General features: G+C 39.4%; 1 protein-coding gene and 1 non-coding gene across 2 annotated transcripts; both read left to right on the top strand.

Annotated features, from left to right (window-relative positions):
- Window positions 1-22,080: 22,080 nt before the first annotated feature.
- Window positions 22,081-22,186, top strand: LOC122033172. Its single transcript, XR_006126420.1, has one exon. It is a non-coding gene; the product is annotated as a small nucleolar RNA R71 (small nucleolar RNA).
- Window positions 22,187-33,717: 11,531 nt separating this feature from the next.
- On the top strand, window positions 33,718-61,428 carry LOC122032825 (phospholipid:diacylglycerol acyltransferase 1-like). Its single transcript, XM_042592138.1, has 6 exons — window positions 33,718-34,250; window positions 34,728-34,950; window positions 35,092-35,375; window positions 52,270-52,594; window positions 59,801-60,066; window positions 60,678-61,428. The coding sequence occupies exons 1-6, from the start codon at window positions 33,817-33,819 to the stop codon at window positions 61,159-61,161; spliced, it is 2,016 nt and encodes a 671-aa protein (XP_042448072.1). The 5' UTR covers window positions 33,718-33,816; the 3' UTR covers window positions 61,162-61,428.
- The last annotated feature ends 10,661 nt before the right edge of the window (window positions 61,429-72,089 follow it).

Below are 72,089 nucleotides of genomic sequence, written 5' to 3'. Positions count from 1 at the left end.
TGACCAGTGCTCCCATTCTGACAGTTCCAGAGAGTGACAAGAGTTTTGACATCTACAGTGATGCTTCCAAGATGGGCCTAGGAGTTGTACTCATGCAAGAAGGAAAAGTTATAGCTTATGCTTCCAGACAACTCAAAGATTATGAAAAGAATTACCACACTCATGATCTTGAGCTGGCAGCTGTGGTCTTTGCACTAAAACTCTGGTGACATTATTTGTATGGCGTTCAGTGCAGAATTTTCACAGACCATCAGAGTCTTAAGTACTTTTTCACTCAGAAGGACTTAAACATGAGACAGCGTAAGTGGCTAGAGTTGGTCAAAGATTATGACTGTGAAATCCTCTACCACCCAGGCAAAGCTAATAAAGTGGCAGATGCACTAAGAAGAAAATCTAGTGCATCCCTGATGTCTTTGTCATCATTAGCCCTACCACTGCAGAAGGAGTTATCGGATTTTGGAATGAAAATTATTTATGGGCAACTCTCTGCATTGACCTTAGAGTCAACCCTGCTTGAGGATATACAGAGAAAGCAAAGTGAAGATCCAGATATCCAAAAGATCAAGCAAGGGATACAAGAAGAAGAAAATTCGGAGTTTCGAATATCAAACAGTGGAATTCTTTATCAGGGGAGCCGTCTTTGTGTCCCTAATGATGAAGAACTGAGAAAGAAAATTTTAGAAGAAGCTCATAGTACACCTTATTCCATGCATCCTGGTTCTACCAAGATGTATCAAGACGTGAAACAGAGATTCTGGTGGTCTGGACTCAAAAGAGATGTAGCTAAATATGTCAGTACCTGCCTGACATGTCAGAGGGTCAAAGCAGAACACCAGAGACCAGGAGGAGTTTTTCAGCCTCTTCCAATACCAGAATGGAAATGGGAAGATATATCCATGAACTCCATAACAGGTCTTCCAAGAACCACAAATGGATGTGATGCGATATGGGTGATAGTGGACAGATTGACCAAGTCTGCTCATTTTCTAGCCATCAAGGTGTCTCACTCTATAGAGTAGTTGGCACGGCTATATGTTAAAGAGGTGATCAAACTTCACGGAGTTCCTAAATCTATTGTGTCTGATAAAGATGGACACTTCACCTCACACTTTTGGGAGTGTGTTCAGAATGCACTAGGCACCAAACTCAAGTTCAGCACAGCCTTCCATCCTCAGACTGATGGACAGACAGAGCGAGTAAATCAGATTCTAGAAGATATGCTCAGAGCTTGTGCACTAGATTTCAAGGGAAGTTGGTGCAAGTACCTATGCTTAGCTAAATTTACCTACAACAATAGCTATCAAGCCACCATCAAGATGGCTCCTTATGAGGCACTGTATGGCAGGAAGTGCAGATCACCCATTTGCTGGCAAGAAGCAGGTGAGAGAAAAGAAATGGAAGTAGAACTGGGCATTCAGACAGAGCTGATAGATGAGACTACTCAGGCTATTCAGAATATCAGACAGAGAATTGAGACTGCCCAGAGTAGACAGAAGAGTTATGCTGACACACGTCGTAGGCCACTTGAATTCCAAGTAGGGGATTCAGTCTTTCTCAAGGTCGCTCCTATGAAGGGAGTGATGAGATTTGGCAAGAAGGGCAAATTAAGTCCTCGTTATGTAGGACCTTACCTGATCACAGAATGGATTGGGAAAGTAGCTTACAGGTTGGACTTACCACAAGACATGTCAGCAATACACAATGTATTTCATGTCTCCATGCTATAGAAGTGTCTCCATGACCCGAGCCAAGTGATTCAGCCTCAGTCAGTGCAGATCCAAGAGGATCTTAGTTATGAGAGCAGACCTACACAGATAGTGGACAGAGCAGTCAAGAGACTAAGAAATAAAGAAGTGCCACTAGTGAAGGTTATCTGGCAGAACCAGAAGCATGAGGAAGTCACTTGGGAGCGGGAGGACAGTATGAGAGAGAAATATCCAGAGCTATTCTATGTTCGAGGACGAACTTTTTATAAGGTATGGGTAATTGTAACGACCTAATTTTCCCTATTTCAAGTTCTAAAAGTCCATAAAAATATTTGAAAATACTTTTAAAATATTCTAGAGATTTTTAGGAATTTTTAGAGTATTTTTATGTAATTTTTGGAGGTCGTTTGGTAGGGTTACAAAAAGAAAGAAGTTTTAAAAAAAAACGTTGAAGGTGAGATTCGAACCCATGACCTCGGGTTGGACTGACCCAAGCAAAATCGGCCCAACCAGCTGAGCTACACGGTTTTGTTAACCTTATATGGTGATAACTAAGTTTATAGCATAGTTAATGATTAGGAAATAAAATGGGAAAAAGTGCGCAGCTGAGGGATTGAAGCCGAGACCTTTGACTTGGTTAAAACTCGATTGGCCAGCTGTGCCAGTGAGTTTTGTTAATTAAGGAAAGAATGGGTTATATTTGAGGTATAGTAATTAATAAAAATCTTAGTTATAAGAAAAGGTTTAAGTTTTTCCGGAACCCTAAATTTTTCTCACCCGAAACCTCTCCTTGCTCGCTCGCGACGGCGCCAGTTCTTCTCGGACGAATCTGCAGCAGGGGATATAGGGCTTCTCCGGCGGTGGGCGAGGAGGTTCGCCGAGGGGTTTTCTCCACCTCCTTGAGATCGTCTCGTCGAGGAGCTTCCGTGGACACGAAGAGGAGCCGAGACTTTCAAGCTCTACCCGAAACCCTAGGGGTTTCCTCTCCGTCGGTTATAAGTGCAAGAACAAGGGGTGAGTTGCTTCTCACCTACAGTAGGAGTAGTTCCCTTCGATTGGTTTTTGAAAGATTTTGGTTTTGTGCTTCCGTGAGTTTCCCGAATTGGGATTCGGTGTTTCCTTGTTTCTCTTGATTTTTTTTTAAAGCATGCTGTGAAGTTGTTGCTTGTTTGTGAATAAGATTATACTCGGTTGGGATTTACTGATGCGAGATGAAGATTCATTGAGGATGTTTGGTATAGGTAAAGTATGCGGTTTGTTTCCTGCAGGCTTGTATTGGAAATTCGGATTTGATGCTGAGGATGTCATTACTGCCGTGAGGAAATTTTGGAATTGTCCAAGGATTTAGATTCTTTTTTTCCTGATTTCCAAAACATGTTGTTAGAAGTTGGCTGTTAGGAATATGGTTCCTTTTAGTTCATTGTTACTGTAAAGAATGATTAGAGAAGGTTTAATTCCGAAGCTTTATTCTTTGAAGTTTGCTGAATATTTGGTTTTTTTCCATGGTAGATAGAAAGCATGAAGAACATATTCAAATCTAGGTTATCAATGATAATTCTCTTTTGTTGGTTAATTTCCTTTTTACTGCCCTAGCTTGGTTAATCTACCTTTGCTGTCATGAGTTTGTTAAAGAAGAGGAGAAGGAATTTGAATGGGTTTAGCATATTGTTTAGATTTTTCCTATGTTGTTTAGATTATTCTCTTGCTGTTTAGTTTTCGTTTGCTGATAGTAAAGCATGAGCAATTATCCATTTGCTAATAATTAAGCATGATCAATTTAACATGAGCAGTTTTATTTTAGAGTAGGCTTAAAGAAATCAAATTCAGTTTTTCTTGATTCATATCTGTTGTAGCATGCTTAGAGAGCTCAGTTTGCTTTCTTTTGATTTATGTTAATTGTAGCATGTTTAAAGAAGTTTGATTTGTTTTCTTTTACTTGATTCTGTTGATACATGCTTAAAGAAACCTGTTGCTCTATAAAAACTCTAGGATCTACCTGTAGGTGGGAAGAATAAGAGTTTTAATAAATCCTTTAGGGATTTATAAGAAGTTATAAGAAAGAGAGACCAAGGTCTTAATAGGATCCCTAATTTTAAGAATTGGGATCAGTAGCATATCAAGTGCTCAAAGAAATGCCAAGGCATTTTATTATAAGAAAATTGAAGAATAACAAGTATAAGGAAGTAATAGTTAAAAAGAAAATAAGTATTTTACTTTTAATGGCATGTACCGGACACAAGGTCCATTGGGTGGGCTCCTAGATCGCCCCTAGGCACAAGATCGCCTAGAATTACCTTAGTAGTTTCGGGATTAGCTACCTCGACTCTTATTAAGGATGCGCGCAAATTGGTATAATGTCGGGCCCAAAAGAAGTTTACTATTATTCTGAAGTATTAAAGTATAAGTTTTGAAACAAATGAAACAAGCTTCAAATATGTTTAGAATTAGAAAGTTTAGTTTCTTGTTATTTGAAGCATGCAGTAGTAGTTTTATTTGTTTCTTGCTATTAGATTATTTAGCATGTTTAGCTTTATTTGCTTTCAGCATGCAGTTATAGTTTTATTGGTTTATGAGCATGATTAGCTAAACATGTTTAGTATTTCAGTTGGTATGATTCCTTTGCTATATATGAGCATGAGTAGTTTTATATGTTAGCATTCAGTTTTAGCATGTTTTTATTTATATACATGTATATCGAGTTTTTGTGAGTAGATAGCGCTCACTAAGCTTTATGCTTATAGACTGCATTTCTTCCTACTACAGATAAAGGAAAGGAAAAGATTTAGCAAGGAAGGCGACAAGGTGGTGGTGATGAAGGTTTGTGATGACTGGACTATGGGGAGATCAAGAGTTTGCTAAGGAATTGTTAAGACTTTTCTGTTTAGAGTTCTGTTAGTTTTCTTTAAATGTTATTATGAGTTAAGTTTGTAATTAAGTTTATTCCGCATTTGTAGTTGGGTTTTATTGATGGAGTGATATAGTTGTATGTCATTTCTAGAGTAGTTTCCTTCTTTTATTTGTGATATTATACTGCGTGGTTGTAAAAATATATGTTCCAGCCGCCTGTGGCTGAGTATAGTTTGTTTGTATTGTTGATTTGGTCACCGGTACAGGGGAGACTCTGCCGAAATTTTTCGGTAGAGATTCCTCGTGGTTTTTAATTATACCGGTTAAGTAGAGTTAGTAGTTAAGTAACGGTCACTCTTAGAGAGTAGTAGTAGTAGTAAGAAGGGTGGTCGTTACAACACATAAGTCTGAATCCTTTGAAAAGTTCAAAGAATTCAAGAATGAAGTACAGAACCAGCTTGGCAAGAGTATTAAGATACTTTGATCAGATCGAGGTGGAGAATACCTTAGCCATGAGTTTCGTGACTATCTAGCTGAGTGTGGGATTCTATCCCAACTCACTCCTCCTGGAACACCACAGTGGAATGGTGTATCCGAAAGGAGGAATCGTACCTTATTAGATATGGTATGATCTATGATGAGTCACACAGATCTTCCGACATACCTTTGGGGTTATGCTTTAGACACAGCAGCTTTTATACTCAACCGAGTTCCATCCAAGGCCGTGATAAAGACACCATATAGGATATGAACTGGGAGAGATGCCCAGGTGTCTTTCATGAGGATTTGGGTTTGTGAGGCTTACGTTCGACGTCAAGTCTCAGACAAATTAGGACCCAAATCCGACAAGTGATATTTCATTGGATATCCCAAGGAAACTATGAGATATTACTTCTACATTCCCAGTCAGCACATGGTAGTTGTGGCAAAGACTGTGGTCTTTCTAGAAAGGGACTTTGTTTCTAGAAAGACTAGTGGGAGCACGTTCGATCTTGAAAAAGTTCAAGAAGCGAACAATAGTACTGATGCCTCGATGGAAGTTGAACTGGAACCACAAAGTGTTGTGGATGATGTTGTTCCACAAAGAGTTGAGGAGCAACAACCAGTTCAAGAAGACATACCTCTTCGCAGATCTGATAGGGTAAGTCATCAGCCTGAGAGATACTCATTTCTCTTGTCTGACCATGATGACATTGTGCTCATAGATGATGAGCCTACCACCTATCAGGAAGCTGTGATGAGACCAGATTCCGAGAAATGGCTAGAGGCCATGAGATCCGAGATGGAATCCATGTACACCAACCAAGTATGTGTTGGTGCAATATCCCTCAGGTCAAGGTTGACCTGGGTAACCAAGCTGAGTCTTGGTTTGGGTTTAGATGTTTGACAATAAGATATTGATTGAAGAAGAGTCAAGTAGGTCAAGGTTGACTGGATACTTGACTGGGAAGTCCTAACTGGGATGTTAGGCAAAATGAAAGACCTAGTGAGTGAAGCTAGGCTGTATGAAAGTCCTGGTGAGTGAAGCCAGGCAGAAGGAAAGTCCTGGTAAGTGAAGCCAGGCAGAAGAAAAGTCCTGGTGAGTGAAGCCAGGCAGATGGAAATCCTGGTGAGTGAAGCCAGGTGAAAGTCCTAGTGAGTGAAGCTAGGCAGATGGAAATCGTGAGTGAAGCCGGTGAAAGTCCTAGTGAGTGAAGCTAGGCGGATGGAAAACCCTAGTGAGTGAAGCTAGGTGAAAGTCCCGGTGAGTGAAGCCAGGCAGATGGAAAATCAAGGATGATCGGACATCTGGTGCTGGGAAGTCCAAGTAGGTCAAAGGATTGACTGGATACTTGTCATGAAAGAAAAGTCCAAGTAGGTCAAAGGGATTGATCGGATACTTGGCACAAAGAAAAGTCCAAGTAGGTCAAAGGGATTGACCGGATACTTGGCACAGAGAAAAGTCCAAGTGGGTCAAAGGGATTGACCGGACACTTGGTAAGGGAGTCCTAGCAGGTCAAGGGAGTGACTAGATGCTAGGCATGACATACCAACAGGTCAAGGTTGACCGGATGTTGGTTTGGGAGGTTTGGGACTTGGTTTTGGACAAAAATCAAGTGCTGGATCGATGGATCGATCCGAGCCCGGATCGATCGATCGATCAGCTCGGATCGATCGGATCGATCCGCACTGTCCCGAACAAAGAGCCTCGGATCGATCCGTGGGTCGATCCAGAGTCCCAATCGATCGATGGATCGATTGGGACGCGTCGCGCGATAAGCGCCGGATCGATCCGTGGATCGATCCAGCGCTTTCGCGCGGCGCCGGATCGATCCGTGGATCGATCCAAAGCCTCCCGATCGATTGGGAATATTCGAATCGATCGGGATCCGACCGTTGGCGTCGTTTATAGCTGCAGGCGTGTGATGGCTGCGGCATCTCTTCTCCGATTCACTCCAGATTTCTCGCCAGCTCCTCCATAGCACTCACAAAGCTCAGATCGCCAGTTCTTGAAGGATCTTGGAAGTTTTCCAAGTCAAGAGGCGGATCAAAGCCAAGAAGAGAAGCTAGGGTTAGGGTTTATACTCATTGTAAGCTTGTATTTCTTGTATCCTTTCCCTCTCTTCTTGTATTGAGTCTTGTAGGGCTTCTCCGCCCTTGGTAGTTACCATAAAGGAGAGTTTTATTTAGTGGAGGGTGTGTGTGTTGGTGTGGATCCTTGGATTAGTCACCTCTTGTGAGGTGGATACCAAGTAAACCAACCGTGTTAGCGTTGTTGTATTTGTTTCTGTATTTTCCGCTGCATATTCTTGAAGAAACAAGCAACGTCGAGCAACGTCAAGCAACGAGCGAACGCGACGAGCTATTCACCCCCCCCCCCCCTCTAGCTACTTTTGGTCCTAACAAGTGGTATCAGAGCAAGGCCGCTCTTCACCGGAATCATCGCCGGAAGGGTCAAGTATAACAAGAAAAGCTAGAGGGTGAAGAAGTTGGAGCAAATTCTTCAAGTTCAAGATTTTATCAAGCTCAACTTCAAGATGCAATTCCAAGATGGGCTTGGATTTGACACAAGGGTGGCTCCACCATACACTTCTACGAGTTTCGATTCTTGGAAATCAAGAATCGAAAATTTTCTTATGATGGAGATAGAGCAATGGTTTGCTCTCATGGAAGGTTTTGAAGCTCCCACAAATTCCAAGGGCAAAGTACTCAAAAGGAGCAAGTGGAGCAAAGACCAAATCCAAAGATGTGAGACCAATGACAAAGTGACCAAGCTTTTGGTCAATTTATTGCCAAGAAACATCTTGGAACAAATTGGAGAGTTTGAAGATGCCAAGGAGCTTTGGAGCAAATTGGCAAGAATTCATGAGATCCCCTCCACTGTACCAGATCAAGGAGAATCCAAAGAGGGCGACTCATTGGATCAAGACCAAGAGGAGGACTCCGAGGTTGAGAGATGCTCAACCTCCGAAGAAGATCAAGAAGAAGCTTCATCTTCAAGGGAATGCAACGAAGGGAACAAGGAGGGAGCATACTCCTTGTTTCATATTCAAGATGATGAAGCCTCCACCTCTAGGATTGAGGGGGAGCAATCCTTGGTGACACCGGATCAAGAAGAAGGAGAAGCTTCTACATCCGGGTCAAGAGATGAAGAGATGGAAGAAGCTTCTACCTCCACGAGTCAAGAAAAATCAAATGGAGGAGAATCAAGATCGGATCAAGAGGAAGCTTCTACCTCCGGATCCAAAGAAAAAGATGCCACCCCTACAAGCAAAGGTATAAATATTTCAATTAATAATAAAAATCATATTATATGCTTTGAATGTAGGGAACATGGGCACTACAAGAGCAAGTGCCCTAAATTGGCCAAGAAGAAGGGCCAAATGGCAAAAAAGGGCAAGGAGAAGCTCAAGGAGACCACCCCCGGGACAAAGAAGAGCAAGAAGCATATTATATGCTTCTCTTGCAATCAAAAGGGGCATTACCGAAGTCAATGCCCCAAGGGGAAGAAGGTGGTCAAGGCTCAAGGAGGCACTAGTCAAGGGGGAGCCTCCAAGGTAAAGAAGAAGGTAACATTTATTGAGCCTACCCCTTTACATTATGGTAAAAAGCATGATAGCTCTAACTTATATCATTTTAATGTTATTTACCATGAAAATAGAAAGCATGATAGCGTTAAAGAAAAACATATAGCTTTTCATGCTAAAACCACTACACCTAAGGTTAGGAAGGTAGATAGACACTTGGGCAATAACTCTAAAGATTTTAGATACAAGCCCAAGAACAAATATGCTCATGAATCAAATGAAAGATCTAAAACTAAGGACTTAGTGATAGAAAATCAAGTCTTGAGGTCAAGGCTTGATAAAATGGAAAGGACCCTAAAAAGGATGGAAAATATCCTAAAAGGGCAAAATGAGCATAGCCTAGGTCTAGGAGCATAAAGGTCATCTAATGGCCATAGAGGTTTGGGATACAAACCAAAGGCTAAGAAGGATGTGCCCTCTTACCATAGAGTTCCATATAGTTATGGAACAAACCCTAGGTCTAGTGGTCAAGCCAAGAATACTAGGGAAGTCATCCCTAAGAGTATTTTTGCAATAAATGTGACTAAGACTTCTAAGAAGTCTAAGAAAGTCACAAACAAGGTCACAAGGGAGGTTATCCCTAGAGTTGACCTAGAAAATGTGACCAAGGCTTCTAAGAAGCCCAACAAGGTCACTAGGAAGGTATCTAGGGAAGTTATCCCTAGTGAGTACCTAGAGCATCCAAGGAGCACCAATAGGTGTTGGGTTCCTAGGAGCATCTTCTCTACCCCATAGATGGGTTAGAGAGTGTCAACTCCGATTAGAAGGGTAGTTAACCCAACTTTGAGGAAATTGACACTCAAGGAGCATTTTCAAGGTTGTAGTTAACCTTTGAAAATGAAATGGACCTATTGATTACTCCTTGAAAGAGTAAAATGTGCCTAATGGTGGAAGAATTGATTTTAATCTTAAATGACACATATTGGGAAATTCATAAGAACTATCAAGTTGAGATTTTGGTATGTTCTTAGGCAATTTAAGGCAATCCGAGCCTTAATTTAAAAGTGCTACTCTTGTGGAAAAATGGAATATGCCAACATTTGAGGACATGTTTATTTTCAATTGGCATACATTAAATCAAGGAAATTAGAAATGCCAAATTTAAGCTTTGGCATTCTCTTGTAGCACTTTAGGGCAATCTAGGTTTAAGGTGTAAGTTTAGCTAAGACTTTAAGGATACTTAGATAGTTAATCTAGGTATATTTTATTTATGCTAAATCTTGCCATGATTGTTTGTCCATAATATGCCATGACATCATGTCTAGTTTTGCATTCATGTTTCATTATGAAAAATCCAAAAATACCATGTCATGACATTCATACATCATGTAGTAATAGGATATTTTCTTTTGAAAATTATTTTCTTTTGATGTATGCCATAACATAATCATGCATTAAGTTTAATTCCTTGTAATTAAGGACGAATGGCATTTAACGACACTTATTGACAAGTGACATCCTGGGTGGATGTCTAATATCTCTAAAATGCCTAGATAGATATGCATGATCCCTAGAATAGGGCAAAACCAAATTTTACATCTCACAAAGACCTCTAAGATGACTTGTATGTGTTTTGTCCACAATAGATACAAGTGAGATGTTAGGAAGATGAACAAAACTCAAGATGTTGATTTAGTGCATTCTTTTGAGTTTTAGGTTCATCAAAACACATAGTTATGTGTTTTCCCATCATTGGGAAAGCTAATGTACAAGTCATGTGCATTAAGCCCAAGGAATGTGATGGGATATTGGTTTTGAAAATGTTTTTAAAATGTTTTTGGAAAACCTTGGTAAAGGCTATCTTTTGATAGTAATCACCATTGAATAGTTAGACACAAACTTGAAGAAAAACACTAAAGTTTTTGCAAGTTTTCAAGTTTGTGTCAATCTTTGAAAATATGATGTATTTTCATAGAAAGCTATTTTTCCATGATTAAGTATGCCCTAAATAATGTCTACACGAAATTTCATAATTTTTGGATTTTTGTAGAATTTTCTAGGGGTTTCTGAAGTTGACTGAAATGGAATTTCAGCAACTATCAGAGCTCCGATCGATCCATGGATCGATTGGAGTTCCTGAATCAATCCATGGATCGATTCAAACGGCAATTCCCGCGAGCAGAAGCTCGCTGGATCGATCAGGAGTCTGAATCGATCAGTGGATCGATTCAGAAAGGTTCAATCGATTGGAACCCAACTTCAATCGATCCAAGTTGCTGGTTTTGGCTGGGAAGGCCTGATTTCAGCATCTTTGAACCTATTTTAGTCTAGGTAACCATTCCAAACCCCTTAAATACATTTGTATACATACAAATGGTGTTTTCATGTTGAAAACAAGGATGGATTGGTTAACGAAGACTAAGTAGAAGTTTAGGTTGAGGTTGTTTCAAATTTTGAATATTTGAACCTCAAAACTTCTAAATTTGGGTTTCCTAATGTGTTAGGGATTCCAAGTCATTGTTGGTGCAATGACAGAAGTTACCACCATGTCTTTAGGGGGAGGGACTCTTTAAAGACATGAAAATTATTTTTTCATGAACCTTGGAAGGTGGTTAACCTTCTGTTGTGAACTTGCTCAAGGTTGAGCATTTAAACTTGAAATGGGGAGAAATGGGGAGTGGATATCCTCATTATTTCAAGTGGACACTCAAGTGGTAGATAATGCTCAAGGTTGGGTAGTTGTCTACATTGAGGGAGAAGTTAAGGATAAATGAAGGGTATGGGACCTTCATTATCGTGTTGATCACAACGAGTGATGTTGTGAACAACGATGAGCAACTGTTCGGGGAGAGTCTTCAACAAATGGATTTGTTGAAGTGTGCCCAGAATTGGAGCATAGGTTGATGTGTGTCCAACGATGGGTTGATGTGTGCCAATAGGGGGAGAATGTATGGTTAAGCTTAGGCCTTCATTACCTATGGGAAGGTCATAGGGGGAGAATGAAAGGACTCATGAAAGGGAGTAAGTTAGGCTTTCATTACCTAGAGGGAGTTTGCCCTCTTAGGGGGAGAATGAAGAGCTTAATTTATGCTTTCATTACCTAGTGGCATGAAGAAGGAGGCTATGGGATTAGCCTAACTTACATATGGGATTGTAAGTGTTATTGTGGTATTGTCAAACATTAAAAGGGGGAGATTGTTGGTGCATCCCTCAGGTCAAGGTTGACCTGGGTAACCAAGCTGAGTCTTGGTTTGGGTTTAGATGTTTGACAATAAGATATTGATTGAAGAAGAGTCAAGTAGGTCAAGGTTGACTGGATACTTGACTGGGAAGTCCTAACTGGGATGTTAGGCAAAATGAAAGACCTAGTGAGTGAAGCTAGGGAGAAGAGTCCGGTGAGTGAAGCCAGGTAGGAAAGTCCTGTAAGTGAAGCCGTGTAAGAAAAGTCCCGTGAGTGAAGCCAGGATGGAAATCTGGTGAGTGAAGCCGGTGAAAGTCCTAGTGAGTGAAGCTAGGCGATGGAAGAGTGAAGCGGCGGTGAAAGTCCTAGTGAGTGAAGCTAGGCGTATGGAAAACCCTAGTGAGTGAAGCTAGGTGAAAGTCCCGGTGAGTGAGCCAGGCAAGGAAAATCCAGATGGATCAAGGATGATCGGACATCCGTGTGAAGTCCAAGTAGGTCAAAGGATTGACTGGATACTTGTCATGAAAGAAAAGTCCAAGTAGGTCAAAGGGATTGACCGGATACTTGGCACAGAGAAAAGTCCAAGTAGGTCAAAGGGATTGACCGGATACTTGGCACAGAGAAAAGTCCAAGTGGGTCAAAGGGATTGACCGGACACTTGGTAAGGGAGTCCTAGCAGGTCAAGGGAGTGACTAGATGCTAGGCATGACATACCAACAGGTCAAGGTTGACCGGATGTTGGTTTGGGAGGTTTGGGACTTGGTTTTGGACAAAAATCAAGTGCTGGATCGATCAGTGGATCGATCCAGACCTGTCCCAGCGAACAGAGAGCTAGGACGCAGATGCTTCGCGCGATAAGCGCTGGATCGATCCGTGGATCGATCCAGGCGCTTTTCCAGAGCACAGAGGCGCTCTGGATCGATCCGTGGATCGATCCAAAGCCTCCCCGATCGATTGGGAATATTCGAATCGATCGGGATCCGACCGTTGGCGTCGTTTATAGCTGCAGGCGTGTGATGGCTGCGACATCTCTTCTCCGATTCACTCTAGATTTCTCGCCAGCTCCTCCACAGCACTCACAAAGCTCAGATCGCCAGTTCTTGAAGGATCTTGGAAGTTTTCCAAGTCAAGAGGCGGATCAAAGCCAAGAAGAGAAGCTAGGATTAGGGTTTATACTCATTGTAAGCTTGTAAGCTTGTATTTCTTGTATCCTTTCCCTCTCTTCTTGTATTGAGTCTTGTAGGGCTTCTCCGCCCTTGGTAGTTACCATAAAGGAGAGTTTTATTTAGTGGAGGGTGTGTGTGTTGGTGTGGATCATTGGATTAGTCACCTCTTGTGAGGTGGATACCAAGTAAACCAACCGTGTTAGCGTTGTTGTATTTGTTTCTGTATTTTCCGCTGCATATTCTTGAAGAAACAAGCAACGCCGAGCAATGCTGAGCAACGAGCGAACGCGACGAGCTATTCACCCCCCCCCCCCTCTAGCTACTTTTGGTCCTAACAGTATGGGCTTTGGTTGATCCACCTGAAGGGGTAAAACCCATTGGGTGTAAGTGGGTCTTTAAGAAAAAGACTGACATGGATGGACTTATCTATAAGGGTCGCTTGGTAGCTAAAGGTTTCAAGCAGATTCATGTTATTTACTATGATGAAACCTTTTCTCCAGTAGCGATGTTTAAGTCCATTCGGATCATGTTTGCTATTGCAGCTTACCACGATTACGAGATCTGGCAGATGGATGTCAAAACCGCGTTTCTGAATGGAAACTTACTCAAGGATGTGTACATGACACAACCTAAGGGTTTTGTAGATCCACAGCATACTAGCAGAGTATGCAAGCTGCATAGGTCCATTTGTGGACTAAAGCAAGCTTCTCGGAGCTGGAATCTTCGATTCGATAATGCAATCAAACAGTTTGGTTTCATCAAGAACGAAAATGAGCCTTGTGTCTATAAGAAGGTTGTAGGGGATATAGTTATCTTCCTCATATTGTATGTGGATGACATACTACTCATTGGGAAGGACATCCCTATGCTTCAGTCTGTCAAGACTTGGCTAGGGAGTTGCTTCTCAATGAAGGACTTAGGTGAGGCATCCCGCATTCTAGGGATACAGATCTATAGAGATAGATCTAAGAGATTGCTTGGCCTAAGTCAGAGTACATACATTGACAAGATACTCCTTCGGTTTGCCATGCAGAACTCCAAGAAGGGATTTCTGCCGATGTCACATGGCGTGAGTCTTTCGAAGACTCAAGGTCCCTCTTCTAGAGAGGAGAGAGACCGCATGGATCAGATCCCTTATGCTTCAGCCATAGGATCTATCATGTACGTCATGCTATGTACTCGACCTGATGTCTCGTATGCTTTGAGCATGATGAGCAGATACCAGTCAGATCCAGGTGAAAGTCACTGGATAGCGGTCAAGAATATTCTTAAGTACTTAAGAAGGACTAAAGAATATTTCTTGATATATAGAGGCAATGATGAGCTAGCTGTAAAGGGTTACAGTGATGCTAGCTTCCAGACCGACCAGGATGACTATAGATCGCAGTCGGGATTCGTATTTTGCATTAATGGTGGTGCTGTGAGCTGGAAGAGTTCGAAGCAGGACACAGTAGCTGATTCTACGACAGAGGCCGAGTATATTGCTGTATCAGAGGCAACAAAGGAGGCAGTTTGGATTCGCAAGTTCATCACTGAACTTGGGGTGGTTCCTTGCATTGCTGGCCCTATTGAGCTCTATTGTGACAATAATGGAGCTATAGCACAGGCGAAGGAACCTCGCTCACACCAGCGGACCAAACACATACTACGGCGCTTCCATCTCATTCGAGAGATCATCGAGAGAGGAGATGTGAAGATTTGCAGAGTACCTACAGAGGCTAACATCGCAGATCCCTTGACCAAGGCTTTGGCACAGAGGAAGCATGATGGTCACACTAGGTCATTGGGGCTTAGAGCCTACACTGATTGGCACTAGTGCTAGTGGGAGATTGTTAGCTAGAGCCCTAGAGTCAATCATTTGATGATTGTATTTTTTGGACTTGTTGTATCATATTCTATATAAATAAAGGCATTTGATTTTTGGTTATTATACTTACTTGTATTAGTGCCAAATAAACTAAGTATAATAACGTCCTTGAGTAGAAGGTTCTTACCTATATCAATCGATTGGTTGAATCGATAGTAAGATGATATAGGGAACACTACTCTTAATCATTCCTAGTCGAGTATTAACATTCAGGGACAATGTTAATGCAATAAGACTAGAATGTAGGTCAACTCGATGACTTGATCTCACAAGTCATGGATATAGAGATATCAAGTTGACACATGGGTATGCATTGGAGAATGTATACTGAATGACCCGCCATAAGAAAGTATCATGGATCGTTATATGAGTGTCATATACTTTCTCATGTGGCTATTAGTATGACTACTAGTCCTTAGACCTGAAGTCACCATGGTTCCCTACATAAGGAGTTATGTACTTTGGTTTCGTCAAACGTCACCCGTAACTGGGTGGACTATAAAGGCAATTACTAGGTATATAACAAATTATGCAGAGGGATGTGAGTGATGTAGATGGGATCTATCCCTCCTATATGACGGGAGAGACATCGGTATTCTTGATAGAGTGAGATCACGAAGTACATGGTCATGCCCAAATGAGTCAATATAGGATATTGAGCTCATTTGATTTAGTGAGTGTTACGCTCCGCAAGTGTACGGAAATGTCGCAAGTAATATAAAAGATTATCGTATCCACAGGGATTGGAATAAGCACTAGAAATGTCTCAATGCGAATTAGCTAAACAACTATCCAATTGTTTCAAATGCAAAGTGAAGGTAAACAAATCTAATATTAAAGATCAACAAACAAGAGTTTAGTGTTTTGGGTTATGATAAAGGGAGATTCTAGGAGTTTCGGTTTCTTTGTAAGATTTCTTGAATGTAAATGGTTCACCAATTCTTATCCCTCAATTGCCAAACACTTGTAGAAAGTTGCCGGTTCTCTCTTGCAATAGATAACCGACTAAGGACTGAGAAATGTATCTAAATATGATCAATTAGACGTGAACCTACGTTGTCCTTACACAGAAGCGCACCTATTACTATGCCTTCCTCGGATATCAACATAGAAGCTCACAACTTATTAATCTATCAAGATACAAGAAACTAATCACAAGATCCATCCTACTCTCTTGAATATTCCTATTTCCTCTTCAAGATTATCTCTCAAACGTCCTTACACGGGCTTGCACCTATCACGTGGATCCCTCGGATGATCGAGTGAGAGTTTATCTTTACAAAGTCCACAAGAAATCCAAACAATCAATCAAGAATGAGAATTAAGCACAAATCACCATTAATTATTCAAGATCTAATTGATACAAGCAAGACAATGTCATTGAAACAAGAAATTGGCAAATCCATAAGAGATTACATCAATCCATCATACAAATACTCCCTTAATCCTAGAATACAAGATCTACTCCATGAATCGAGGAAGAATACCCGAAGAAATAAAGATTACAAGCATTTCTTAAATCCCCAATCCAAGAAACCAAGAAAAGGGGGAAAGAGAAAACTTATCTACAAAGAAGCCTCGTCTTCGGATCCAATCCTCGCTCCGGAGTCGAAATCGTCAAGAACTCCCCTCGAATCGCCCAGAAATCCTCCCAAGAATGAGAGGATACCACCAAATCTTGCCTTCTCCCAAAGGGGGAGAGATCCCCTTTCAATTCATGAAGGAGGGTTTAAATAGAGGAGGAAATCGGGCGCCACACATCCCCATGACACGGTCGTGTGAGATTCACACGGCCATGTCCAGTTCCTTCTCTGCCAAAGCTGCACGGCCGTGTGACTCGCACGGCCAGGACCCTTCTGCTCTCTGGAAATACTACACGGCCGTGTGGTGCACACGGCCACCACCTGCTTGGCCTCTGGAAACCTCACACGGCCGTGTAGATCTACACGGCCATGTAAGGCATCTGCTCTAATTTCTTCAAATCAAGACACGGCCGTGTGAGATTCACACGGCCATGTCCTCTTCCCTTCCTGTTAAAACTACACGGCCGTGTGTGGTACACGACCTGATGCTCTCTCCCTTCAATTCCTTCCAAGCTTGCCCGAGGACGCATAATCTTCACCAATTTCGACTCTTGTGTACAGAAAATGCACAAAAAGCAGATCTCCGAACCAAAAGAGTAAATATGCTAAAAGGAAAGCTGGAAGTATAAAAGTGCATAGATCAAGCATGCTCAAAGTATGTAAATGTGCGTAAAAACATGCATAAAAGAGTATATAATCTACGCACATCACACCCCCAGACTTAAACCTTTGCTTGTCCTCAAGCAAAATGCTGCAGTCTAAATTCATATGTTCTACAACACATTCATAAAACCTAGTGCACTTTCCTAACTCTATCAAAAAGTTTCATTAACAAGCGTGATCATGGAAACAAGTAAAGTATGGTTTAAGCATAAGAATCTTGTGCACAGTGTAAAAGTAACTCAACACCCTTCAAGTTTCAATCCATGTCCTAGTCAAGTCGTCATCAAATTTGAATTCCTAGTGTTTCCAGTGAAAGACAAGTAACCAGTGATAGGCACTTACTCACCATTCACTTGGTTCATATTTCTCAACTAACCCAAGGTCTCAAAGGTGTGCTCAATCTCAAGGGAAGCTAAGCAGTCATTTCCCCAGTAACCTAACTCGGTCTCAAAGGGGTGACTTGCTAGATTCCACTTATGACAACTGTTTTTTATATCCCTTATTATTATTTTTTTTTATAAGTGTTTGCATTGTGCAAAACTTATTCACAAATGTACTTTTAGCACACATGTTGGGATATTTTGATTTTTCCAAATGAGCTTTAATGATTTGAGCCTCATCCAGTAACCAAAATGAAAGTTGAGAAATCACCATGGAAACCAAGTACTAAGCAAACAAGATGAATCATGACTATTTCAATGACATCAACTATTCAAGCATCAAGCACAAGTGTAGTGAAGATAAAATCCTTAAGGTTGAACCAAAACTAAAACTCATCACCATAAGATTCTTAGCTTATTAATGCTTCCCAAGATAGAAAAAAGAACTACACAAAGTTTACTACTAGCATCATTCGAACATCATGAATCAAGACAATAATCGTGCTAACATTTCACTTGAATCCAAGAAAGCATATAAGTGAAGATTTGATGTTCTCAAAATTGCCATGATTATTTCAAAAACAAGCAAAATAAAGCAACAAGCAATGAAAATAAGAACCAACATGAAAAACTAACAAAAACTAAAAACTGAAAACCAAACTAAACAGTACATGACACCCCCCCAGACTTAAACTTTTCATCGTCCCGATGAAATCAATATGGTGGAGGAGGTGGAGGTGGACGAGGGAAAGGAGGTCTACGACGTGGTTGGCCAATAGGAAAACTAGGAAAACCTGGAATCTCACCCAAGGATCTATGATACTCATATAAAGCATCTACTTGTTGGCTAGTAAGCATCATGCTCTGCATAAAATCTCTCATCCTAGCCTGATCAGTATCATAATCCTGCACAAACTCAGCTACTTGACCTTGAAAATTTCTCGTAAACTGAAAATGATTTTGTACCTCCCTAAATTGATCATCAGATAAAGAGAAGCGCCCCTCAAACATTTTTCGTTGGGCATCTTGCTTCTCATGAATTGATTCTAGAGACGTACGAAAATTTGAAAAATCAAACCTAGAAGATCCCATGCCATATGCAAAAGAATGCCTGGCAGGCTCCATAAAACTAGAAGGCTGCGGGTGTCCAGATGACGAGGGCTCATGATGTGGCTCAGTGTCTCCAGGTATAGAAGGGTTATCCTCAAAATCTAACTCAGAAATTACCCAATTAGCCAGGTTACGAATAGTAGTTCGTTCAGGAAAAGGAAGGGGTAAAGGAGAACCACTCCTCCTAGGAAACGCGAAACCATTTTCATCCCGAATGATCATTTTCATAGCAAGACATGCATCAATGTCAATCATGTCATTACCATGAATTATTTCCAACCCATCAACATCAAGATTTAAATTATAAGCTATTCGGGTAATCAAACCACCAAAAACAATTGATCCCGATGATGCCCTAGCAGATCTTAATAAGGTTTGAACAAAATGAAAACCAGAATCAAATTCAACCTTATAAAGCATAGCCCATAAAGCATAAAGCTCTATCTTTTTAACCACCCCATCACTCTCTCCCCTACCAAAAATAGTTTTACTCATGACTCTATGTAGATACCTAAAGATGGGGTTTTGCATATGGGAGGCCTTAGCTCTTGAAGGCTCATAAGGTTGATCTAACCCAGTTATTGCATTCCAAAAATGATTCCAATTAAACCTTGGATCAAACCTACGAGGGCTACCGGTGGTTAATCCAAAACAAGAATTAAAGTTACTAAATGCCCATAGAAATTCTTGATTCATTAGTCTAAATGAGATTTTTCCAAAATAATCATCTTCATTAGTAAAATGGACATCCAATGAACTTAAAAATTCCAAAACAAGACGAGGATATGTAGGCAAATGTGTGTACATAATATCACTCCAATCCAAAAACCCAATCATCAAATCTACATCTTCCCTAATTCCAAGCATATCAAGAACAGTTGGGTCCATATATCTAGTACACACTATCTTTCTATTGACAAGAATTGCAAATCTAGTTACTTGATCATCATTTCTAAACACAATATTGAATTCATTGTCATTACCTTCGTTGCGTGAAGTCCTTTTGCCTTTGCCCTTCACTGGTTGTTTTCCTTTGTCCCTTGATGGCTCCTTCTCTTTGTCTCCACTGGATCCACCACCTCCTTTGCGAAGTTTCTTCAAAATGTTGGACATCTTGATGAGTTTAGATAGGGGAAGAATTGTCTAGGGTTGGAAAATGGAACTCAAAGAACAAAACTTCATAGAGCAAAGATCTTAGGTTAGGAGAACAAAAAGTCCAAGTCTTAGAGAGGAGGAGAATCCGGATCTAAGAGATCTTAAGAGATTAGAGAGGAGTTTTTAAGAGATTGGGAGAGAAAGAGATGTTTTGGAGAGTTGGGGGTGTGCGAAACACGGCCAAGATCTGGCCGTGTAAGGTAGAAAGAAGACTTTAATAACTCTCCTACACGGGCCGTGCAGATCCACACGGCCTCCCCCTCTTCCTTCTCTGGATTCTTCGCACGGCCGTGTCTGGGACATGGCCTCTCCATCTTTCTTCTCGGAATTCTTTGCACAGCCGTGTTTGGGACACGGCCTAGACCTTTTTCTCCTGGGGAGATCCTACACGACCGTGTCTGGATGACACGGCCCAAGCACTTCCCTTCTCTGCAACCTTTGCCTGGCCGTGTATAGCACACGGCCGGGCTCTGTTTTGCACCTAACCTGAAAACAAAATCAAAAGAATGCATCAAACTAAAAGAAATTAAAATACAAATCAAAACTAACTAAAAGAACCCTTGGGTTGCCTCCCAAGAAGCGCTTGTTTAAGGTCTTTAGCTCGACCAAACTTGATCATTCACTTCTTTTCCTCGCCCTTGGAGGACAGATATACTTTTCATTTTTGTTGGGAGATCTTCTCCCAACATCTTCCACCACATTGTCTCCTTCGTTTGGTGGCCTTCCATGAGGATGGAAATTCCATTCCTCAAGTTTATAAATGTTTGTCCTGCTACAAGCATTTAAAATAGACGAGACATGGTTAGAGATATTAGATAAATCATATTCCAACCTTTCCTTACCAATTACCAAAGAAAGCTTATGATTTTTGACATCAATTATAGCTCCAGCTGTAGCAAGGAAAGGTCTTCCTAATATGATAGGAATCCTGGGGTCCTCTTCCATGTCCAACACAACAAAATCTGTGGGAATAACATTCCCATCAACCTCTACTGGCACATCTTCTATAATACCCAAAGGGTACCTGCAGGAATGATCGGCAAGTTGAAGTGTCATAGTAGTAAGTTTAATGTTTTTGAGACCTAATTTATTACAAATTGAATAGGGAATGAGGCTAACACTTGCCCCCAAATCACAAAAAGCTTTTTCAAAAAATTCTTTTCCTATGTTGCAAGGAATATAAAAGCTCCCTGGGTCCTTTAGTTTTGGGGAAGTGTTCTTCTCCAAAATAGCACTACATTCCTCACTAAGCGCAATGGTCTCAACCTCTCCTCTTCTTCTCTTGTTTGACATGAGATCCTTCAGGAATTTGGCAAATCTAGGCATTTGAAGAATAGCATCAATAAGAGGTACCTCTACACAAATTTCCTTAACTTTTTCTAAAAACTTGCCAAATTCTTCATCTTTCTTGAGCATTGTAAGTCTCTGAGGAAAAGGGACAGCTTTGCTCTGATGGTTCAGTGGGAGAGTCTCTTCAACCTCAATGGTACTCTCCTCATTAGCTTGAATCTGATTTGGTATAAGAGGAGAGAGCTCTTCTTCTTTTTGTATCCCTTTTGGAGCAGTCACTTGGGAGTCTCCCAAGGTCCGTCCGCTCCTAAGTTCAATTCTATTGCAATGCTCCATAGGATTCACATCAGGTTTTCCTGGAAGTTGTCCTGGTGCTCTGGATGATGAGGAAGCTAGTTGGGCAATTTGACTATCCTGGATCTTTTGATGCTTTTCAGAATTATCCATTCTCTGAATGAGCTTTGCTAAATCTTGCTTCATTTCATTCTGACTTGAGATAATTTCTTCAAGCATCTTTTCAATATTTGACTTTGGTAAGCCTTGAGAAGATAGATGTTGAAAATTTTGTTGCCCAGCTTAAAAATTTGGTCTTGCCCCCATAAATGGTCCTTGATCTTGATTATTTCTGTAAGAAAAATTGGGATGGCTCTTCCATCCAGGGTTATAAGTATTTGAGTATGGGTTGTTCTGCCTTTGATTGTAACTCATGATTGCATCACATTGTTCCAGTTGATTGATTTGTGCAGTGATAGCTCCCAATGGACATGAGTCATTTGAGTGCTCTGAACTCCCACATACTTCACAAGATGTACTAATAGCATTGACCATATTAGCACTAGTCCCATATTCTCAAATTTCTTTGTAAGAGCGTCCAATTTTGCAGACAAAAGAGTGACTGCATCTACATCAAACTTCCCTGATGCTTTAATTGTTGGGTTTACAGAAGAATAGCCACCACTTCTTTCATTTGCCCATTGATGATGATTTTGTGCTACACTGTCAATAATTTCTTCAGCTTCATCTAAACTTTTATTCATAAGTGCCCCTCCAGCAGCTGAATCAAGGGACACTTTGGTATGATAGTTGATACCATTATAAAAAGTGTGCAACACTAACCATCTTTCCAACCCATGATGTGGGCATTGTCTGAGCATACTATTATATCTATCCCATGCTTCAAAAAGAGATTCTGAGTCAGTTTGCTTGAAGCTTGCAATTAAATTCCTCATATGAGCTGTTTTGCTTGGTGGATAGAATTTATCAAGAAACTGTTGCTCACACTGCTCCCAAGTGGTGATGCTATTAGGGGCTAAAGAATTCAGCCATTGCTTTGCCCTATCTCTTAAAGAAAACCCAAATAATAATAATCTAACTGCTTCTGAAGGAACTCCATTCATTTTCATGGTACCACATATTTCATAAAAGACCTCTAAGTGTTGATTGGGGTCTTCATGAGGTCCTCCACCAAATTGGTTCTGCTGCACCATAGATATAATTGCGGGTTTGATCTCAAAGTTATTAGCTTCCACTGAAGGTCTTGAAATACTAGATCGAAAACCTCTTGCATAAGGTGCAGCATAATCCTTGAGTGGTCTATTCGCCATGTTCAAATGTTCCTGTTCTTCAATTTGCCTTTGCAAAATTCTTCTTTTATGGAAAGTTCTGTCAATCTCAGGGTCAAAAGGAAAGAATTCCCCTGCAAAGTTAGATCTTCACATACACAAGAACAAGATATATAAAAAAAAAATAAAAGAAAATAAAAATGCAGAATTGAATTTGTACAAAAAGAATTAACAAGAAGTAAAAGTTATACAAGAAAGTAAAAACAGAAATCTAATGATTAGTTACAACTATGCAATATGAAAGGAAAATAAATGTTATGTTTAGTCTAACTCAATTGATAATTCCTAATGTTATAGCGCAGTCCCCGGCAACGGCGCCAAAAACTTGTTACGCTCCGCAAGTGTACGGAAATGTCGCAAGTAATATAAAAGATTATCGTATCCACAGGGACTGGAATAAGCACTAGAAATGTCTCAATGCGAATTAGCTAAACAACTATCCAATTATTTCAAATGCAAAGTGAAGGTAAACAAATCTAATATTAAAGATCAACAAACAAGAGTTTAGTGTTTTGGGTTATGATAAAGGGAGATTCTAGGAGTTTCGGTTTCTTTGTAAGATTTCTTGAATGTAAATGGTTCACCAATTCTTATCCCTCAATTGCCAAACACTTGTAGAAAGTTGTCGGTTCTCTCTTGCAATAGATAACCGACTAAGGACTGAGAAATGTATCTAAATATGATCAATTAGACGTGAACCTACGTTGTCCTTACACAGAAGCGCACTTATTAGTATGCCTTCCTCGGATATCAACATAGAAGCTCAAAACTTATTAATCTATCAAGATACAAGAAACTAATCACAAGATCCATCCTACTCTCTTGAATATTCCTATTTCCTCTTCAAGATTATCTCTCAAACGTCCTTACACGGGCTTGCACCTGTCACGTGGATCCCTCGGATGATCGAGTGAGAGTTTATCTTTACAAAGTCCACAAGAAATCCAAACAATCAATCAAGAATGAGAATTAAGCACAAATCACCATTAATCATTCAAGATCTAATTGATACAAGCAAGACAATGTCATTGAAACAAGAAATTGGCAAATCCATAAGAGATTACATCAATCCATCATACAAATACTCCCTTAATCCTAGAATACAAGATCTACTCCATGAATCGAGGAAGAATACCTGAAGAAATAAAGATTACAAGCATTTCTTAAATCCCCAATCCAAGAAACCAAGAAAAGGGGGAAAGAGAAAACTTATCTACGAAGAAGCCTCGTCTTCGGAGCCAATCCTCACTCCGGAGTCGAAATCGTCAAGAACTCCCCTCGAATCGCCCAGAAATCCTCCCAAGAATGGGAGGATACCATCAAATCTTGCCTTCTCCCAAAGGGGGAGAGATCCCCTTTCAATTCATGAAGGAGGGTTTAAATAGAGGAGGAAATCGGGCGCCACACAGCCCCATGACACGGCCGTGTGAGATTCACACGGCCATGTCCAGTTCCTTCTCTGCCAAAGCTGCACGGCCGTGTGACTCACACGGCCAGGACCCTTCTGTTCTCTGGAAATGCTACACGGCCATGTGGTGCACACGGCCACCACCTGCTTGGCCTCTGGAAACCTCACACGGCCGTGTAGATCTACACGGCCATGTAAGGCATCTGCTCTAATTTCTTCAAATCAAGACACGGCCGTGTGAGATTCACACGGCCATGTCCTCTTCCCTTCCTGTTAAAACTACACGGTCGTGTGTGGTACACGGCCTGATGCTCTCTCCCTTCAATTCCTTCCAAGCTTGCCCGAGGACGCATAATCTTCACCAATTTCGACTCCTGTGTACAGAAAATGCACAAAAAGCAGATCTCCGAACCAAAAGAGTAAATATGCTAAAAGGAAAGCTGGAAGTATAAAAGTGCATAGATCAAGCATGCTCAAAGTATGTAAATGTGCATAAAAATATGCATAAAAGAGTATATAATCTACGCACATCAGTGAGTCTACTTGGAGTTCAAGATTTAGATTGATCAGAGGATGACACGGTCTATGCCTTACATTGATCAATCTAGATGTCTTGGATAGAAGGACACTTGTCATATATTGTGAGGAGTCACAATTAGTAGTCATAAGGTGATGTTGGATCTCAACATTCTTATAACATTGGGTAGTAATGATGTGTTGCTAGATACCGCTCATTACTTATGCTCCTAAATGGGTTTAGGGGCATTGCCAACGTTACAAGAACCTATAGGGTCACACACTAAAGACAATTAGATGGAGATTAGGTTCATATGATGAACCAAGAGGATTAGATTCATTTGATGAATCAAATTGGATTAAGAGTAATCCAAATTGGGCTAATTGAGTTGGACTCAAGTTGATTCATGTATTCAATGAGTCTAATTTAGATTATATCTCATTAAATCAACTTAATTTAATAAATTAGATTCATTATATTAAGTTGGCTTGAATCAAATGGTTAGATTAGATCAACCATGGAAGAGATTTGGTCAAGTTTGACTTGACTTGAGAGGAAGAGGAAGAGTCAAGTTTGACTTGACTAATTGCCACATCATAAGTGAGATGGCAAGATGTGGACCAATGATGATGCTCCACATCATCATGGTGTGCCACCTCATGGAGGTTACAAGCCTCCTTTCCCATTAATGTGGTCGGCCACATTAAATGAGTGGGAGTTACTCAAGTGGCTGGCCACACAAGAGGATGAATGGGAATGAATTTTCATTCAAGACTCATTCACTCCATCTTCTTCCTCTAGCTCTCCCTCTCCCTCTCCTCCTCAACTTGGCCGAACCACACAAGGTGCTAGCACACCCTTTTGTGTGGTTTTTCTCTACCTACGTGTCCGTGTGGATACTTCTAGAGGGGTATCTATTTTGATACTCTCGAGATCCGGCATCGTTTGGACGAGCGAGAACGCGAAGGGCTTCGCTTCAAAGGTATAACCTTGTCTTTTGTAGATCTAAGTGTAGATCTAGGTATAAACTCGTATTCGTATGTTTTCAAATTTTTCTTTGCACGGATCCGTTGGCTAGGGGCTTTCGGGGTTTCCATGACGCAAAAAGCGATTTTCGCGGCCCGAAAAATCCAACAAGTAGCACGCTGAATCGATTAGTGGATCGATCAGACCTCTCCAATCAATCAGCCGATCGATTGGAATGTCTGATTTCAAAAAAAAATGTCTATGTTCAGCTTTTTGATCAAATAGAAAGTTAGTCTCCCTTCTTTATCATGTGTACAACTTCAGAAGTGTACTCTAAGAATAATTTCAGATTTCATTGTAAATAGTAGGGAGTTTTAAATTAGTTCAGTTCTATTCCGCATAAGAATAGGAAGCATAATGTAACCCCCGTCCTTACAGCATAGTTAGTGGGAGGCGGGTCGTTACAACTCAACAAAAGCTCGGGCGAGACTTGTGTTATTTCTCTGTTGAGGCTGGCGATGGCGTTATTCGTCCACTAGTCTGTCTTTTACTCTTCACCCATCCAACCAGTGTCAATGTCATCGCTCGAGAGTTGGTGAGCAACGACAGTATCCTGGAGGAGCTGGTTGGCGAGAAATCAACCTCAAGTTATAGCAATCCCGAGTATTGTGCGTTGTCGATTGATGGAACGGGCAAAACAATAGTGCCCAAGTCTTGCCTTTTGCCGCTTTGGGTTGTCCTGCTGCTACATGTTGCATGGCATATGTTCTTGACTCCTGGTGCAGATGTGCTACTCCCGTCGGGGACCTTTTGGTGGTTGATGATTGGAGATCGGTCGCCATTCCGAGGGAGCAATATGCTCGACCAGGTGCTTCCTTCCTCCACGCAGCTTGGGCTTTTTCCACGTTTATGTATTCGGTAGCATGCCTAAGCAAGTGGTCAAAGTCTTTTAGCGGGCTCCGGATGAGTGACCGGAAGGATTCCCCTTCGATAAGCCCCTGGGAGACATCACTTACCAATATCTCTGAAGAGACTGATGGAATATCTATGGCCACCTGGTTGAACTGCTTAATATACACTCTTAATGCCTCCTTAGGTCCCTGCTTCACAACGAACAGATTAACACTTATCTTCTAGTAGCGATGACTGCTAGTGAAGTGGTGCAAGAATGCCGCTCAAAAATTTTTGCAGCTGTGAATTAATCCAATCGGCAATTGTCTAAACCATCGTTGCACCAATCTGGAAAGGGTGGTGAGAAAGAATCGACATTTCACTCCGTCGGTGTACTAGTGGAGTGTGGCCGTATTATTGAACTTAGCTAGTTGGTCATCCAGATCGGTTATTCCATTGTATTCCCTGATCATCAATGGGGTGTAATGTCAGCGTAGTGGATCATCCAGAATCCCCTGAGAGAACTATCGGTTGATTTGTTCGGGTGAATCATCATTTCTTAGGGCCTTTCCTTTTCGCGTATCCCGAATGAGCGCGTCGTTCGAAGAGGATCCTGGCTCCCTGTCCACTCGGCCTTATTCCTCTGATGGAGTCTAGAACAACACCCGATGAAAGGGTATCAATGCATTAGGCGCATCCCCGTATGTGACGGTCAGCTTCTTAATTTGTCCCCTAACGAAGACATAATCTGCTCGGCCTCTATTTCCGGCATGTTGTCTCGTTGCTGATGTCGTGGGTTCATGTACTTAGCGTTCAACCATCGTCTACTGTTATTGATGCACTGCCATCTTGGCTGCCCGGGCTTGTATCAACATATCTAATTCCTCCTGCGTTAGTGTCACCGTTGTGAGTTGTCCAGCATCCTCCATCTCCGCATTTCAGATACAGGATACGCTCCCACAGACGATGCCAATATGATCCTATCTAAAAATTGTGAAAGTTGGTTGGGGATGTGACTTCTGGGTTGACCGCGTGTAGACCTCACTCCGCTCTACAATACTAGAAACGTCAGTGTTGGGCCAAGAAAGGGGTCCCTAATGTTGGTCCTCCGACGCTCAAGTCAGTCACCGAGAAAATAGAAGAAAGTGGAGCAATAGTAAGCACAAGGGTGAATAGTGAATAATGCGTACCTCCGCTGGTGCATGGACTCCCCTTTATATAGCACCCCACTGGGTGATGTACATACGCCTTAAGGCATGGGCACGCTTCCCTAACCATCTTATGAATAAACCTATTAGGAAAGTGTCTCTGACACTATACCTTAACAGACATACAAATCTTTGACGAGATAGTAGAAACTTCCATCGTATGATCCACTTATTGACCATGCCTCATTGTTAGTGATATTATCTCCCAAAAGGATATTAAGAGATATGAGAGGGTTCCCACTGCTTGGCCGAGTGGGGAAGCCGCTCGGCTAGGTATCCCCGCGCTGTCAATCTCTGCTGCTTTCCTTGCAGTGACTTGGTTCGGCAGATTGTTTCCACCCGACCAGATAAGCGCTATGGTTGTCTTAATTTTCCTCTACTCCGTGATGATCATCTGATATTCTTGCCTTAGTACTCTTGGTTGTACGGACATTTTGCTCGAACTGGCCATTTGCAGTTAGACACTTCATGCCCAATCGACAATTATAATAGACCTTTGTTTGGGCCACCTTTGGTGAGCCCGTTGGTTCTTTGGTGTTAACCGCCATGACATTGACCTCCATGTTAGCTACTATCTACGCCTTTGACCCGCGCTTGATGGACCCCCATTATCACCACATCATCTATAATTCAATTCATAGAATGAGAGAATTTATAATTGGATGACAACTTGTGATTATTTCTACATATGTAATTATGAACATATTAGAATTTTCCTAGTCGTCGAATTGATGCATTCGGATATCATCAATTCTATAAGACTAGCATGGGTTATATTTCTTAGTTCGCCAAGCAACTAATTTCTCACTACCTAGAGACATTGGGATGTTAAGAGTTAAACGTGGATGTTAGTTATGGTAACTAGTTTATTGGAGCGACTCACTGTAAGACTTCATAAGATTATCTACATATATGGATATGTTTGTGAAGCTCTTACTGCAGCTCGAGTGCAAATTATTGGAGTAATCTCAATGGTCCGTGGGACTATGTGTTTTGGTGTTTGGGCAAAGAGTTTAAGTTAGGTTCACCCTTGTTATTTGTTATGTATATGTGAGTGTGCAGGTATGCAAGATACACATGTGACTCAGGTTAATGGCTTCGGGTCTAGTGAAGGATAGAGCATCCGAGGGAATGTGGACGAGGCAGCGAGGACAAGGGCCGAGGGAAGCGACTTTGAGGCATACGCGAAGGATGACATTGGGGACGAGCCGCGGGCTTGAATACATCCGAGGGACGAGAGCCAAAGGAAGTAGGCTTGAAGGCAAGAGGTTAAGGCTACAAAGAAGCGTTAAGTGAGTCATAAGGGTGAGGGTACGAGTGCATGAGAGATTGTACTCGGAGTAAAATCCTAGTTTTAGGGGTTTACTGTAGCGTTACTGTAGTAGCAATGTAATGTTACTGTAGATGTACTGTAGCGTTACTGTAGTAGTCGACTGCATGTTTTAGCAGTCGACTGGTGCAGTCGACCGTGCAGTCAACTGGGAGTGAACAGAATTCTTCTGTTCGTTCGGTCAGTGTGGAGCAGTCAACTGCTAGTTTTAACAGTCGACTGGTATCGAGCCGTTGGGATGTAACGGTCGAATTTCCACAGAGGGCGGTCGACTGCATGTTTTGACAGTCGATTGGTAGGCAGAGTTTTCAACCCGTGGGCTATATAACCAAAGCTTGGGAGCTTGGTTAGAGCTGACGAAATTAGTGGTGGTAAACCCCTAATTAGTAGTCTACTTATTCTCAAGTGTTTGTGAGTGTTGTGGTGAGGTTTCTCCACCCACAAGGAGCTACTCGAGATAGTCGGAGTTTGTCGGGTGCTAATCCACCGACGGATCGGGATCGCCCACCTCAAGGACACGCCGTAGAGTAGGAGCCTTAATCTCCGAACCACGTTAAACGAACGTGCTAGCGGTTTGCTTTGTAGTTAGTTTGTATTTTCGCTGCGCATACTAACGAGTGTAGGAAGCAATCGATTTGGGGGTGCCGTCTCTCCAACCCCCCTTAAAGCTGACCACCGATCACCCCAACACAAGTTTCCTTTAACTTGAGGTATACAAGTCATCTTAGTCATGGAGACTTATACTTTGACATCTTAAGCAAGCTTCTCATCGAGGTGTAGACTCGGGATGATTGGATATAAGTTGAAGTACCCGAAGGTGTTTAGATAGCCCATAAAGGATTCACCGTTGCGAGGAGACGTTTACCCTATGACCACTCGTTAGGATTATTACTCAAAGTCTTTGGCCAAACCATCACATGTTAAGAGTACGAGACTCTTAGACACATGTACGAGTAATTTGAATCCGCGGAACGAGGAAATATTACTTAGGCTAGGTGTAACGTAGTTAGCCTAGTGGAGACTGACACATAAATCATATCTTGAACTATGTGGGTATTAGATGAGTGAAAGGAATGATGCACATTGTAGTTGCTGAAGGGTTCAGAATTAATTCTGAAATTAACTATGATTTTTCGAAACCTATTGGGGCATACGCACTACGAGTCTCTAAAAGATGTAAAATAAGTTAAAGAATATGATTCTTAAATCAAGAGATAAATGTTTGGTTAGACCATACATAAGATAAATATATAAATATTTGTCGAATTATAAGCACAAATAGACCACATCTCTTATGGAAGAGTTATACCCTATTTGGATTAGTTATGAACCAACTTGGTTTGGTTATGATCCAAACTAAGAGGTTAATGAGCTAATTTTTGGTTAAGGGATAATAAGTTAGATTTGAGATTTCTAATCTAACTCAATAAAGAGGATTATATATAGATGTAATTAGGAGAGAATTAGATACAATTTTTATTATTTGGTTGATTGGGTTTTTGAAAACAAAATCTTCCTCTCCTCCCTTCTCTCCTCACTTTCTCCCACTGCCAACAACAAAGAGGCCTCCCCTTGTTGACGTGACCACTAAGCAAGGAAGAGAACTTCTTCCTTGTTTGTTTCCTCTTCTTCCTTTTGATCCCTCTCTATCACTCGTAGCTAGTAGCTTCTAAAGGAGAGGTTTGAACTCATGGAGTTGTCTTGAGGAGCTCAGCGCGGATACGAATAGAGATGAGATTTGACAATGTCGCTACGATTGATGTCCTTCTCATTACAGGTCATCCGTAAGGTATACCTAGAATAATTATTATTTATTTGTCCCCAGGGCGTAGCACAGATGGGGAGTGCATGGTTCCGTGGCTGAAAGGTCCAGGGGTCGATCCCCGGGGTGTCATTGCCTGGGGTTAACGTCTCCGCCATGCATTTTCCACCTGTGTACCTGCATTTACCTCCCTCTATATCCGTGGGACCGGCTCTAGGGGGGCCGCTGATGTGGCGGTTCCATATTTTTAGAATAATTATTATTTATTTTGGTTTATTTTATGATCTTGTCTAGTGCGATTGTATCCTATATACGTGTAGTGTGTGTGTTGTAATAAAGTTTTAGTCTTTTGTTATATATGTTTACGAAACATGTTTTAGCACACACTTCATTAGACATATCCCAATAGTACAGGGTCCAGATTCTGAGAAATGGCTAGAGTCCATGAGATCTAAAATGGAATCCATGTACACTAACCAAGTTTATACTTTGGTTGATCCTCCTGAAGGGATCAAACCCATTGAGTGTAAGTGAGTCTTCAAAGTGAAAACTGATCTAGGTCTTATGCATACCTATAAAGGTAGATTGGTGACTCAAGGATTCAAGCAGATTCATGGTATAGACTATGACAAAACCTTTTCACTAGTTATGATGCTTAAGTCTATTCGAATCATGCTTGCTATTGCAGCTTAATATGATTATGAGATCTGGTAGATAGATGTCAAAACTGCATATCTGAATGAAAATCTACTCGAGGATGTGTACATGACATAACCTAACAGTTTTGTAGATCTAAAGTATGCTGGAAAGGTATGTAAGTTGCATAGATCTATTTATGGATTAAAGTAAGCTTTTAGATGTTGGAATCTTTAATTCGATGATGCAATCAAAGCATTTGGTTTCATCAAGAATAGAGATGAACCTTGTGTCTACAAGAGGGTTAGTAAGAGTACAGTCATCTTTCTCATATTCTATATAGATGACATACTTCTCATTGAAAATGATATCCCTACATTGCAATATGTGAATGAGAACTCATAATCATAGTAAGATGCAATTACCTTAAGTTTGCCATTTTAATTTATCTACATTTGGTTCCAAATAGATTAGAGGATGAACGACATTATTCGTATCTTACATATGATTCATCCTCCTCCACCATCATCCGTTGATGACCCTTAGACATTCTTAGTACTTTGGTTTATGTTCCTTTGTTTGATATGCTTGTACATTCTATATGTTTGACTTATTTACTAGTTTCCTTTTAGTTGGTATGCTTACTCTTTTGGATATCTATTGACTACTTTCCCTTATTATTTTTTTCTACTAAGATTATGTTTTGATAAATGTCAAAGGAGGAGGGTAAAAGTTTAAGATAAAAAAATCATAACTCAACTCAATAACAATGTTAAGAGAACCAACATAATTCCAATTATTTTCTTATACATGTTGTTATTGTTTTTATAATTTTGTTTACTTTAACACAAATTATTATTACATCAAAAGGGGAAAAATTATTAATGTACTCAGCACCACTAAGTTAAACTCAGGTCGATTGTCAACTATTTATAAGGAGTTTAACGTCAACACTCTAAGTATCAATCTTCTACATGATTCCTTAATTGTTCCTCTACTATGTTCTTATGTCACTGCTGGTCTACTACTCATCGACATCCGAATGATGCCAACATATGAATGCCAACACCTGAGCTTCCACACTTCAACATCATTATGTTGGGTAATGTTTATTTTAAAAAGTCATTTACTTTATAGCTAAGGAAAGTGTTTGTTACACTTTCCTATTTCTCTATTTTTGTACTTGACTACTCTACCAAAAGTTTACTGGTAGAGGATATTAGTGGATTAATCGTAGATATATCCAAAGGACCTGAGTCTTGGAGTAGGAGTCATCGAAGACTCCGAACTAAGTAAATCGATCACGTGTTATTTTCTATTTATTACTTCGTTTTATTTTCTGTTGTGCGCTTGATCTTTATAAAATAAAAAAAGACTCATTTTTTAAAATCCACATGATTCAACTCCCCTTCTCATATGTCTCGATCCTACACATAGATCTAGTTTCTTCAAATTTCACATATATATATAATTCATAGTTTAATCATCTTTGAAGAATTAAAGCCAATTGGCTATAAAAAAAACTCTATTAAAAGAGACGGAGAAATCTACTATAAAATAAATTTTTTACAAATATAAAATTTAAAGTACAATTGTGAGCAATAAAAAATATGTTTGTTCCTATTTATCTATTCATAATAGAAAAAGCCACATTGGAGCCTTGGATAATGATGGATTGATAAGATGTTCTTTTAATTTTGTAGACATCTAAATATTAAATTTTAACTTCAATAAATTAATAAATAATTTTTTTTAATAAACAGTTCATTAGAAATACTAGATTGATAAATCAGTTGTTATAAATACTTTAAAATTTACGTGAGATTAAAAATAAAATGATTATTTTTTCTTTTGTAGTTGTTTTGTGTAATCTAGTCCGATGAATATGGATCATTTTTTGTGATCTAAAAGATACTCCCTTTTGATATATTTGTAGGGATGTATGCTTTTCATCTATTTTATAAATGGGGATCATGCATCCCCATCAATACATATAAAGGGAACATTCTCTGAATCATAAAAGAAGTCCAAAAGATTCCACCTACTTGAGAGGACTCAATTAATGTCCGTCCGCCAATGACACGGCACAGTATAGCACCTGATGGACCCTCACCTGAGATGAGATTCTCTATTGCCAGATTTTTGTGTCTCCATTACTTTTATCGATCAGATGGTCATAATATTTTCATGATTTATATTACATCTTTAAAATATGATCTAATTCGTCATATCAATAAAGAGATATAGAGACATAAACATATGGAGTCAGAGGATCTCATCTCCCCTCCCACAAGAATCCACGGAAATCATCTCGGCACGTGTTGAACGCGTGTGCGGAGAGAGAAGCGTCACGATTCGTACTCCTGCTGGTCCGGTTACCATCTCAGCCATGGAATATGTAAACAAAAAATGATGTTTTTTACTCCGTCGTCAGATTTGCGGGCTTTCCTAGCAGTCGCTTCCCTTGCTACTCCATCTCCCTTCCTCACATCAATAAATCTAGCTGTAGATTTCAGCCAAGATGCTCCGGCGGAGGAAGGGCGCTCAGCCTCCGCCTCCGCCTCCACCGCCGTCGCAGTCCCCCGATGACCCCAGTCCTCCTAAGGAGGTCAAGGCTGAGGAGAAGGGCGGGAAGGAACGGAAGGGGCGATGGTCCTGTCTTGACAGCTGCTGCTGGCTTATCGGGGTGATCTGCTCCATATGGTGGCTGTTGCTCTTCTCTTACAACGCCCTCCCGGCCTCGCTACCGCAGTACGTCACGGAGGCTATCACAGGCCCGTTGTCTGATCCGCCAGGCGTTAAACTTCAAAAGGAAGGGCTGAAAGCCAAGCATCCCGTGGTCTTCGTTCCTGGGATCGTCACTGGGGGACTCGAGCTGTGGGAAGGCCATCAGTGCGCTGATGGCCTCTTTCGCAAGCGCCTTTGGGGAGGAACATTTGGAGAGGTCTACAAAAGGTAGAAAGGACCTTCATCCCTTTCCTATATATACTTGCATTTTCTTGGAGTTACTTTTGTCTTCCTAATTGGATTGGGATAAAACTTTATGAAGAGAAAAAGAGTATCGTTTCTGGGCCAAAAAAAAGCTGTTCCTGAATACATTCTTCTCTAGCTTTTGGCTGTATTGTCGTTGTTTTTATTTGTTTTTGTTTTTTTATAGAAAGTTGTTTTTAGAAATTGTAACTCGTCTGAACTGTAAAACTTTTTAGCTACAAATAATTCGTTGGTCCTTTCAACATTTCTGTTTAAGTTCTTCCTTTCTGTTTAAGTTTTATTTCTTCTCAGTTCCTATCAACATTTTGCTGCTTCCTCCTTTCCTCACATTTTCTGGTGTATACGATGCTTTGCGTGAGAGAAAACCAATAAATCCTTAGTTCTCATAATTCTTTTGGGAAACAGTATAATGTTTTTATTTCTATTTGTTATTTGTCTCAGACCCTTATGCTGGGTTGAGCATATGTCCCTGGATAACGAAACTGGGCTGGACCCTCCTGGTATAAGGGTTAGACCAGTCACCGGGCTGGTTGCGGCTGATTATTTTGCTCCTGGTTACTTTGTGTGGGCAGTTTTGATTGCTAACTTGGCTCAGATTGGGTATGAAGAGAAAACTATGTACATGGCAGCCTATGACTGGCGAATCTCATTCCAGAACACGGAGGTTTGAATTCCCTTGTCAACCAGTGTATTCATCATTTTGTTTGATTTCTCATTTTTTATCGCTATTTTTTTTTATCATATATCTTATGGAGTTGAAACATCCCCTATCAACTGCAAACCTTCAATATTCTCCCTTGTATAGGTGCGTGATCAAACATTGAGCAGAATAAAAAGTAACATAGAACTTATGGTCTCTACAAATGGTGGAAGGAAGGTGGTGGTTATTCCACATTCCATGGGTGTCTTATATTTTTTGCATTTCATGAAATGGGTTGAGGCACCTTCTCCTATGGGCGGTGGTGGTGGTCCAAACTGGTGCGCAGACCATATAAAATCAGTTATGAATATTGGTGGACCATTTTTAGGTGTTCCAAAAGCAGTTGCTGGTTTATTTTCAGCTGAAGCAAAAGATGTTGCTGTTGCAAGGTAGTGTTTCTGAGCTTCTTGGATATTATATTTTAGATAACTAATGCTGAGCAAGTTTTTTTTTTAAAATTAATGTCACCTTCACTTTAGGATGATCATTCGTGTTTTGTCACATTGAAATGTAAATGTGTAAGAAAATCGACAAAAGTACAGAATTGATCTGCTACATTGCTAAAAATGTTAGGAGATCCTATCCTTGATACTAGTTGAAAAAGAGTTTGTATCATATCCTGATTGTTTTACTCATGGTTAGAAGTTTTTTTGGTTGAACAATTTATCCTTTTTCCCACTAGCTTTGTTCATGTGTTCTTTTGTAGCTTAAGAATATTTTGTCAGCGGAATCTTTTTGTTGTTTTTCATTGGTGTACAAATGAAACCTCTTTAATTGGTTAAGTCAATTTCCCACTTGTATTTACTTTGTTATTCTATTCCATTGTTACTGTTTGATGGTATATTTAGGAAAGCATTGATGACTTTTGGATCTTTGTGATCATTGCATAGCAGTGAGCTCTTTTACTCTATACCTGTTACAATTAAGTGGAAACCTGATTCAATGCAGTCTGATATGGTATCTTGGTTTCCCCTCAGTCATTTTCACTGAAGAATGAATGCTCCTGGACATCATCTTGGGCCACATTGATCTTCAGTATCAAATTACTTTCCACATTATTATGCATTTATGCTGCATCTATGTTCTTATAAGTTACAAGAAGTAATCACTTCTTTGTGAGATTTTGTCCAAGTCTAGGAGTAGAGATTTTGTTTTAAGTCTAGGAGTAAGACAGAAGAATATTTCTTATGACCCTTCCACTTCAGCTATAATTAGTAAATAGCTATGGCTCATGATGGCTATTGAAACCCATTCTATGGAGTGTATAACAGGCAATTGGTAATTGGTGTTTGACTAAGGTTTCTGGCCATGGTTTCACATTAACATTGCTTTGATAATAACAAACTAAAGTGACATATTGATGGTCTTGTTTGAGGAAAATAGTTCATTGAAGCCAAAAATAAATAAAACATCAAAGCTTGTAGATATTGTTTCCCCATTGTGCGACAAGTATATATTTTATTCATGGTTTGAAATCTCATACCATGTCAGGCAACACGGTCAAAATGTATTGTTACAATAAATTACTGAAACTCTATACCACTTGGCATAAGGAATCTATCCTGGGGTGTTGTGTCAATCATATGGATGATATTGTGTTATGTCAACATTTGACACCTCTTGTGATAAAGAAACCTTGTAAATGGATCGCCTTGAAATTCAGCTTGGGGAAGGATATTGACGCCACAATCAAGCAAGATGAGAAGGTGAGTGATAAGTCATGGAGTTTTGATTGCCACAAGTTGCCTTGATAAGATCGAAATTAGTTCTTTGCCTAAGAACAAGAAGGAAGCTCTCACAAAAGAGGAACTCAAATTTTCATTCAAACTTACATGATTTGTCATACAAGAGTTCTCCTATTTAACATCCCTTAAGATCCCCTATGCACTAATTATGCAATAAATATCATGCTTGCATGCATGGGTTTTATTATCCACTAATGCAACCACTAATCCCTAATACTAGCTTAATGCAACCATGCATGCATGGTATTTGTTATACTAGCTTAGGAACTCTCAAAAATGCATTAAAAACCCACAAAGGACATCAAAAGTCACTTTAGAAAAATCCCCATGCATGCACACGAAAATGGTCCTCATGTTGGTCCAATTTCACTTTCAAATTGAAGGAATGTGATCCACTTAGTTGTTGCCTCCATTGTGCATTGATCCTCCTTTTCCTTGAGCCTCATTATTAAGCCTTCCAAAACTTGCTTCATTCTCTTAGTCTTGGACCTTGTCATGGGTTCCCCAATTCCCTTCAATGCCTCTTCTTGGCTCACATCATTCCCTCCTTCTTTAGGTGAATTCGTCCTCGAATTTAGGTCTTCATCTCCTACATCAAAAGGACTCAAATCAGCCACATTAAATGTTGCACTAACACCATACTCACCGGGCAAATCAATTTTGTAAGCATGGTCATTAATTCTTTCCAACACTTGGAATGGTCCATCTCCTCTTGGTTGAAGCTTTGATTTCCTTTGGGTAGGAAACCGTTCCTTCCTCATATGAACCCACACCCAATCACCGGGTTCAAGGACCACTCTTTTTCTCCCTTTATTGGCTCGATTTGCATATTGCTCCATTTTCTTCTCAATTTGAGCTTTAACTTGCTCATGAAGCTTCTTCACATATTCTGCCTTTGTTTTGCCATCCTTGTGAACTAAAGAAGAAGTGTTAGGTAAAGGAAGCAAATCAAGAGGTGTTAGTGGATTGAACCCATAAACAATCTCAAAAGGAGAAAATTGAGTAGTAGAATGGACCGCCCTATTATAAGCAAATTCAACATGAGGTAAACATTCTTCCCAAGACTTAATGTTCTTCTTAATAATTGCTCTAAGAAGAGTAGAAAGTGTCCTATTTACCACCTCAGTCTGGCCGTCAGTTTGTGGGTGGCATGTGGTGGAGAAAAGAAGCTTTGTTCCCAGCTTGTTCCATAAGGTCCTCCAAAAATGGCTTAAAAATTTGGTGTCACGATCTGAAATAATGCTCCTAGGCATGCCATGAAGTCTTACCACCTCTTTGAAAAACAAATCTGCCACATGAGTTGCATCATCCACCTTGTGGCAAGGTATGAAGTGTGCCATCTTGGAGAATCTATCAACTACCACAAAAATGGAGTCCTTACCTTTTTGAGTACGTGGTAGCCCTAAAACAAAATCCATAGACAAGTCAGTCCAAGGAAAATTAGGAATAGGCAAAGGCGTGTAAAGTCCATGAGGTAATGTCTTAGATTTTGCTTTTCTACACACAATGCACCGTGCACAAAATTTCTGCACATCGTGTTTCATGTGTGGCCAATGAAAATGTTCAAGCAGCATTTTTAAGGTCTTTTGAACCCCAAAGTGTCCCATTAAACCCCCCTCATGTGCTTCCCTAACTAGCAATTTACGCATCGATCCTCTAGGCATACAAAGTCTGTTATTCTTAAACAAGTAGTTGTCATGCCTAACAAACCCATTTTGTGATTTCTTTTCACATGCAGCGTATAATTGGGAAAACTCATTATCATGTACATACAATTCCTTAATATGTTCAAAGCCAAGCAATTTAGTTTCAAGTGTAGCTAACAAATTATACATTCTTGAAAGTGCATCTGCTACAACATTTACCTTTCCTTGTTTATGCTTAATCACATAAGGAAATTGTTCAACAAATTCGACCCATTTGGCATGCCTTTTGTTGAGCTTCCCTTGCCCTTTCAAATACTTCAAAGATTCATGATCACTATGAATGATAAATTCTTTAGGCAAAAGATAATGCTGCCATGTTTGCAATGCTCTAACAAGGGCATACAATTCTATGTCATAAGTGGAATAGTTGAGGGTGACACCACTTAATTTCTCACTAAAATATGCAATGGGATGACCATCTTGAAATAAAACAGCCCCAATATCCACATGAGATGCATCACATTCAATTTCAAATGATTTGGAAAAATCAGGTAAAGTAAGAATGGGTGCATGTGTGAGTTTATCCTTAAGTGTTTGAAATGCATTTTCTTGATTCTCTCCCCATCTAAAACCCATATTTTTCTTAACAATTTCATTTAGGGGTGCTGCCACTGTGCTGAAATCCTTCACAAACCTCCTATAGAAACTTGTCAACCCATGGAAGCTTCTAACCTTACTCACAGTTTTAGGAGTTGGCCAATCTCTAATGGCCTTGACTTTCCCTTCATCAACTTGCACTCCTTTAGAACTTATGACAAATCAAGAAAAACCACATGGTTAGTGCAAAAAGAACACTTTTCCAAGTTAGCATATAGTTTTTCCTTTCTAAGGACATGCAAGACAGATTGGAGATGTGCAATATGCTCAACAAAACTCTTGGAATATACCAAAATATCATCGAAGTATACTACCACAAATTTTTCAAGAAATTCTCGTAAGACATGGTTCATAAGCCTCATAAAAGTGCTTGGTGCATTAGTTAACCCAAAAGGCATTACCAACCATTCATACAATCCATATTTGGTTTTGAAAGCTGTTTTCCATTCATCCCATTCCCTTATCCTAATTTGATGGTACCCACTTTTTAAATCAATTTTAGAAAAGAAGCAAGCACCATGCAATTCATCAAGCAAATCATCAAGTCTAGGGATTGGATGTCTATACCGAATTGTGATGTTGTTGATGGCTCTACAGTCAGTGCACATCCTCCATGTTCCATCCTTTTTAGGGACCAAAATTACGGGTACAGCACAAGGACTTAAACTTTCTCTAACCCATCCTTTTTGCAATAACTCCTCCACTTGATTTTGTATCTCCTTTGTTTCTTGAGGGTTGCTCTTATAAGCTGGCCTATTGGGCAGAGAAGCGCCAGGAATAAGGTCTATTTAGTGTTCAATCCCCCTCATTGGTGGCAATCCGTGAGGTACTTCCTTGGGAAACACATCTTCAAAATCCTGTAAAATAACAACAACTTCACTAGGCAAAGAGTTAGTATTAGATTCCAAGCAAGTTTCCTTGCACAAAAGAAGAAATATTGGATGCCTTGTCAAATAAGCTTTCTTCACCTCACTTACTCTTGTAAACAAATTTTCTATTTTTCTCTCTTTTTTTTCCTCATTCTTTCTTTTCTTTTGAATTTTGTCCTCAAAATCAAGTATTTTCTTTTGCACACACTCTTTTTTTTTCTTATGCTCTCGCTCTTCTTTTTCTCTTTTCTCTCTCATTTTTATTTGATCCTCACAAACCTCCCTAGGTGATAATGGTACAAGTGTAACTTTGCGAGAATTGTGGACAAAAGAGAACTTGTTGGAGAATCCATCATGGTGAGCTCGCCTATCAAACTGCCAAGGTCTTCCAAGAAGAATGTGACTTGCCTCCATAGGCACTATATCACATAGAACTTGATCTTCATATTTGCCAATGGAGAAATTAATCAACACTTGCTGGTTCACTACCAATTCACCACTATTACTTAGCCATTGGAGTTTATATGGTCTTGCATGTGGTGTAGTCTTGAGGTTGAGTTTGGTGACCAACCTAGTGCTTGTCACATTGGTGCAACTTCCACCATCAATGATCATAGAGCATGTCTTTCCTTGAATAAGGTAGCGGGTATGAAAAATATTTTCTCTTTGGTCCTCCTCATGCTCCTTGGCTTGGCTTCCCAATAATCTCCTAACCACCAAGAGATCTCCATCTTGCGCATAGGCTGCTCCATCATTTTCTTCATCGCTTGAGGAAGAGGAATGAGAAGAAATTTCTTCACTAGAGATACTCCCATTATCCCTCACCACCATAGTCTTTTATTCGGGCATTCGGATGCAATATGACCTTTTTCCAAACACCTAAAACACTTGATATCCCTACTCTTAGAAGTGGAAGAAGAGGTAGTAGGAATAGGCTTCTTAATGCTTGGTTCCTCCTTAGAATTTGAAGAAGAACCCTCCTTCTTTGGCTTGTCCTTCCAACTTGAAGAGTAGTTTGGAGAAGATGATTTCTTCATAACGCCCTTTCTCTTTAATTGTTGCTCTATTTTCATTGCTTGATGCACTAAGTTGTCAAGCTCCACATAATGTTGTAATTCCACAATGTCTCTAATGTCTCGGTTAAGGCCATGGAGAAACCAAGCCATGGTAGCTTCCCTATCCTCCACAATATTGGCCCTAATCAAAGCCACCTCCATCTCCTTGTAGTAATCATCCACACTCCTACTCCCTTGGGTGAGTCTTTGCAATTTGTTGTGCAATTCCCTATGGTAGTGGGAAGGCACAAATCTCCTTCTCATCAAAGTCTTCATTTCGTCCCAAGTGTTGATAGGATGCTCTCCATACCTTCTTCTCTCCTTTTGTAATTGATCCCACCAAATTAAGGCATAATCGGTGAACTCAAGGGCAGCCACCTTTACTTTCTTTGCATCATTATAATTGTGGCATGAGAAAATTTGTTCTATTTTCATCTCCCATGCAAGAAATGTTTCAGGATCATTCCTCCCTTGGAAGGAAGGTATCTGGACTTTCACACCTCCTAGATCATCTTCTCGTCTATGGTCTCTACCTCCTTTTTCACGTCTTCTTCCCCCTTCATGCCTCCTTCTTTCTCTTGGTGAATCATAGAGTGGTTCACTTTGACGAAATTCTTCATGATTAGAATTGCCCCCACGGTTGGAAACTTTTTCTCCTTCAAGTCGGTCCATCCTTTCGTGTATTTCTTCAAGTTGTCTTTGAAGTATTCTCTCAAATTGTTGAGTAAGTGCCTCCATTTGAAGCCTATTAAGATCTCGCCTAGGGGAATTAGGTGATTTTTCCCCACTCATGCTTGCAACAAAAGAAGATGACAAGGAAAATTACAAAAGAAATGTTAAACGAACCTCACCACTCTACTCACGTGGTTGCACTCAGATTTATCCACTCAGCTTCCTTTATAAGCTCTTAAGGAAAGAACCTTATCAATGTCTTTCTCAAGACAGCAAGTAGACAATCAAGTGAACAAGAAACCAACAAAAGAAATATGAGTAGAACAAGAGAAATAAACGGATAAAATGAGAAATTCAGCAACGATCAAGAGCAATGAAAGGAATATCTTTTGAATTCAGATTTCACAAAGAAAGAATATTGAGTCCTTTCAATTCACAAATCCTCCTCTTTTTTTATATATTATTTTTATTTTTTTTTTTTCAATCAGAAACCAATGACTAATGATTCCTCTTTTTTTTTTTTTTAAAGTTGAGGACCCAAATAGTGAATAGAAATTTGCGACAGATAGGGATGGAGAGATTAACAAAGATGGACAAGAACGAAGATGAAAACAAAACACAAACATGAAAATCAAGGAGCCAAGGCTCTGATACCAAATGATAAAGAAACCTTGTAAATGGATCACCTTGAAATTCAGCTTGGGGAAGGATATTGACGCCACACTCAAGCAAGATGAGAAGGTGAGTGATAAGTCATGGAGTTTTGATCGCCACAAGTTGCCTTGATAAGATCGAAATTAGTTCTTTGCCTAAGAACAAGAAGGAAGCTCTCACAAAAGAGGAACTCAAATTTTCATTCAAACTTACATGATTTGTCATACAAGAGTTCTCCTATTTAACATCCCTTAAGATCCCCTATGCACTAATTATGCAATAAATATCATGCTTGCATGTATGGGTTTTATTATCCACTAATGCAACCACTAATCCCTAATACTAGCTTAATGCAATCATGCATGCATGGTATTTGTTATACTATCTTAGGAACTCTCAAAAATGCATTAAAAACCCACAAAAAACATCAAAAGTCATTTTAGAAAAACCCCCCATGCATGCACACGAAAATGGTCCTCATGTTGGTCCAATTTCACTTTCAAATTGAAGGAATGTGATCCACTTAGTTGTTGCCTCCATTGTGCATTGATCCTCCTTTTCCTTGAGCCTCATTATTAAGCCTTCCAAAGCTTGTTTCATTCTCTTAGTCTTGGACCTTGTCATGGGTCTCCCAATTCCCTTCAATGCCTCTTCTAGGCTCACATCATCTTGGCATGCTATAATACACATTCAACATTAAGATGAATTGAAATAATATTTGTGATTTTTTTAACTTGCGCCCACACAATGTCAAAATTGTAGCATTGTAAACTGTACACAAAATCTTAACTTAGGCATACAGTTGTTTTCTTTTCCTTCATCTCCTTCCTCTCCAATTCTCCACTGTCACCGTACATTGGAACATTGCTAGAATATCAAACAAATATTCTTCCAGTCAAATATTGAAATTTTGGTATGGCTTTTGAACCTTCATTTTATGCAGTGTTCTTGATGTCCAATTATTTATTTCATGATTTCATCTAACTCTTAACCCATCCTAAAGGCCCTTAGTGAGCTAGAATATTTGGTTGAGTTTGAACTCCATTGACTATGATCAGTTAACCTTATCCTGTAAAGGACTGAAAGTTCTGTCAAACTGTTATTCAGACTCAACTGAACCATTGACCATTGTTCAATATCACAACAGAAATATCAGTCAACAACCGTTTTTGAGGGTGCATGCAGTCATACTACGGTAACAACTAGTTTCTAGACTACTTTGCCCCCAATAGCTACTTTTCCTTCTTAATCATTACAAACTCGAAACTCTTAAAACCTGCTTTATTTTTTTTTAATTTTCTTACGCTTGATACAAGCCAAGTTCTCAATTCTTCTAAGTTTAAACCCTTAACAAGAGTCCTAAGAGCCATCATTCATACCTAGTTAGCTTTGAAGCACTTTGCAACTAAGAAGACATCATTTAAGGCTCTACCCTTTGCCACTAAGAAGAGGACATCATGCTAGGCTCAACCACACTAGGAAGCAACAAGAAAAATGATCAATCTATGAACATCCTCTGAATTCTTTATTGATTGTATTTTTTAATTTTCTTTTGTAGATTCTGTTGGGAAGTTTACTTGGGTGGTTGTCAAAACGTACAAATCACTAGAGTAGGATTGGTATCAAAGGCCAGTATGATCTTTCACAAGAAATCTGTCTTCTCATATAGATTCATAGAGAAGTTTAAAGTTTGAAGAAATGAATTAACACCACTAGAAAATAGATTAAATTAATTGAAAACTCTTTTATCTGTCGACTTTTTACTTCAGACTTGATTGATTATACCTTAATCCAATAGATCAGTCTCTTAATCACATTTTTTTTGAAATTCTAGGCAAAACTGATTTTTCACAATCCCCAATTTACTAGACTTTCAAAGGTTGGATTTAGCCTAGGATTTCCCCCTAGAAATCATGTTCCCCCAGGACTCAGCCAGAGCATCTCACAAACACCTAGGTATACCTTGATTGTGTTTGTAAAACATAGAACGGTGTGAGATGCATAGGGTACAGCCTGGACTCGAGAATGCTTATTTCTATGCATCAATATGAGTCTGGGCGTTAAATACGTGATTAAAAGTAATCAAATCAAGTCTTCCAGCCTTAGTCAAATCTAACTGGATCAATTGACTTGACTTGACTAACCAAGTGAACACTGTTGCCCTCTAGGCAATCAGCAAGTAGCTAAACGGTTAGACAGTTGGTGAAGGAAATAATAAGTTTAAGCATGTCTGTACTTAAGGGATCTGATACCTGATCAAAACAAATCTTGACTCATGCTTGGACTTTAGGGCTCTGATACCTTACTAAAACAAATGACAAGCTATTAAAAATTAAGGTTATCGCTTCTCCTTTGCCTTAAGTATTCTTGAAATTCATTTCAAAAACATGCCTTAAGCAGCTTTCTCAAAAAACTTTCTCCAAATTTAAAACTTTCAAGTACCCTCTACTTTGAAAATTTTTTATCTTGTTAGAAAGTTATTTAAGTTGAAACATTTTCGAAAATTCGGTAAGTTTAAAAAAAAAAAAAAATATTTAGAAAATTATTTAAAACTTTGAAATTTTTAAGTTAAAAATTTTCCTTGGAAATTTTCTTTAAAAACCTGAATATTTTCTTCCAGAAAATTGTGTTTTGAAAATTGTTTTCAAAACTAACTCACTTTTGATATATGGCAAAGGGGGGGAGTAGAGAAATTCAAAGAAAATAGAGCTTGTATTAAGGGCGAGCTATGACTATTAGTAAAAAAAAAAAAAAAAAATAGAGCTTGTATTAAGGGGGAGCTATGGCTATTAGTAAAAAAAAAATTCAAAGAGAATAACTTATATTAAGGGGGAGCTATGTTTATGCTTATCTTGGTTCTTGTGCTTATACATAACTGCATATTTTGTACTTAACATTGAATTTCGGTTGCCATTATCAAAAAGGGGGAGATTGTTGGTGCGGGAAGCATCCGACGATCGAACCTTAGTTTTGATAATGGTAAAGGATTCAAAGTTAAGTTTGTGTGTGATCTAACATGTTTGAATAAGTGTTTCAGGAAAGTCCTAGCTGCGGTTAGGCAGGTGAAAAACCCTAAGGGGTGGTAACCTTAGGTCCTAGGGGGCGGTAACCCTAGGTGAGGGAAAACCCTAAGGGGCGGCAACCTTAGGTCCTAGGGGGCGGTAACCCTAGGTGGAGGAAAACCCTAGGGGGCGGTAACCCTAGGTCTAGGGGGTGGTAACCCTAGGCGGAAAGTCCAGTCGGTCTGGAGGACCGGACTGGCATCAGGTAATCTCTCCTGAGGGGAGTAGGTGAGGACGCGTTCCCCGTAGAGGGAACAGTAGGCGTCGGGTCGACCTAGGGTTTCCGGTTGGGAATCCGAAGTCAGACTCGGACAGTCCGAAGACTGTCAGTTTTTCTTTACTATGTTTTATCAGATTCTAACACTGTCTTGCAGGGTATTTGCTCGAACTAACCTTGTTTTGCAGGAGAGGAACCTGCTGGAAAAAGGTGGTCCGGGCGTCCGGGACCAAACTTTATCCCCTGCGCGACTTCACCACGTGGAGCAACCTAGTTGGCTGGCCACGTCACACTCCAAGCGACCGGAAAGGTCCCAGGCGCCCGGAACCTCATATAAAAAGAGGGTTGAGGTGCAGCTTCAAGAACAAGACATTCTAAGCTTTCTTCTGTGAAGTGCTGCCAACGAGACGACCTTGAAGCGCTACTACTCAACGTCGACAACCCGAAGCTCAGACTCTTCGATCTTTTGTTGTCAGTATTAGTTTACTTATTGCATTAATTGTAATTCAAATTGTAATCTTTCCGATATTATAGTTGTTGCCCATCGAAAGCGGTCAAGGACCGCGGGCCTTCGAGTAGGAGTCGCCATAGGCTCCGAACGAAGTAAAACATCTACGTCTGTTGTGTTTGCTTTTACTTTCCGCTGCGTAACTCTTTTACGATTTCCGAAAAACGTTAAAATAGCCACGAGCGCTATTCACCCCCCCTCTAGCGCTTTCGATCCATCACGTATAACTGTCAAATTTAAATTTATGTGATTATTCTCTCTAATCATTTTTAGGAATTTTCAGGTCTTTTCTTTTATGCACTCAATAAACCTGATATTTACTTTCTCTATAGTGTTAACTTATCATTGTCTTCACACCAAGACTTATTCGTGGATTGGTTTCTCGTCCTAAGCGTTCGGGTCATTGTCTTCACACTAGCATCTCAGCCACTTAGTTATCACCTAGCCTAAGCATTTGTTGCTTGGCCCTAGTTTTCAGTCCTTCTGTTGCAACCACACAACTTCAGCTTGGCCCTAGTTTTCAGTCCTTTTGTTGCAACCACACAACTTCAGCTTGGCCAACTAGTCTTATCTCTTAGTTCTTCAGCTTGGCTGCACGACCTTATAGCTCTTATCCCTGGTCTAAATTAAATAGGTCTTTTGGTATTCATGACATTTCTTTTCTTTCCGGCAGTGTCTTTGATATTCTCATTATTATCTTTTAGATTTATGCTATGTTTACTCTAGAGTGTGGATGAGGAAAGGAAAGGAATCAATGATAGAAAGTTATCTTTGGAGGAAGAGAAAAGAAAAGGTGAAGAAATCTTTTCCTTTGCACACTTGTTTACCTTGATAGAGGAAGATGAATACTTATGATGTAATTTTGTAAATGAAAAAGGGTGCATGCGTCTTTTTTTGGTACATAGTGTAATTTTGTGAGTTAAAAAGGCTACATGCGTCATTTTTTTTGGTATATGGTGTAATTTTGTGAGTTAAAAAGGCTACATGCGTCATTTTTTTTGGTATATGGTGTAATTTTGTGAATGCAAAAGGGGTACATGCGTCATTGTTTTTTCCATCCGCTGCTTTCCGTCCGATTTTGATGTGATCGATTTTGACTCCAAAATTATCCGCTGATGGATTGCGTTACTTTTCCTTCGGAAAATTTTAATGAAGTAAACGGCGGAAACTTTTCCACCGTGGAAACTTTTCTTTTATTTTGCTTTCCACTCTCCCAAGTAAACAGAGCATTAGGGATCGAGTTCCTATTCCCGATAGGGATAACGCTATCAAAGAAAGATTGGTCTTATCCCACTATGACAGCATGCAGGCATCGTCATAATCATCTATGGGCTAGATATATATTATAGCCTTTGGGCAAACTATAAAGTCCTAGGTTCCAAGTAAACTAGTGCCTCCCAGCCCATTATAACAATCAATGTGCTAGGTATAGGACTTTTCGCCTCCAGGCAAAATATAATAGCCTATGGGCTAGGTATATTCTCACTGTGTCTAGGCAAATTATAACAACCTAAGAGCTTATATTCGCATTGCCTTTGGGCAACTATAACAGTCTATGAGTTAGATAAACTATCGCTGCCTCTGACCCAACTTATAACAACCAATGCGCTAAGTATAGGACTTTCCGCCTCCGGACAAACTATAACAACCCCTATATTATGATTGCATCTAAATTTTACTATTCTCTCACAGCCTTCGAGCTCAGTCTTTCTCACAGCCTCTGGGCTATAGTTATAATAACCTCCGTGCTATATTATTTTATAGCAACCTCATGACTATGTTACTCTAATCATTTCATTATTCAACTCAATAATATTCCATGGTGAGATCAGTTTTTTGTCTCATTATCCAGTTCAGTAATATCCTTATGCGAGATAGGATTTCTGTCTCTTTGGTATTCTTATGGTTATCTTCCGACGAATTGAACTTCTGACCATTTAGTACTTTTTCTAGTATTACTAATCTGATTGGAATGTCGTTGGACTTCTTGTATCCTATTATTATTATTATTATTATCCTCGAGTGAGATTATATTTTTTTGCCTTTTCAGTATTGCTACTTGCCCTCACGACCAAGGGATCAAACTCCTCTCCCTAATTCGGACATTAGTCTTCCGGTCTTTATAGTATTCTCGTTATTATCCCCGGGCTGGAATGGTTTGTCAGTTTTTCGTGGTATTCTTCTTATTATCCTGGATTGGGTTTATATTGTTTTTTGGCATTCTTATTATTCCCGGTTGGGACTATTAGACTTTAGATTTTATTTTTGGTCTTTTTATGCTCCGTAACAGTGCTTCTGTTTGGTATTGTTATCATGCTTATCTCATTCTTCTATTGGGTACTGAACATAACATTTAATTCATTCAAAAAAGTTTTCATTATATAAAAAGGAAGCATTTCTCTCTATTAAAAGAAAAGAATCAAGTGTGGTATGTGAATGAATATTTACTCTTATTGGAATATTAATCTTGGTGCATGATGACATCAAGGGTTCTCTTCATATTGATCATGTTCGACTTAATATTATTAAGTAGACTTCATTCGATTTCACTTCTCAGTCCAATTTGAAGGAGGGACATCTGATGGTATCTGGATTTATCCTCGAGTTGATCTTATTGGACCCAGTATTTTTAATCGAATTTCATTTGACTTCGCTTACTTGAACGAGAAACATCTGATGATATTCGAATTTATCCCTGAGCTGACCCTATTCTACCAAGTACTTTTAATCAGATTTTATTTGGCTTCGCTCTTGAGTCCAACTTGCAGTGGGGCATCTGATAGTATCCGGATTTATGCCCAAGTATCTCGAGTCACTAGAGTATTCTCCTGAGCAATCACAGTTTACCATAATAGTATTACTAAAGTGTTTGGCAAACTATTCTAATTGCCTGAGCAATTCAAGTGCTCAAAATACTATAGTACAACACTGTTATAGTAATTCTACCGTAAGCTACAGCGATACTACAATACAACATAGCTACAGTGTTTTTGGAAATTGTTCCTTCTCCGAGCAATCCAATTGTCCAAATGCTATAGTACAACACTACTACAGGAACTAAAGTGGTGCTACCGTATTTCTGGAAGCCATTCTTTCTCTGAGCAATCCAAATGTCCAAATGCTATAGTACAACACTGCTAACTAAAGTGGTGCTATAGTATTTCTAGAAACCATCCTTTCTCCGAGCAATCCAAGTGACTAAATGTTACAATACAATACTGCTACAGTAGCTACAATAATGCTATAGTGGTGCTACAGTATTTCTGGAACCATTCTTTCTTCGAGCAATCCATGTGCCCAAATGTTACATTACAACATTGCTACAGTAGCTATAGTGATGCTACAGTGTTCTTGGAAATCATATTAATCTCCTGAACTCTCACGTTCCCATATGCTATAGTATTAGTAAAATAAAGTTACGATGCTATGGAAATCAATCTATTTTGTCGAGCAATATTATCAAGTTCCGTCGAGGATTAGAGGCTCTGAAGTTTTTGGTTAATACACGGCGATCGATGAATGGAGAAATAAGTGATGGTTGTCGAATCTGGTCCCCTAATCATTCCTCAAGTGGATAGATAATGGGCTACGTGGAGATTCCCTTTCAGAAGGCTATATAAAGAGTGGAATGAGGTAAGTCATAGGTGGTGGATCTTCTTATTCTCGTAAGCAGAGGCAACTCTCCTTCAAACTCTTCTCTTCTTCTTCTTCTTCTTCTTCTTCTTCTTCTTCTTCTTCTTCGTCTTCTTTTTTTCATTTCTTCTTCGTCTGATCTTTGACTGACTTGAGTGTCGGAGGAGCCGTGCCAGCAAGCCGACCCAAATTCTAATTGTGTTACATCTCAAGATACCTAATCTCACAAGTTGGAGGACAAATCTAAGCTTTCTAGAAAGGAGGAGCTTGAGTGAGCGGAAAAGGGGCCATTAAGTACATAGTTGTGAAAAGCACGCCCTTGGCTATGCCTAGGCGTAAGGCGTAGCCCGACACGCCATTTGTGCTTGGGCAGTGACCTAGGTGCAGTACTTGAATGAAGCGCGCTTAATCGTGCGCCTTTTGGAGGTTAAAGAGTGCTTAAGGCACAATTTTTCTTGCTTTATTGAAGTTTTATTTTATTTTTTTAAAGTCTAACACATACCTTTAAATACCCTTTAAACTAATTAGGTTGCATTAATTTGTATGCATATGACACATTTTTCTTGCTTGATTCTTCCTTTCCCCTATAAAATGAACATCAACCTCTTTTGGTTTCTTGCAAACGTATTTATAGACTATTCCTCTCCTCTCAAAAATCAGTATCAACCTGCCCTCCCCTCCATTCTCTTCTCAAATGTGAACTCTTCTCTTGCCTACAATATTAATGTTGGTCATCTAGATTTGATTATACTTTCTTGCTTTTCTTCTTTTATTTTGTCATAATAGTATATTTTTTTCCTCGTAGATTTAAGTTCATAATTTTTCTTATCGGTTTTGTTTTTTTTTCTTTCACAGAATCAAATTGTAAATTATTAAGAAGTTTACATTCTAATGATTGTGTTTTTTCATTCCTCATAAATTCAAATTGTAAATTAGTTTAGAATTTTCATTCCACTGATTTTGATTTTTCTTTAATTTAAAATTTGATTTTGATTAGGAAGATAAACTATTTTAATATTTGAATGTTAGTGAATTTTATATTTATATTATTATTTAATAGTTTATGAAATATTTAGATTTCGTTAGCGAAATATTTTGACAAAAATTCTCGATATATGTTTGAATTATAAAAATTTATACCCAAATATCTTACTTCGGTAAGGCGCACGTCTCACTTTGCATCTAGCGCCTCAGGTCCCACTCCACCAATATGCTTTTGGGCACCTCATGCCTCAAATAACTATGATCAAGTACCTATACTACTTTTGGTTCCTTTGGTCCTTGGTAAAAAAAAAAAAAAATCAACTCCAGCATGATGCGACACCTGCCTTTAGACGTGTTGACGCATCATTGGCCATTAGATTCTATTGCAGAGACAAGGATGATTTCAAAGGTTTTTGTTCGCATTCCACCCAGCTAGCTGACAAATCACATGCAACATCATTGTTCATAATCATCATCGTCAGTGATACTTCTGAGGATGATGTGTCCAACAATTCGACGTCAAATGTTCTCCATCTCAGGGAGAATGATGCCTGAATAGAAAAAAGTAATTTTAGTATTTTATTATTATTATTATTATCTAATTTGGTATTTAAGATATTTTTTCAATCTTTTATATTTTTATATTTTGAGTCTGTTTAGAAATTTTATGATTGTGGGTATTTTTTCTTTTTGGTAGGATTCTTTTCCTTTCTTTACAAATTAGGAATTGGGTGTATATTTTGGGATTATTTTCTTTTTTTTTGATCTTAAAGTTTAGAGTCTATATAAAGATCTGTTTAGTTAATGTTTGAGACAGTTTTGATTAATGTTATTTTTAGCCGCCGTCTCCTTTTTGGAACGTGATGTTTTTCCTATTTTATGGTATTCCCCTTCTAATCAATAGATATTATTGGTGCGCGAATTAACGGATTTGATAATCGCTTATGGTATTTGTACGTGCATCAACGGAATTGATTGTTATCCGTTGCGTCACTATATATTTGCATGAAATTTGAATAAGAAAAAGATCTAAGTTTGCCTAGCTTGAATTAACACTTAATTCAACCTATCTAGTGGACAAATCCAATACTCAATTCTATCATATCTAAGCAGCGGTTTAAAAGACAATGTATTATAAAAAAATTGTATAGGAAATATGCAAAAGCTATTGCCCATCATGTTTAGTAAAACAATGTTACAGTTGAGTTTAATTTTTTTTATGGAAATGTTATTATTTTGGGTTTTTGTATATTAGTCATGGCAAAATGTGCTACCCACTTACATGTCACTTTTTTTTTCATTAACACACTCTGATACTTGTATACTGGCAGTTTTTATGCTGGTAAACCAATGTCTTTGCTTCATTTATTTGCTATTTGTGTGCATCATCAATGTTTGACTCTTGCTTATTATTTTAATTTGTGTTCTTGAATTAAAAAAATACCTAGCAAAAGTGGCTCCAGTTATTAGAACTTTTTTACCTTTTAATGTTGTGAGCAAGACCTGTCATATCATTGACGCCTTCTATTTATATCATTTCTTCAATTGACTTGTAATGCAACTTGTCCATTTCTTTTGTAGGGCCATAGCACCTGGTGTTTTGGATTCTGATTTTCTTGGTTTTCAAACATTACGTCATGTCATGCGCATGACTCGAACATGGGATTCAACTATGTCCATGATTCCTAAAGGCGGAGATACAATTTGGGGTGGTTTAGAATGGTCTCCTGAAGAAGGCTATGAGTGTGCTCCTAAGAAGAATAAGAATAATGATTCTCATCAATCCAAAGATGTTGATAAGGAGATGATTGAAGTTCCATCAAGAGTCAACTATGGCAGGATTATTTCTTTTGGGAAAAATGTTGCAGAGACACCTTCAGCCAAGTTAAAGCAGACTGATTTTCGGGTAATTAAAACCCTCTTTCTGATACTTATGTATTTAACCAAGTCATCTAACATATTCATGCTAGTCCTATCATTCTAGATTCTTTTAGTGAATGCTGTGTTTCTTATCTTTGATACTTAAGTTCAGGTTATTCCAAGTGAAGAATACATCATCCTGTTGATGATAAAATAATCAAATTGCTTAGGGTCTCTGACATGATAATACTTTATATATGCACACTGACTGCTCCATTTGTCAATCCGATAATGATTATACTTATGATTTTCTTATCACGGTTCACATCCCTTTCTTAGTTCGTGCCTTGCAGCAATAAATACCTACAGAAGATCTTTATGGAAAAATATAAATACTAAATGGCAATTCTAAAATATGTTTGTCAATCTGATAGTGATTATATTTATGATTTTATCCTGGTTCAAATCCCTTTATTAGTTAGTGCCCAGTCATGATAACTACCTACAGCTGCACTTTATGGCAAAATAACTAAATAACACTTCTAAAGTCTAAAAGAGATGAGGGAGTAGCATAAATGGCAGAAGGGGATATCTAATGTCAACAGTAGTGGTTGTAGAGGATTGTTAATATGAACTAGAATTCTAACCAGAGGGGGTGAATAACATGTTCAAATACAAATTCCTTACTTTTCTAGGCCAAAACGCTTGTTAAAACTTGTGGGTGCTTTAGTTAGCACAACAATAATGATAAAAACCACAAAACTAATAGAAAAATTTATGACGTTCAAATCCTAGGACTTACTCCATGGTTTATGGATCCCGTAGGTGGATTATGTTTGAAAACCCATTAATAAAAAGCTCCTTGGTTAGAGCAACCTATCTTACAAGTGTTTTTACAAAGTATGAAAATGATGAACAAAAAGAAAGAAGATAATACCAAGCAAGTAGAAGGCTCAGAATGAGCACTTAGGGAATGAGCGTGGCCTCTATTTATATTAGAAAGGTAACATTTAAATAGAGGGTAATCTTCTGGTTCGGATAACTTCTAGTAGATTTAAGCAATTGATGGTTTCAACAAACTTATTCATCCAATGGATACTTTTGAGTTAACTTAAGACGTTTTAGTCACTCAATTCAAACATAAAGGTACCTTATTGTGAGCAGAAAGAGTTTAGTTGACTCAGTAATAAACTCAAACACTCTAGTCGACTGGAACTGCTATTAGTCGACTTAGTCTAATTGAGAATTCTGACTTTGCTTGTCTTACTCCTAGCAAACCTATGTAAAGCTCTAGGGTCCAGGTTGGTTATATACTACTACTAAGATCTCATTGTTCCTTAGTCAAAGTCTTTTAACAAGTCAACTAAATCTAAAGTATGAACCCCAAGATTTTAATTCATAAATAATCGTCTCCACATTGTGGCAACTTTATGTTGTCCAAGAGTACACCTCTCATTAAGTCCTTAGTCCTTCAAATGCACCAAAGCATTAGTTAATTGCACATTATCACAGACTTATTTTTTAGCACCATTCGCCAGTGTGACATTTAGACAACTTATCACTTCAAAGTAGCCAAGTAAGCTTAAATTATTGGAGATCCACACGAAAAAAATGATAATTCCAGTTAGCCTCACTATCCCTGGGGTGACCGGCCCGGTCCCACAGAAGTTTTCCACCGTCCACCAGGGTAAATCGGGAAGCGCATACGGCGGCCAGTCCAGAAGCCCAACATCCTTTGGTTACGCCCCTCATTTGGAGGAAAAATTCCTGTAAATACGCCGTAGCTGGGGTTCAAATCGCAGGTGCCTGAATGACAACTTGGATGCCTTACCGCGATACCATGGCCCCGAGGACTATTGGAGATCCGCACAAGAAGCTAAGAGAGATTGAGAGGGAGTAATAAAGAGAGCTTTATTCTTGAGGATAATCTACATGTGAAGGGAAGATTGGTATTTATAGACATCCCCCTCTCAAATATATGGTTGAGATCAATTTGATCCAATGGTATAGTCTAGAAGGTTGCTACAAAATAGTACCCCCGGCCGGCCTAGGGAGCATCCCATATAGTACCCAACTAGACAATACCCCAATGCACTCCTCCAAATTGTCATCAATGCCTTACGGTTGTCTTTGAACAGGCTGGTCCATGATTTCACTCACTGCTTTCGATTGCACCGTGGCTGCCCCATTGTTGTTGGGTTCACAGGGCTCACCATCAAAGGCTAGCTTGATCAGCATCAGTTGCCACAAGATCCTCCAGGTCAACGGTGTATGTGTTGCCCAGTGCACCAGGACCAAAATCTCATTGCCCCCGGAAACCGGTTGCATTGCCAAACCTTGACAGCCACCTCCCAAAGCAGAAGTACCTGCAGAGTTCCCTGCACCAGGTGCAGATCCAATATAGGGTTGGACAACTCATTTTGGGAAGCCAAAGCCTCCAATTGGTCAGCAGTTTTGTCCACCACAATAGCAGCCCTCTTTTTGCAAGGTCAGCAGTAGTTCAAGATCTGAGTTGCAAAGATGTGCACTCACCAAAACGGTCAAACAGCAAGTCCAGAGATGAATTGCAGGAGTGTGCACCCACTAAATCAGGAAAGAACCAGCCTGCCCACTGACTAGCCAGCCATCCCTGTCTCAGCCACCAACCACCAGCGTAGTTGTCTTCTCTGGTGATCACCGGAGCCCTCAAAGTTGAAACTCTACCCCTTGGACATGAGCCCATCAGAGTGCCCACTCTCACCCACTGCCTAGATGAAGAGCATTATAGATCAGGCACCTAGCATAACAAGGAGTGCCCACCTCCCATGCCCAGCGCATCAGGCTAGGCGAGTCATCACACGCATAGAAGTGTGCTCCACTTCGTGCACCTCCTTCCAAGAGCACAACACACCGCAATCTAGCACCAGCGGAAGAAACACCTAAGCTGCACGTATAAGCTGTGGATGTTGTCTCAACCAGCAGCACCACCGCCGTCGCCAATGAGGCACAGCTCATAAGCTCCCCGCCTGCCACAGCCACCTCCAGTCACCTTCTCTTAGAGAGATTTTAGAGAGAAGGGAGAACTTATTGAGAGCTCAACTCTTATTGAGAGCTCTTTCTTTTTTGGATAAAGACAGAGAGCTCTTATTGAGAGCTCTTTTTTAATAATCCGATTAATCTTGGAGGTAGACGACCTTTCTCAGTTCGCCTACCGAGGATATCTAGAGTATAATTTATGCACACTTATAGGTTGATCTCTAGAAAATATTTGTTCCTACTGAGATTCAAACTCTGGTCCTACTAAGAGCTCTTTTTTTATCAGTAAATGTATATGTTATATGTGTCAAAATGTACAATGTAGGTCCTGCAGTCTACTCATGTTCTGGTCCAGTATACATGTACCTTCACTCTCATGAAAATCTGCTCTACATCAATCCTGACCTCATAAAAAAATTGCTATTCCTTGCCTATCATACAAAATATTTCATAGCAGACATAGCAAGGTGATGAAAGGTTCAAGTCCTGCGATAATGGTGCTTGAAAACCCTCAACATCCGTCTCTAGGTGGACATCTCCTTGGACATATGCAGCCACTCCAAAATCTGCCTCCATAACCCAACTGATGCAAACAAGCAGTCAATCTCCCAATCGATGCTGCATCACTTCAGCTAAAAAGTAGGTCATCAGCATGGGCTAGGTGGGCAAGTCTGAGGTGGGCACGTTGTGGACTGTGGGCGGAAGCTGAAACTTATCTAGTGCACTATCGCCTCACAAATATGTCAATACAGATACCAAATAGGTAGGGCGATAGTGGGTCACCATGTTGCAGCCCTCTAGTTCCTCGGAAGTGTCCAAAAGTCCCTCCGTTAATGGCCAACGAGAAATAGATAGTGCCTGATTCTGCGTATCCTCGACTAGTTGAGGGGAGAGAAGAACGAAGAAGCATTCATATAACAGTAAGAGATTCAATCCACTCTTTGGTGTCAGGAGGGGGAAAGGTACAAGAGGATCAACGTCTCTGTCATTAGCCTTTTTATTGACAGCAACTCTTTTTATAGTGAGAAAAAGATATATGAAAGGAGTCGAGTATTGGTAGTCACGAGATCATTGGTATTGGATGTATCATTAGGTTTTGCCGAGTCAAATATGTTCTGCTGATCTTTTAATCCATGAAATGAAAAATTTAGCCCAATAAGAGCCTCATACACAAAAATCTAGTGCACTGAATTAAAAGCCTTCTGAAGGTCAATCTTCATGATTCATCTCAGTGAAATGCGCTTTCTACTATATTTTCTAAATAGCTCCCGTGTTAAATGAATATTATCAATAATAAGTTTGCCCTTCATGAAAGCTACCCGGGACTTATGAAGAATGTGATCTAATATGTTTGAAATCTTGGCTACCAATAATTTAGAGTTAACTTTATAGACAATACAGCAGGAAATGAGCCAATAGTGTGTTACCTTACTAACATTGGCCGACTTGAGGATAAGTGCTATCAGTGTATGATTCTATTGACGAAGTAATCTTTCACTATTAAAGAATTCCATGACAGCAACAACAAAATCTGCACTCACTGTGTTCGGTCCATGCGTGTTTGAAGAACCCATCCAATCCGGGCACTCTTTGATCACCAATATCAAACAATGCCATCCTGATTTCATCAGTGGTTGGCAAGGAGACGAGCTGGGGATGCTGTTCGGAGTTGAGAAGCCGGCCAAACTGTAGACTTTGCTGAGGGAGTGTTGTCCGGCCTGTTGTGGTGCCTAGTTGGTCCTGAAAGTGCATAGTGAAGGCTCTGGACTTCCTTCTCAAATGTAGTTAGGCTCCCATCGAGCTTCGCTACTGATGTGATTTTATTGCGCTGGTTGTTCCACTTAACTAGTGCATGAAAGAAGAGTTCCAATCCACTTACTTGAATAACCCACCTTAACTTGATGCAAATAGAAATTGTATTCAACTGCATTAAGTCGTGCGACAGCCTGCTGGAGTTCTTTGTAGTTGGCAGCCATATGTCCGTCCGCCAGGCCTGCAACCTGCACCTCATCCGGCCGTTGACAAGCAGCAGCTACCCTATTTGAGATATGCTGAAAGTGCTCAGTGTTGAGTTGCTTCAGATCAGTTTTCAACAGCCTAAGAACCTGCCGAACTCTGACCTAAGTTGTGTTGTGCTGAACCTACTGCTGGTAGGTTGTCCATTTGTTTTTGACAAGCTGCAGAAACATGTCATTCTTGGCCCACATGTTAAAGAACTTGAAAGGTCGTGGAATGTGAGTGCCACCATCCAAAACCGAGTCAAAACATATGAATGGTTGGAGAGGCAGCCCGGAGGAGTAAATTCAGCATAACTGCGTAGCTCAGCCTTCAGCCAAGATTTGTTGATGAGTGCATGGTTCAATTTGCTGCAAATATGGTGTTAACCTTGTATAGCGGCAGCCAGTGTTCACCAAATCCTCCAAGCCTGCAGAGGCCATGAAGTGCAGAAAATCCGATGTGCAATACTGCATGACCGGAAGTTCTCGTTTATACTCAGCGGACAAAAAGCAATTGAAATCCCCCATAACTAGCCACATCAGCCACATATCAGTAGCGAGGTGCAGTAAACCTTCCCACAAAGGCTTCCTTCTGACCAGGGACAGGTTACCATAAATGAAAGCAACAGCAAACAGGGAAAGTAACTTCAAATTATGATTACCAGCAGCCCAGAGTTTCGTCTTCAATACTCTCAAAACATCTAAAGAGGTTCTCCACCCCCTTTTGATTGAGGCCCCTTGTTGAGGCCTCGAATATTCTATGAGCTGATCTTCATAGCCCCAGGGACGGTATGGGCCGTCCAGTGCTGGTCTTTTTTTTCCCCTTAGCAGTAGTAGTCGCAATTCCAGTCAACAGAGTATATTTGTCCATGCCATGATTTGTGCCAATCGCTTCTTTCAGATTTCCACTAACAGCTAATGTTGCTGCAGGCTCTGGATTTGCCTTTGCTGTGATTGTCAGTGGGATAGGTCTGTTGAGTCCAATCTGTTTGGACTGAGCAGGATCGGTGGGAGCCTGCAACTGCCCCTTCTCTGCTGGGAGGGCACCAGCTTTGAGCTTTTTTATGCTTTCCGATTGGTGTGCACCTTTTATGCCTCTACTCCATCCATGCTAGGTTCACAACTTTGATCAGCCTCCTGGTGTACCATTTCAGCAGTCACGGAACCCTAGTTTCTGTTGTCTGCGCTGTCCCTGCAGGATCATTGGGCCCAACCCCTGTCTGGCACTCCATCTATTTTTGTCGGAGACTGTGAAACTGTGCCACACCAGCTACTCTGCAGAAGTAGCAAAGTTGCCATGCTGCTGTAATACCTCTGTCATTACTGATGGCACCACTGCTGGGTATATGCCTGAGCCAGCTCCTGAGGATGACGGGCAGCACATCTGCTCTGTTGGTGCCTCTGCTGGACCTGCAGGTGATGCCAAGGATGGGGGGCAGCACACTTGCTGACGATCAGTAGCCGCTGCCAACCCATGCTGCTGTGCCTCTGTCTGCGGTTTCTGGCTAGCAGAATGAGCAGATTGGAAGCTAACTGAGGCTTCACATTGAGGGAGGTAGTGACCCATTCTCTGACAACCTAGACAAAACTTAAAATGTGATTTAAAGTGAAGGGGGAGGTCTACCTAAGTACCCGCTGGGACACACAGCGGGGAAGAATTCCGATAGTTCTGTGGTGATATCAACATCCACCAGGACCCTCACAAAGTTGATAGAGTGCTCAGATGGTAGAGTGCTCGCTTAGCATGCGAGAGGCATGGGGATTGATACCCCGCATCACCACGAAAATCATATGTTATGTCCTCTAGGGCATGGTGTGGTAGTAAAATGGCGGGCGGGGCTCATTCACATGCAGCAATCGAATCTCATGTTGGATATTCCTGAATACCCAAGGAGTTCAAACCACTGGTAATGCTGGGACCTCTCTGTGGTCCACCTATACTTCTAGAATTTACCTGGTTGGTGATTCGTGAGGCCGAGAAGGAACGGGCTATCCACCTTTAGGATTAGTCGAAATGCAAGAATTGGATACCTCGATTAAATCTTATCCAAATGCCTTTCGAATTTTTTTTATCTATATGAGTTTACCTCTTCAATCATAGAAATATGTTGCATGTCTTCATAGAAGCTACCCATCTCTAGTGAGCAATGTAATTACATTTATAAAGTAATTTTAATGTTGAAATAAAGTTTTCTTAGGCCTAACATCTTTTCTAATTGCTAATTAACCTGTATGTACAGGATGCCATTAAGGGAAACAATGTTGCTCATTCAAATTCTTCTTGTCGAGAAATTTGGACCGAATACCATGAAATGGGTTGGGCAGGAATTAAAGCAGTTGCTGATTTTAAAGTATATACAGCTGGTTCTCTCCTGGATCTTCTTCATTTTGTTGCCCCAAAGATGATGCAGCGTGGAAGTGCACATCATTCATATGGAATTGCTGATGATCTTGATGACCCAAAATATATGCACTATAAGTATTGGTCAAATCCCTTGGAGACAAAGTAAGTGACTTTAAAACTCAGAATTGTTGATTCCAACCTATTTTAAAAAATAAATTCTTGTGTTCCATGGCTTTATACGAAGCTTTTTGCTATGTTTAAAATGATATCTATTACTTCTCTGAATCACAACATAGTAAGCATCAAAAGGTTTTTAACTGTTTCCATGCAAATAATTATCTCCACAAGAGTCTCGTCCTGATCATCCTTATTAGTATTTAGAAAAAAAGCAACAACTAGTATATCAGTTTGTCGGGGAAAAAGTTTTGCTTAGTGATGCAAAATAACCAAAAAATTAACATCTTGCTCGACTGCCATGTAGTTTTAGAGAAGAAATAGAAGGGATTGTATCTTTTATCTTGCACTGAATACCAAGATAAATATTAGGTGCATTCTATTGTGAATATTATCTACAGATAAAACTTGAATTTACAGTTTGGGAAAGATTGAAAACATTTTCATGAAAAAGATACACTGATATAATTTTCATTTTCTATACACCTTGAATTTACCAATGTAAAACAATTTTAATTTGTGCTTACATTCTTGTACTCTCTTTTATTTTTTGGTCTTCGAACTTATACTCTATTAATGTACAAACTACTGCCCCCCAGGTTACCAAATGCTCCTGATATGGAGATATACTCCCTATATGGAGTGGGAATACCTACAGAAAGAGCGTACGTTTACAAGTTATCCCCTCATGCGGAATGCTATATTCCATTCCAGATTGATACTTCTGCAAACGGTGGAAATGAAGAAAGCTGCTTGCGAGGTGGTGTGTACCTGGTTAATGGTGACGAGACTGTGCCAGTGTTAAGTGCAGGATACATGTGCGCTAAAGGATGGCGTGGAAAAACCCGATTCAATCCTTCTGGTATGAAGACTTACGTCAGGGAGTATGATCATGCTCCTCCAGCTAATCTCTTGGAAGGCCGTGGCACGCAGAGCGGTGCTCATGTCGATATAATGGGCAACTTTGCATTGATAGAGGATATTATTAGAGTAGCTGCTGGTGCTACTGGAGAGGACATAGGTAGCGATCATGCCTATACTGATATATTTAAATGGTCAGAAAGAATCAACCTACGTCTATGAATCCAGTTGAATACCCACAACGTGAATACTTGAAGTGCAGACAAAAAAGAGCAGTGCTAAGTATATTTTGTGTGATCGTCTTTTATTTAACGGCGAGAGTTTGGCCATTGGTGTATTTAGTTTTCTTATCGTTTGTGGACACGATAACTTTCCCTTGAAGCTCCAATCCAAATTAATATTGGATCGGATCAATCATTTATACTAGAAATTGTGCTCTCAGATTTATTGATATATTTAAGCATTTAAGTCTGGGTGAGCGTTATCATCTATCTTTTGTTTTTGCAATCCAAGATAACAGGTGTTACAGTTTGGTCACTTGGATCAGACCAATTAATGTCCAGGACAGGCAAAAAGGAAGGCAGCAGGAGGTTGTTTCTTTAATCCAGGTGTTTGAATTTCGTCCGACTAATTTTGAAGGTAAATGACTTTTTCTTTGTTTTGCCAATTCAATAAATTTAGAGTATAATTTATGTACATTTACAAGTCGATCTCTAGAATATTTATTTTAAAATATACATAATTTTTTTTTCTAGTTGATCTGCAGTTGTGTTTTCATCCTTGGGCAGTGTAAGATTTTCCAAGATGGCTCCTCATCGAGCTTTCCATTTTGTTGACAATTCACAGATGTGTCAAAGGGACTTGCTCGTAGTCGTTGATTGTGTTGATAGAATCCTACAGAGGTTCTGCAAATACAACCCACACTTGCTCTTGTGCCTATATTGGATGCATCTTCCCAACACAGTTCGCTTGGTGATGTGTCTAAAATGCATCTCCTTGTTGAATGTTAGATGCAATAGCTTCTTCCAATGATGTGGATGGACATGCATGGATCAACAGACATCAGAGGGCATTAAAGTTGTCCGACAAAGTCCCTCAAATGCCTAAGTCAATCACCGGTGGAGTACTGAGAACAAGAAAATATTAAAAGGAACTACAGAATGAGAATTAAATCCCCTACCATTACCAGTTTTACTTCTTTTATATAACTGGTCTTTTAATTCGTACGACCAGCAATTTTCTAGGAGGATTCGCGGCAGTACGAGTTCTAAATGACTGGTGAGGCCTGGTCCATTAATGGTCTACTGTAATACACTGTATTTCTAAATTATATGATGAGAGATAAATTGTGACATCAACTTATGATTAGAAGGTGAAAGAAATTTTTATTTTATTATAATAAAGTTGTCATCTTCTAACTAATAGGATGGTAAGTAATAATCTAGGTCTATCAAGACGATGCCCTATTATTGGAGACGGATCTTCTGGTCTGTAAAGGCTGGATCAATTCATGGTCCAGTCTTTGTATTGGTGGGGGGCAATGGACCTCCACTTGTTAACAGGTGGGGGCCATTGCCTCCTACCAATCCCCTTGTCCCGGTCCAGGAGCGGATCAGGACAAAGGGACTAGAGGATCCGATCCCCTATTATTGCGCCCCCTTTTTGTGAAATGCCTACCCAATTGGATGGTCCAGTAATAATCTAGGTCTATCAAAGACGATGCCCTATTATTGCGTCCCCTTCCTGTGAAATGCCTACGTAATTGCAGAATTAAGTTAATACTTAATTCAAGATCCAATATAAATCCAAGTGATCCCATATCCTCAATGTAGTCATTCATCTTCAGTACAAATTGTAATGTAGGTGAACCCTCCTGCATCTTGGAGCAAAAGAGTAGTTTGGTGACCTTGAACCATTTGGATCTAGCTAACTCATCAAATAGCTCATGCAGATGAAAAACAATCGTATAAGCATCTATATGCTCATACTATTTTTGCAGTTTAGGAGACATTGAGGCTAGCTTGATGCAACTAGCAAACTCAGAATTAGTCATGTACTTTTCAAAATCCAATATTTGATATAGTGTTGCATCCTCTACTATATTTGTGGGAATTTTTTTTTCAAGGGCATATACTAGTTTCTTATCCTTGAGAACAATTCTCATATTTTGAAACCAGTCCAAGAAATTTAGCTCAGTCAGTTTGTTTAAGTCCATTAACAAACACAAATAAAAAAAAGTCATAATTAAATGATTAACCTTGAAATATAAAAATGAGAATATATGAGAGAGATGATTTTACTATGTAAACAATTTACATATAATAAAATTCTTGCTTATTTTTTGAATTTAAGAGTTCTTACTTATAAATTTGGGAGATGGTAGGTTCTCTCCAAGTGGGTTGATATCCACTTCAGATAAGAACAACCTTGGCTTTGGCACAACAAGTCATTTCAGTTATAGTGGTAGGTTTCAAATATACCGATTACATATCGCGTACATGTAACTATTACATTATGCTATCAACCAATTGATATTTGCATAAACATTGGGTTGCTAACACATTAACAAGTATACATCAAATACATATCATCCAACTTCACCTCTATCCATGTTGACCTTGGCTTTAACACAACAAATCAACGCTTCAAGTTAAAACCAACTTGTTAATCATGAGATCATATCTCAATGGTTCGAACATGTTTAATTTCAGGTTGAGCTTGACTTTGGCAAACAACTCAAATAAGAAATCAAACACTAGTTATTATCATATAAATAGAAGGTGTAAGTTTTAATATTTTGTAAGGGATTTAGGTTTCATCTTCATCATGCATATGATCTATTTATATGACATCACATGCATGATGAATATGATGACATGACATCATGCACACATGACATAATTACATCTAATCATGACATAAAATTAAAATTAATTAATATATCTATATTACATACGATATGACATGACATTAACAAATTTAGAGTTATCATAATTTTATTTGGATATAAAATATTTTTAAGGATTTGATTTCCATAAACTAAAATTCCTTAATTTAGATTAGGAAACAAGTTCTTAAATCTAACCACATATTTATCTTAAGGAAATAATTCTTAATTAAGTAAATCTAATTAGGAAACAATTTCCCTAATGTAATTTCCTTAATTATTTCATAATTTTCAAAATTGAAATTTTTGGGATCGATCCAAGTTGTCTCAATCGATTGGCACAAGTTATTGATCGATTGGGAACTTCCCAATTGATTAAGTGATTGATTATAGCCCTTACTATTCAATCAGAATAACCCTTAACTAATTTGGTAATTAATTCAGGGCCTTTAATCGATTGAGTAATCGATTACGAGACCTTCTGTTCATGAATACAGAGCTCTTAATCGATTCATTAATCCATTAAGATGCTTAATCGATTCAGCAATCAATTATGAAACTCTCTATATACGAGATCAGAACTCTTAATTGATTCAGATGCTCAATCGATTCATCAATCAATTGTGAGGTCCTCTGTTCATGATTTTAAGCTTTTTAATTGATTGATAAGCTTTGTAAATCGATTGGGTTTGATTGAATTGATTGGTCAATTGATCCGTTGATGATCCCAACCCCTTTAATTTATTGAGAACGATTTTCAATCGATTAAGAGAAGCTTTTGTCAGGAATTTTGAACTACTGATTGATTGAAACATACTCTAATCGATTGATAAGCATATCGATTGATTCTCAGATTGATTAAGATTAATTCTGTGATGATTCCAATCTTGGACCAGGGAATAATTTTCCACCTCCATAATTTGCTAACACCCAAAATAATAAAATTATGATTACTACAATTCATAAAACTAATTTTATGATCATGTCGATGTACAATTAGGCTCTGATACCATTATTGGGGGTTGCCTAATGTGGTGTGTGCTTAACACATTTAGCAAAACATGAAGCGGAAGTAAAAAGTTGATAATAAAATTAATTTTATTACAAGACACACATCACACACATGCAGGATACAACTCATGCATACATAATCATAAAATAAAACTTTTAAGAATAATAATTATTCTAAGCGTACCTTACGGATAATGCGAAGGGCAAAGGACATCAACTTAGCGATGTTTACAAACCTCGACTCTATTCGTATCCACGCCAAGATCTTCAAGATAACTTTGGTGAGCAACAAGGTTCACCTCCGATTGGTACTAGCCAAGCGTGGAGGTGATGCAATCCAAGAGAAGGAAGAAAAAACAAAGAAGCTTGAGGAAGAAAATCTCCCCCTTAGCTTCTTGATGAGTGATGACCGAGAGAGGATAGGAGAGAGAGAGGCTAGGTTTTCCAAAATCCTAAACCAACGAATAATGAAATCCTTGTTTTAATTTCTCCCTTCTATATCAATATATAGTTTCTCTTGATGTGTTTGATTAAAAAGCCCAAACCCATTCTAAATTCCTTAACCAAAATTTGGCCCATTAACCTCTTGGTTTGGTTCAAAATAAACCAACTTGGTTTAAACAAACCAATTTGGTTCATTACTAAACCGAATAGAGTCTAACTCTTCCATAAGAGATCTGACCCCATCCATGCTTTCGTTCTGACACAATATCTTCCATATTTGCCTTTTTCTGGTCTAACTAAACATCTTATCTCTAGATATAAAAATCTAATTCTTAAACTTATTTTATGTCTTTTAGATACTCTTAGTATGTGTGACCCAATAGGTTCTCAGTTTATCTTGATCATCCATAATTAACTATTTAATTATGGATCGATTATAAGTGGCACATAGTAGTACATCATAATCCCCAATTAACTAAAAAATTATAGTTGATTCCAAAACTAGTTTTGAACCCTTCAACAACTATAGTGAGTCATGCCTCATTTCTTTCACTCATCTTATACTCACTTAGTTTAGGACATGCCCAAGTAATAGTAACTCGTTTTATAGATTCAAATTACTCCTACATGTATCAAAGAGTCTCATACTTTTAGCATGTGATGCTTTGCAAAGACTTTGAGTAACAATCTTGATAAGTGGCCATAGGATATATGTCTTCTTGTATGGAGCAGTGAGTCCTCTATGGGTTATCCAAACACCTTTAGGCACTTCGACTTATACCTAATCATCTCGGGTTCAAATTTCCAAAGAGATGCTTTGCTTAAAATGTCAAAGTATAAAGCTCCATGACCAAGGTGACTTAAATACCTCAAGTCGAAGGAAACTTTCACTCGAGATATAGTAAGAACTTCATAGACATATCCATGTATGTAGAGAATCATATGAAGTCTTACAACAAGTCACTCTAATGAACTAGTTATCATAACTAACATCCACGTTTAACTCTCGACATCCTAATATCTTCAGCTAGTGAGTAATAGCTGTTTGGTTAGTACAAGGAGTATAATCTGTCCTAGTCTCACATAATTGATGATGTCTAAATATATTAATTCATTGATTAGAGAATATCTCAATACTTTCATAATTACATATGTAGAGATGCTCACTAGTTGTAATCTAATCACAAGTTCTCTCATGCTATGAATCATATTATGGGCATTCAGTGAGTTTTTGACCATTTAAATACATAATTATAGTGCACTCAAATAGTGAATCTTTATTTATCAAAATAAATAGTACAAATCATAAGGCGATTGCCTAAGGATACCTCTTAAACATAACACTTGTGACTTCCCTACATGGAAATATCTTGATATAGCATTTTTTTCCTTTGTAGTAGAACCACATAATGTGAGACTGAGACTTTTTACAGATGAATTTCAGCTATTTGGTCAGTCAAGATAGCAATATCCATCTTGACTAGTTATATTAACTCTATATAACTTACTGTCATGAATGTGCATGAAAGATGAATTCATATTTCTTATTGTACTTATTCCAAGTCCAAATAATCCAAAAAAGAAGATAGATATTTTTTGTAACCTATGATTGCTGAGTTAAATGAATTCTGGAATATAGGTTCAAAGAGTTACAATGTTACAAGTAAAACTAATTTTGTTGGTGCAATCGACCTCCAGAATTTTGATGTTTGTTTGTTAATATGTTTACTATAGTTTGGTCAAGTTTGACCTAGTAAGGTTAAAGGTTGACCAGATGACTAGCAAGAGAGAAGTCTAGTTAGGCCAAAGGTTGATCAGATAATTAGCAAGAACAAGTCTTGCTGTTTGAAGCCAGACGGTGAAAGTCTTAGTATGTGAAGATAGGCCCTAGTTAGTGAATGTAGGTGGTGAAAGTCCTAGTGAGTGAAGCTAGTGTTAGAGTGTATACTAAAAGTCTAGCTTTCTTGTATAAATAATCATTTTGAAATAAGAATCACATTGGTCAAATGTCTACATTTATGCTAAGTGTAGTTGTCCATTTAATTTATATTGTAGATAACATGGTGTGAGGAGACACACAGAAGATCATGTTATCATTTTTTTATAAATTATAAATAAAAGCTCACAACCAAGATGGAATGAGACAAACCATTGGAGTGGATGTAGTGTAATTTGGTATTAGTTTATCTTTACTATAAATTATACTAGTACACTTTGAGTGTATTGAGCAGGACCATTTGAGGTTGTTCTTTTTATACTGACTGTTAAAAAGAACAAGACCTATGTTATTATGGAAGTGTGTACTCTTAATCATGATATAATAACAAGCACATATACTTAATATTTATTTTTTTAATTTATCAAAGGGTACGATTTAGTTCGATAAATCAATAGACCTGATAAGTTGGGAAATGATATTATTTATATGGTGTGTTGTTGATTATAGAATGAAACTGTGTCCTAGTAATCTAGGTTGATAATGTCCCCTTGAGGAACTCATAAGGATTGTCATGTAAACCTTGCAGGTGGACTTAGTCCGACATGACAATAAGGTTGAGTGGTACTACTCTTGGAGTTAGATATTAATTGAGTTGTCAGTAACTCATTTAATTAGTGGGCATTCAATATCTTAAACACAGAGAGATTGACACACTCATTATAAAAAGGAGCCCATATTATAATATGGGATTTGTGTGGTAGCGCAATAATAACTCTTTAGTGGAATGAGATATTATTGATGAACCTGAGTTGGGTGTTCGGGTCGAACACGGGAAGCTCAAGCTCATGGGAAACCAAAATCAATTCCTCCTCTCGATCCCTATTGTAGCATCTTATTTATAAAGCCTTATATCCACCCAAAAGCTTAGCTTCTTAAGGCCCAAGCTAAGGCCGGCTAAGCCTTGCTTGGAGACCAAGCAAGGGGTCGGCCAAGCTAAGCTTGGAGCCCAAGTTAGGGTCGACCAAGCCTTGCTTGGTGCCCAAGCAAGGGGCCGGCCACACACACAAGAAGAAAAGGAAGTTTTATTTTTTTTGTAAAATCTTTCCTTTTATAGAGATCCATTAAAAGGATTTAAAAGGATGATTTTAATATAAAACTTTCCTTTTTTCATTGGTCACAAAAGGAAATAAAAGGAGTTTTTATTTTGTTAAAAACTTTCCTTTTATGATGGTTTTAAAAGAGAATTTTAAATTTTAAAATCTTTTCTTTTATAGCTTTCTACAAAGGAATAAAAGAGAGATTTGAAATCTTTTCTTATTTGTGTTGGTGCGGGTAGCACAAACGGTCTAACCCAGGTTTTGATGAATGACAAATAGGTTAAGTTAGTTGTGTTGTTGTCTGACACTTTGATCAAGTGTGCAGGAAAAGTCCAGCTAGGTCGACGGGCTGACCGGATAGCTGGCGAGAAGTCCAAGTGGGTCGACGGGCTGACCGGACGCTTGGCGAGAAGTCCAGCTAGGTCGACGGGCTGACCGGATAGCTGGCGAGAAGTCCAAGCGGGTCGACGGGCTGACCGGACGCTTGGCGAGAAGTCCAGACGGGTCGACGGGCTGACCGGACGTCTGGCAGGTAAGTGAGGTAAGTCACTGGAGGGGAGTGACTGTGAGGACGCGTTCCCGGGAAGGGGACATTAGGCGTCGATCCGGCTTAGATCCATTTCGGATATCTAAGTCGAGATCGTGACTAGATTCCGGTCTCGGAAAGACGGAATCTAAGTCATACTCTTGATGCTAATTTTTATTACTTAGCGTATCTGTAAAAATGTGCTAACAAACTGTGCTGCAGGGTTTATTTGCCTCGGACTAACACTGTTTTGCAGGTAGGGAACAGTGAGGGTCCGGGCGCCCGGAATGGCTCCGGGCGCCTGGAAGGGATCCAGGCGCCCGGAGGCAAATTTTATCCCAGGACGACGTTGACACTTGGAGCATGCTGGTTGGGAGTGTTACGTCACACTCCAGGCGCCCGGAAGGGATCCAGGCGCCCAGAAGGGATCCAGGCACCCGGAGCAGCATATAAAAGAAGCCCCAGGCAGGAGCTTCAACAAGTCAGTCTTCTGAGAACTCTGAGTCCAATCACTCTGCTGCTCTGCGCTCCAACAACGTTCACAAAGCTCCGACGACTCACTCCGGCTCTCTTTTTAATTCATTGTTTGTCGGTTAGCTTTGTTTTCTTTCTTTTCATTAGCAATATTTGTACGTAAATTGTAATTATCCGAATTGCTAGTGAATTGCCCAACGAAAGTACTCAAGGAGTACGGGCCTTCGAGTAGGAGTCGTCACAGGCTCCGAACGAAGTAAAAATCAACAGTGTTCATCTCTTTACTTCTTTACTTTTCCGCTGCGTCTTAACTCGAGATTTTCGAATCGATATTCACCCCCCCTCTATCGAATCTAACGGTCTTACAAGTGGTATCAGAGCAGGTACCGCTCTGATTTGGTGCAACCACCAAACAGATAGGGGGTGAAATTTTTTAAAACTGATATTATTATTATCTTCTTGGAAGATTTTTTTTGCATTTAAAATCTAAATTGGTGCAACACCAACTTAGAGTTTCTATTTCTCCCGCACTGCTAATCCAAGACGAAGTCTTGGGATTTTTTTTTTCCAGTTAATTTAGTGTGTGCAGGATAAGATGTCTCAACAAGAAGGCTTCAGCACAGTACGTCCTCCCCTATTCAACGGGGATGACTTTTCGTACTGGAAGAGGAGAATGGAGGTCTACATGAAGACAGACTACGACCAATGGATGAGCGTCACAAGGGCTTACAAAATTCCAGTAGACAACTCCGGGAACATAGTAGACCCTGAAGACTGGACAAATGATATAAAGAAAAAGGCATCAATTGAAAACAAAGCCATCAATACTCTACACTGCGGACTAACACGAGAAGAACTGAACCGGGTCGGACCGCATCAAAACGCTAAGGAGCTTTGGGATAAACTAATCGAGCTGCACGAAGGAACAAGCGACGCGAAGGTAACAAAAAGAGATTTGCTGTTAAATAAAATTTTTAATATAAAAATGCAGGAAGGAGAAACGGCAAGTCAGCTCCACGCGAGGGTCAAAGATATCCTCAACGGTCTCCACGCGATAGGCCACCAAATGGAGAACCGAGACTTAATCAGGTACGCGTTAAATGCCTTTCCGCGAAACAATTTGTGGGCATCAATCGTAGATGCCTACAAAATTTCAAAAAATTTATCTAAATTAAAATTGGATGAACTCTTTTGTGAATTAGAACTTCATGAGCAAACTAACGCCGGGGTCGAGAAAGGTGTAGCTTTATTTGCACGTTCCTCTAAAGAAAAGAAGAACAAGCCCGAATCTGAAGAAGATTCCGATCAAGACTCTGAAGACGAAGAACACCTGGTGAACCTGGTAAGGAAAATGTTCACCAGGAAAAAGAGAAGCTTCAGCAAACAGGATCTTCAGAAGATCAGTTCGCCAGCCGACTCAAGAAATGTCACATGTTTCGAATGTAACAAAAAGGGGCACTACAAGAATGAATGCCCAAAATTGAAACTTGACAAACCAAAGTCAACAAAGAAGAAAGCCCTCAAAGCAACATGGGACGATTCCTCCTCAGACGAATCGGAAGGAGAAAAGCACCAAAGTCACCTCGCGCTGATGGCTCGCGAAGCTGAAACGGAAGACGAATCGGAAGACGGGTCCGAACCCGAATCGAGCCACGAGTCCGTACTCGTTTCCGAAGGTTCCAAAGAGGTATACCTAAACTTAAATCGTAAATTCTTTAGAATTATCTCGTGTTTGAATAAAAAATTAGTTAAATTGGAAAATAAAAATAAATCGCTTCTTGAGGAAAATCAAAACCTCAAGGAACAATTAAAAAATTCGAATCCAACTCAAGATCGAACACTTGAGGAGGAGAATTTATCATTAAAAAATGAACTTAATAAGTTAAAGGAAATGTTGGAAAAATTCACAACAAGATCTAAAAATTTAGATTTAATTCTAAATAACCAAAAGGCATGCTATAATAAAACCGGACTTGGATATAAGTCAAACTCAAACAAAACCTTTAAATCATTATTAACCCAACACAAAGCAACTAAACAAGCTTGGGTCCCGAAAGCGTGCTTAACCACGCAAGTAGGACTTAATCAATTCTATATACCTAAAGATAAAATACATTATATAAACTTGAATAAATCAGATCAAAAACTAAAATATAAATCTAAATTAAAATCAAAATTCAAAACTCAACAAAATTTAGATTATCACCAAGTTGATTATAACTACAAAAAGAATCGACACAAACCCAAAATCTAAATTAATGGCCAATAATTCAGGGGGAGGCTCCAGAATAGCTGGCACCTCCAAAACTAACCTACCCGACAGGGTAACCCAAAACAAACTAACCCAGCAGGGTAATTAGGATTAGTTAAAGAGAGACCAAGTTTAACTTAACTCATGGTACTGGTGAAGTTTTTGGATGATAGTACGTTAGGGAAGCTTGGGCATCGCATGTCTAGAAAGATATGACTTCGATCTGGTGCATTTGGCCAAGTGGAATTGACCGAAGCTACCCTTAAACGAATCCTAACCAGTTAGACAAAGATTTAGTAATAAGTTCCGTGGATAGGACTATTCGGAAAACTTCGAAAGGTTGGTTACTTCTAATGATGTCCATGTGACTCACCAAGCTTAGAAATTTATCCGAAGAATACCTATTTGTGGAAACCAAAACTAAATCTGAATCTAACACAAGTTAAAACAAAACTCTGTAATCAAACTAATTTCATCTCACAAAATCATAGGATTCCTTGATTGATAATATAGATCGGGTG

The sequence above is a fragment of the Zingiber officinale genome, chromosome 11A (genome assembly GCF_018446385.1).
Source record: "Zingiber officinale cultivar Zhangliang chromosome 11A, Zo_v1.1, whole genome shotgun sequence".
NCBI classification, from domain to species: domain Eukaryota; kingdom Viridiplantae; phylum Streptophyta; class Magnoliopsida; order Zingiberales; family Zingiberaceae; genus Zingiber; species Zingiber officinale.
The sequence above is the reverse complement of the archived record's forward strand: the minus strand, read 5'-3'. Positions and strand labels throughout refer to the sequence as shown.

What these genes read in the sequence shown, in the direction of transcription:
- LOC122032825 (XM_042592138.1), top strand. Translation starts at nt 33,817, where the DNA reads ATGCTCCGGCGGAGGAAGGGCGCTCAGCCTCCGCCTCCGCCTCCACCG. An exon ending in TCTCATTCCAGAACACGGAG is followed by an intron (nt 34,951 to 35,091) that starts GTTTGAATTCCC and finishes TCCCTTGTATAG; the next exon opens with GTGCGTGATCAAACATTGAG. An exon ending in AAAGATGTTGCTGTTGCAAG is followed by an intron (nt 35,376 to 52,269) that starts GTAGTGTTTCTG and finishes TTTCTTTTGTAG; the next exon opens with GGCCATAGCACCTGGTGTTT.